Below are 72,089 nucleotides of genomic sequence, written 5' to 3'. Positions count from 1 at the left end.
CTCACTGTAGACAGGGAAATCCCTCACAGCACCAAGGGAAAAGCAGAGGATGGTCTGAGACAAGCAGGAGTCAGTAAGAGCAGGCAGTCCAATGATACACAGCAAATCGGGGAGTAAGCAGGAGAGTAGTAAGTGGTAAGCAGTTTTCAGGCAACAAATATTCAGTCCAAAAGTATCTCAGCAGTTCAGGGTTTAAACAATAGAATGGTCAGAGGCAAGCAGGTTTCGGGCAACAAATAGGCAGTTCAAAATGTATCTCAGCAGTTCAGGGGTTAAGCAATAGACTGGTCAGAGGCAAGCGGGTTTCAGGCAACAAATAGGCAGTCCAAATGTATCTCAGCAGTTCAGGGGTTAAACAATAGAATGGTCAGAGGCAAGCAGGTTTTAGGCAACAGATAGGCAATAACAGATATACAGCAGTTTAGGGAAAGACACCCAGGAAGCAAATACAACCTATACTTGGGCAAAGAGGAGATAAATCCTTGTACTTACATAGGTGCAGATCCGCAAAAAAACTAGGCCCAGAGGTGATCTGGCCTGGATCAAAATGGAAGTAGCGTGCGCCGATGATGTTATTGTTACAGGAGCCGCCGCATCCATGGCAACAGGAGTGCTGACACAGGAGCGGCGTGACACAGCCCCCTCTCAAGGGTTAACTCTGGGAACCAAAAGTCGACTTGGAGGGATGAGCAACATGAAACTTAAAGCCCCCCACAGACTAACCCTTCCAGTGTACCAGATATTGAAGCTGTTTAAGTTTGTACTTGGAGTCCAGGATTTTGGCAATTTTATATTTCGGTTCACCATGAATGAAGAGTGGTGAAGGAGAAGGTCTGGGTCAATTATATCTATTCATGATGTAGGGCTTGAGGAGTGATATATGAAAGACTGGGTGGACGTACAGGGTTCTTGGCAAATCCACTTTGTAAGCAACAGGAAATACTATTTTGAGGACTCTGTAAGGACCAATATAGCAAGGACCTAATTTGTGACAGGGTTGACGTAAACGTACGTGTCCAGTAGAGACCCAGACACGATCACCTACTGAAAAGGAACGAATGGAAGCACGATGATGATCAGCAAATCTCTTATATCTAGATTCAGCTGAGCTCAATTTAGAACATATACGTTGCCAATGTGAAGAGAATTCAGAGAAGAAACGTTCTGCAGCTGGAACCCATACAGACTGAGCAGAAAAAGGGAATACACAAGGTTGATAACCAGCTGCTGCTTGAAATAGAGAACATTGAAGAGAGGATTGCCAATGACTGTTTTTTTGCCAGTTCAGCTAGGGACAGCAATCTAGACCAATTGGACTGTTAAGAGTTGACATAGGTTCTTGTCAAACCAGAATGACCCGACAGCTTGCTGAATCTGGACCTGATCAAATTCACACTTCTCCATCTTTGCTACTAGAGAATTGTTTCTGAGACAAAGAAGTACCTGTTTAACAAGCTCATGATGCTCCTCCAGGGTGGTGGAAAATATAAGGATGTCATCCAAATAGATGACAGTACGATTAAGGAGGTCACGGAAGGCATCATTGACGAAAGCTCGAAGGACAGCAAGGGTATTGCACAGCCCAAAAGGCATTACTAGATATTCATAATGCCCTGATCTCGTGTTAAAGGCAGTCTTTCACTCATGTCCTGGGAAGATTCGAATTAGGTTTTAAGCCCCACGAAGATCGAGTTTCATAAAGTAGCAAGCATCTTGGATTGAGTCATACAACTCAGTGATCAAGGGAATAGGGTACTGGTTCTTGATTGTGATCTTGTTCAAGCTTCTGTAGTCAATACTTACTAAAAAATAGAAACAAAGTATCAGCACTACTGTAAAAGGGAATATAAATATATGAGATAAATGTATTTACAAAATAAATAAATATATTAACTGGTATAATAGTAACCTTATTGGTATAATCAAGAAATATAGTATAGGCACACCAAGTATATTGCTTTTTTAGATGTGCCTTATACTGACTTTAAAAGTAATTTGAACTGTTGGTTAAGAGCTCCATAAACAAAGATAAGAACCATACATAGAAAAATGTATGAGAGTATATAGAAAAAGCAATAAAAATAATATTAAGAAGGCAAAAACACCTAGATAGAACACACTGTCAAAGGAATAAAAATATCAGTCCTTGAGAGGTATTCCTTGTTAAGGTAATCTCTAGTGATGTCGCAAACATAAAAATTTCCGTTCACGAACGGCGAACGCGAATTTACGCAAATGTTCGCGAACGGGCGAAACAGGCAAACCGCCATAGACTTCAATAGGCAGGCGAATTTTAAAACCCACAGGGACTCTTTCTGGCCACAATAGTGATGGAAAAGTTGTTTCAAGGGGACTAACACCTGGACTGTGGCATGCCGGAGCGGGATCCATGGCAAAACTCCCATGGAAAATTACATAGTTGATGCAGAGTCTGGTTTTAATCCATAAAGGGCATAAATCACCTAACATTCCTAAATTGTTTGGAATAACATGCTTTAAAACATCAGGTATGATGTTGTATCGATCAGGCAGTGTAAGGGTTACGCCCGCTTCACAGTGACAGACCAAACTCCCCATTTAACGCACCGCAAACAACCGCAAACAGTCCATTTGCACAATCGCAAACTCCCCATTTGCACAAGGTTGGATACCAAGCTAGACATGTCCCGTTCCTTGTCCTCACTGATGTCATTGAAGGTCTCTTCCTCCACCCAGCCACGTACAACACCAAGGGTCCCCGAAAGGTGACAACAAGCCCCCTAAGACGCCTGCTGTGTTTGGTCTTCCACCTCCTCAAAGCCACCTTCCTCCTCTGACTCCTCTTCTTCAGACTCCTCTCTCTGCATTGCCTCTCTCTGCATTATTATAAGGTGTGTTAAGTAGTACTATTCCTATCAGTTTAATCCCTGTTACATCCCCTATCAGGGGACGTGTATATGGCATCGATTTTAGGAACCAGGAGATGGAAAAAGATGCTTGGTCGGTCCTCCTACTTCAAATTTGGGGTACTGCGCGTGCAATCCAATGTGCCACCAGATAGGAGTGGTGTGTTAAGTAGTACTATTCTTATCAGTTTAATCAGTGTTACGTCCTCTATCAGGGGACGTGTATATGGCATCGATTTTAGGAACCGGGAGATGGAAAAAGATGCTTGGTCGGTCCTCCTACTTCAAATTTGGGGCACTGCACGTGCAATCTAATGTGCCACCAGATAGGAGTGGTGTGTTAAGTAGTACTATTCTTATCAGTTTAATCAGTGTTACGTCCCCTATCAGGGGACGTGTATATGGCATCGATTTTAGGAACCGGGAGATGGAAAAAGATGCTTGGTCGGTCCTCCTACTTCAAATTTGGGGCACTGCGCGTGCAATCTAATGTGCCACCAGATAGGAGTGGTGTGTTAAGTAGTTCTATTCTTATCAGTTTAATCCCTGTTACGTCCCCTATCAGGGGACGTGTATATGGCATTGATTTTAGGAACCGGGAGATGGAAAAAGATGCTTGGTTGGACCTCCTACTTCAAATTTGGGGCACTGCGCATGTACATGCATCTAATGTGCCACCAGATAGGAGTGGTGTGTTAAGTAGTACTATTCCTATCAGTTTAATCCCTGTTATGTGCCTTTTTTTTTGTTTGGTTTTTGAAGCCACAGTGCAGCACCAGAGGCCATAAAAATTAGGCATGTACACATGCCTGAAAAATTAGGTATTGTTGCAGCAACTGCTGTAGCAGCGGCCATAAAAATTGATGGCAGCTCATCTCATCAGGCCTTTTTTAGTCAAATGTATCGCCCACTGTCAGTCCCTTTGGGATCCATCCCTCATTCATCTTAATAAAGGTGATGTAATCTAGACTTTTTTTGACCTAGGCGACTTCTCTTCTCAGTGACAATACCTCCTGCTGCACTGAAGGTCCTTTCTGACAGGACAATTGAAGCGGTGCAGGCCAGAAGTTCTATTGCAAATTGGGATAGCTCAGGCCATAGGTCAAGCCTGCACACCCAGTAGTCAAGGGGTTCATCCCTCCTCAGATTGTCAGATTGTCGATATCTGCAGTTAAGGCGAGGTAGTCTGCTACCTGTCGGTCGAGTCGATCTCTGAGGGTGGACCCCGAAGTGCTGTGGAGATGCGTAGGACTTAAAAAGCTCTGCATGTCCTCCATCAACAACACGTCTGTTAAGCGTCCTGTCCTTGCCGGCATGGTCGTGGGAGGAGGAGGAGGATTACTTTCACCTCTTCCCCTGTTAGATTCCCGTTGTGCTGTGACATCACCCTTATACGCTGTGTAAAGCATACTTTTTAATTTATTTTGGAACTGCTGAATCCTTTCTGACTTGCGGTAATTTGTTAACATTTCAGGCACTTTCTGCTTATACCGGGGGTCTAGTAGCGTTGACACCCAGTACAGGCCTTTTTATACGAGGGTCCCTCAACAGGCACGACAGCATGAAAGACCCCATTTGCACAAGGTTGGATGCCGAGCTACTCATGTCCCGTTCCTCATCCTCAGTGATCTCACTGAAGGTATGTTCTTCCCCCCAGCCACATATAACACCACAGGTACCAGATAGGTGACAACGAGCACCCTGGGATGCCTGTTGTGGTTGGTCTTCCTCCTCCTCCTCAAAGCCACATTCCTCCTCTGACTCCTCTTCCTCACAATACTCTTTCAGCATTGCCGCAGGTCCAGCAAGCGATGCTGATAAGGCTGTTTCTGGTGGTGATGGTGACCACAACTCTTCCTCTTCACGCTCATCTACGGCCTGATCCAGCACTCTTCGCAGGGCACGCTCCAGGAAGAAAACAAATGGTATGATTTCGCGGATGGTGCCTTCAGTGCGACTGACTAGGTTTGTTACCTCCTCAAAAGGACGCATGAGCCTAAAGGCATTGCGCATGAGCGTCCAGTAATGTGGCAAAAAAATTCCCAGCTCTGCAGAGGCTGTTCTAGCACCCCGGTCATACAAATAGTAATTAACAGCTTTTTCTAGTTGGAGCAGGTGGTCGAACATTAGGAGTGTTGAATTCCAATGTGTTGGGCTGTCGCAAATCAAGCGCCTCACTCGCATGTTGTTTCGCCGCTGGATATCTGAAAAGTGCGCCATGGCTGTGTAGGAACGCCTGAAATGGCCACACACCTTCCTGGCCGGCTTCAGGACATCCTGTAAGCCTGGGTACTTATGCACAAAGCGTTGTACGATCAGATTACACACATGTGCCATGCACGGCACATGTGTCAACTTGCCCAAATTCAATGCCGTCAACAAATTTCTTCAGTTGTCACAAACCACTTTGCCGATCTCCAGTTGGTGTGGAGTCAGCCACTGATCCACCTGTGCGTTCAGGGCAGACAGGAGTGCTGGTCCAGTGTGACTCTCTGCTTTCAGGCAAGTCAACCCCAAGACGGCGTGACACTGCCGTATCCGGGATGTGGAACGGTACCTGGGGAGCTGGGGGGGTGCCGTTGATGTGGAGCAAGACACAGCAGCAGAAGAGGACTCAGCCGAGGAGGTTATGGAAGAGGATGGAGTAGGAGGAGTAGAGGAGGTGGCAGCAGGCCTGCCTGCAAGTCGTGTTGGTGTTACTAACTCCTCTGCAGAGCCACGCATTCCATGCTTGGCAGCCGTCAGCAGGTTTACCCAATGTGCAGTGTAGGTGATATACCTGCCCTGACCATGCTTTGCAGATCAGGTATCAGTGGTCAGATGGACCCTTGCCCCAATACTGTGTGCCAGACATGCCATTACTTCCTTTTGCACAATCGAGTACAGGTTGGGGATTGCCTTTTGTGCAAAGAAATTTCGGCCGGGTACCTACAACTGCGGTGTCCCAATAGCTACAAATTTTTGGAACGCCTCAGACTCCACCAGCTTGTATGGTAAAAGCTGGTGGGCTAAGAGTTCAGACAAGCCAGCTGTCAGATGCTGGGCAAGGGGTTGACTTTGTGACATTGGCTTCTTACGCTCAAACATGTCCTTGACAGACACCTGACTGTGGGCAGATGAGCAGGAACTGCTCAAGGTGAGAGACAGAATTGCAGATGGTTGAGAGGGGGCAAGGAGGACAGCAGTGGTTGACGTGGCTGAAGATGCTGGACCAGGAGGAGGATGGCGGCTTTGAGTTTGTGTGCTGCTTGCACTCATGTGTTGATCCCATAGGCGTTTGTGATGTGTGATCATGTGTCTTCGCAAAGCAGTTGTACCTAGGTGGGTATTGGACTTCCCACGACTCAGTTTCTTTTGGCACAGGTTGCAAATGGCATCGCTGTTGTCAGAGGCAGACACACACAAAAAAATGCCACACTGCTGAGCTCTGCAATGACGGCATTCTGGTGGTGGCAACAGCATGCGTTGATTGGCGTGCTGTCTGGCTGACCCCAGGTGCAGATGCATGCTGTCTGACTGTGCCACTAGCTCCTTGCGAAGACGTCCCCCTCCTTCCAACTCGTCTCCTCCTCCTCTCTGTTTCCCCATCTGAACTTTCCCCCTCTTCTTCATCTCTTCTAGCGGGCACCCACATGATATCCACAGACGCATTGTCATCATCAACCGCTTCACTTGTATCTGACAACTCAGCAAAGGAAGCAGCAGCAGGTACAACATCATCATCATCACACTGTACGTCCATGTGTGTAATGCTGCCTGACTGAGACATATCCCTGTTATCTACATCCTCTGGCAATAATGGTTGCGCATCACTCATTTCTTCCAACTGATGTGTAAATAACTCCTCTGACAGATCAAGTGAAGCGGCTGTAGTGCTAGTGTTGTTGGTGGTGGCAGGCGGGCGAGTGGTAACTTGAGAGGTGCCCGAAGCTAAGCTGGAGGAGGATGGTGCGTCAAGGTTCCGAGCAAGTCAACTATGTCCTCAGAACTTTTCGAGTTTAGTGTACGTGGCCTCTGAACACTGGGCATTATTCTAGGGCCAAAGGGAATAACAGCACCACGACCACGACTGCCCCTGCGGTGTGGCCTGCCTCTGCCTGTCATTTATTTTTCGATTAGTGGTACTATGCGTGCAAGCTACTGTGACAACAGATATGAGTGGCACTGTGCACTGGCAGAACTTGGCAGAGTAGACGCTGTAGGCCTGACACACACGCTTGCAGACAACTAACTGCTATTCAATCTATTACAGTCAAAATTGTATTTTTTTATGTACACTACTGTTACACCAGATATGAGTTGCACTGGTGTGACACTGTGCCCTGGCAGGTCCTGAAATGCACACGTGTGAAGGAAACTGACTGCTATTATTTCACAGTCAAATTTTTAGTTTTTCTTTTAATGTACACTATTGTTACACCAGATATGAGTTGCACTGGTGTGACACTGTGCCCTGGCAGGCCCTGAAACGCACACGCGTGAAGGAACTGACTGCTATTATTTCACAGTCAAATTTCTAGTTTTTTTTTTTTTAATGTACACTACTGTTACACTAGATAGTGTTACACTGTGCCATGGCAGGCCCTGAAACGCACACGTGTGAAGGAAACTGACTGCTATTATTTCACAGTCAAATTTCTAGGTTTTTTTTAATGTACACTACTGTTACACCAGATATGAGTTGCACACTGGTGTGACACTGTGCCCTGGCAGGCCCTGAAATGCACACGTGTGAAGGAAACTGACTGCTATTACTTCACAGTCAAAAAAGTGTTTTGTTTTTTTAAATGTACACTACTGTTACACCAGATATGAGTTGCACTGGTGTGACACTGTGCCCTGGCAGGCCCTGAAACGCACACGTGTGAAGGAAACTGACTGCTATTATTTCACATTCAAATTTCAATTTTTTTTTTAATGTACACTACTTTTACACCAGATATGAGTTGCACTGGTGTGACACTGTGCCCTGGCAGGCCCTGAAACGCACACGTGTGAAGGAAACTGACTGCTAATATTTCACAGTCAAATTTCTATTTTTTTTTTTAATGTACACTACTGTTAGACCAGATATGAGTTGCACTGGTGTGACACTGTGCCCTGGCAGGCCCTGAAACGCACACGTGTGAAGGAAACTGACTGCTATTATTTCACAGTCAAAAAAGTGTTGTTTGTTTTAAATGTACACTACTGTTACACCAGATATGAGTTGCACTGGTGTGACACTGTGCCCTGGCAGGCCCTGAAACGCATACGTGTGAAGGAAACTGACTACTATTATTTCACAGTCAAATTTCTATTTTTTTTTTTAATGTACACTACTTTTACACCAGATATGAGTTGCACTGGTGTGACACTGTGCCCTGGCAGTCCCTGAAACGCACACGTGTGAAGGAAACTGACTGCTATTATTTCACAGTCAAATTTCAAGTTTTTTTTTTAATGTACACTACTGTTACACCAGATATGAGTTGCACTGGTGTGACACTGTGCCCTGGCAGGCCCTGAAACTGACACGTGTGAAGGAAACTGACTGCTATTATTTCACAGTTAGAAAAGTGTTGTTTTTTTTAAATGTACACTACTGTTACACCAGATATGAGTTGCACTGGTCTGACACTGTGCCCTGGCAGGCCCTGAAACGCACACGTGTGAAGGAAACTGACTGCTATTATTTCAAAGTCAAATTTCTAGTTTTTTTTCTAATGTACATTACTGTTACACCAGATATGAGTGGTGGCACTGGGCAAGTGGGCACAGTATACGCTGTGAGCCTGACACACACGCTGGCAGACAGGCAACTGCAATTAGATTACACAGGAAAAAAAATAAAAAAAAGCAGACTGATGTTCTAGCCCTAAAAAGGGCTTTTTGGGGTGCTGTCCTTGCAGCAGAGATCAGATGAGTCCTTCAGGACTGTAGTGGACACTGAATACACTAGCCTAGCTATCGATTTCCCTATTAAATCAGCAGCAGCTACACTGTCCGTCCTCTGACTAAGAATGCAGCTTCCGAATGAATCTAAAATGGATGCTGTCCAGGAGGTGGGAGGGTCTGGGAGGGAGGGTCTGCTGCTGATTGGCTGGAATGTGTCTGCTGACTGTGTGGTACAGGGTCAAAGTTTACTCAATGATGACGAATAGGGGGCGGACCAAACATCGCACATGTTCGCCCCCGCCGCGGGGAACGCGAACAAGCTATGTTCGCCGGGAACTATTTGCCAGCGAACTATTCGGGACATCACTAAATCTCACCAGTTGGTTATATGCAGATAAAACGATTACACAGTCAATTAGCTTTCCTCTTAAGTCCTCACCAAACAAAATGGTGTATGCAGCTTTTCAAAGGGTGTATCATCAAATGTCCCTTAGGAGAAGGCAAACGCTGTAAAACAAGAGAAGAAGAGCGCAACTGGACTCAAGTGAAAAGAGGTTTTATTTGTACACGTTAAAAAACATAAAATAGATATTCTACGTACCAGATGCACAAAGTATGTAAGCGTCTCAGGCAGTACTGTCTTTAAGACTCAAGCATATTACCGCACCAGGAACGCCTTTATCCACTGCGGGGTAGTGCTCTCAGTCCCAGCTGGTTCCCCTGTGTAGTATAAGACTTGTCTGCTGCTTGTCTAGATGAAATACCGGTTCTGGTATAAAAAGGAAGTCCTTGACTGCGTATCTGACCGCACGTACAGAATGTCACCTATTGCAGCTATTAGTGAAATCCTCATTATATTATCCTGATTATTTATATTACATTCATTTTCTAATTCTCTTAATGTTAAAAATAAGGATATATCGCTATGATCAAATTTGTCATCAGGGATTTTCTCATTTGTAGATTTTTTATTTTTAATTAGAAAATACCGTTGTAATGTTAATTTCCTAATTAATTTTTGGACATCCATAAAAGTTTCAAACTTATTGGCAAAAGTTTTTGGGGCAAAGTTAAGTCCTTTACTTTACTTTTCAGTAAAGGTTTTACTAGAGAGATTAAATATTTCTTTTTTTACATATCTCTATCTCCATCTTTTTCTGTTTTTGTCTTCTAATTTTCTTTCCTCCCCTAGTTCCTCGTTTGAATCTAAACGCCTTTTTGGTTTTCTTTGAATTTCATGTTCTACAGTGTTGCTGTGGAATCTGTTTCTTTGTGGTTTCCCCTGTTTCCAGGGGGATACTCCTAAAAAAATTTTTTGTTCAGTATATACCTGTTCATTGTGATTTTGACCCCAGGGTAGTTTAGGTTTAGCTCCCTGCCCTTCCCAATCCTCATTATAGACATCCTGCTGTAGTGGGGTATATCTATTATAATCTTCAATTTGATTTGGTTTATAGTTGTAATTAGGATTATTTCCCTTTTTGTGATAATTATTATGAGCTTTGTTTGGTTTTGTAATTTTAGGAAAAATAGGTGTCCTGGGATTTGTAGGAGTCTGGATATTCACTTGTCTATCTATGTTAACTTTTCCCTCTGGGTTAACCGCTATATTCTCAGTAGATGTCTCATTGGTTTTATTACTGTAACTATATACTGTATTGGTTTTACAATCCTCCAAATCACACTTCAATTTTTTCGCCTTGTTTGCTGCTAACTCTTTATCAAAATTATCCATTCTTTTTTGGATGTTATCAATAAATTCCTTCAATTTTTGTTCATTTTTATAGGGTTGTACTGTTTTCAAAGCTGTTTCAATTTCAGTTTTAACTTTCTCTAACTTCATTTCCCTATATTTGATAAGTCATTTTATTAATTTAATGGAACAATCGTGTAATATTTGATCCCACTCTGTACTAAACTCCACTTCCTCTAAGTCAAATGCTGGAAATTTAAAGATTCTAAGTCCCCTAGGGATTATATTATGTAGTATGTAATTTTCTAATAGGATAAGGTCTTTCCATTCTTTAGCATCTGTAGTTAAAAGTTTTTCTAGATGTCTAAAAAGGGTTAATGGATCTCCTATGGGTTGTTCTATGTTACCATTTAATAGGTTAATACCTCTATTTCTTTGTAATCAGGTTTCAGGAGCTTCACTTCCCTTGCAGTAGGGATGCTAAATATTTCAGTCAGGCATGGGTTAAATCTTTTCTGATGTTAGAATTGCAAATCAGCAAAAACACTTGCAAAGCATTAAAATTGGTAATCAGATACTTCACAGAGCTGTCACATTAGAGACACATTAAACTTAGAGTAGCCTTAAAGCGAGTGTGATATAATGTAGGTCACCACAGACCCATTGACATTATCTGGGGTGCATTTCAGTCCATTTTACACATTAGGTTCCTTGTCCAGAGAAGTTATCTAAAGCTTCACAGAAGTAGGCTGCATTTATTAATTTCAAGCACAGTAAATAAGGCTGTAGAGTGCACTCAGCACCTGGTGTTCTTCTCCAGTCATAAAGCTTATGGAGGAGCTAGAGTTATATGCTGCATCACAGTTCTCCACAGTGCAGGCCTTATCAGTTTAAACATGTGGGATGGGAGTTTATTATAAGAGGAGACACGTAGCTTGTCAGCTAGCTATGGTTGTTTATCATAATGTGCAAATGTCCAGAGTGTTCCCATAATATCTGATGGAATTGTCCTCAGCCAACTTGTGGGATTATTCCCCTCTAGCTCCTAACGCTCAAGATTGGGGATAAAAGTTAGTCACATCCAGTGCCTAGCTACTGCTGTTATGGGGTATAGTATGTCACTAACGTGCCCTTTGGTGTATAAATAGCCCGGTAGCGCTAGTGCTCCCGACAATAACATGGAGCTTACCGGATCTGCAGGGTCACAGCGTCTCAGCGTGTCACAGCTTGTCACCGAAACCTCAGAGCGGAGCCCCGACCCTCCGAGGTATTATCAGATCAGCCAGTCTGTGCGGAAAGTATTTTCAAGTGCCGGTACACTTCCACATCCACTCCGGTCACCAGCAGTTCCAAACTCCTCTGCGAGTGTTAGCCCCGGTTAGGTATGCAGATGGCCTGACAGCTGCTGGCATCTTCTCACTGCGCCGTCTTCAACTAGGCCTCTAAAGCGCCACTAGAAATCGGTCCCCAATATCACACAATGCAGAAATCTTGTGTTGGTATCGACCTCTCCAAGCACCGGCAGTTACCCGCCGGCCTGTAGATAATAATTCAGTTGGATGAAGCTGTAAATAAGCTCAAAACACCCGGTCTGTGCAAGAGCCTCAGAATGCTGCAGCCATCTTAGCCGACCGCTCGCCGGAAGTCTAATACCTCTATTTCTATTGCATCTGTTGCTGTTATCTCCAAAAGTGTTAAATATGGAGTCTTCCAAATCTTCAGTGTGCTGCTGACTCATAATGATACAACAAACAAGTATAACTAAAAAATAGAAACAAAGTATCAGCGCTACTGTAAAAGGGAATATAAATATATGAGATAAATTTATTTACAAAATAAATAAATATATTAACTGTCTTAAACCACTGTCCTTTTTACTGACAAAAAAGAAACCAGACCCAGCAGGAGAGGAGGAAGGGCGGATAAAGCCTTTGGATATGTTCTTCCATGACTTTGGTTTCGACTTTGGACAATGGATATGCCCTTCCTTTAGGAAGTGGGGCTCCAGGAAGCAGGTCTATCTTATAGTCATAAGGCCTGTGAGGTGGTAGCACATCCGCTGCCTTCTTTTCAAAAACGTCTGCATATTCAGCATAGACCGAAAGAAGAGTAGAGGAGGTTTGAAGATCGGCTACAGGGGTGTGATGCAAAGGAGTAACTTTAGCCAGTCAGGAATGGAAACAGGACTTACTCCAGGATACCAGTTGTCCCTTAGCCCAATCAAAGTGAGGATTGTGTTTGAGTTGCCAGTGAAGACCAAGGAAAACTGGTTGTACAGGAGACTGAATGACATCAAATTGTAACTGTTCAGAGTGTAGGACTCCCATGGTCATGGTTAGGGGTGCTGATTCAAAATGAATTAAACCTGAACCAAGGGGTGTGCCATCTAGAGTGGTGATTTTGAGACATTGCATATTTCTGGAGAAGAGGCAAGCCTGCATTTATAATTAAACGATGATCAAGGAAATTTCCGGCAGCCCCTGAATCAATAAAGGCCTCTGCGTGAACAGAGTACCGGAGGAAAGTAAGGGTATTGAGTACCAGTATCTGAAAAGAGTGAGGGGAATTGGTAGTGGCCATGCTTAGAGGTATCCCACTTCTATCCTCTAAGCATTGGCTTTTCCCGGCCAGAGATCACAATTCTTGAGTTGGTGTGAGCTAGAACCACAATAAAAGCATAAGAGTAACCGTCTTCTTCTTTGTCTTTCAGCCTCAGTGGATTTAAGGGAAGAAAGGTCCATAGTTTCCTCCTCAGGAGTAGCAGAGGATGCTGAAGGAGCATGGTCTAACAGGTAGTTGAGTAGGGGGGCGAGTAGGATAGGGTCTGTGAGTCCTTTCTCTCTCAGCTTGTCGCTCTTGGAAGCAAGATTTCAGACTGATACATAGCGAGATGAATTCATGCAGAGAAGGTGGAATGTCATGATAAGTGGGTTCATCCTTGATGCGATCATGTAGTCCTCTTCGGAATGCTGCCTTGAGGGTACTGTCATCCCAACTGGTCTCAAGTGCCAAGGTGCAGAATTCGATGGCATATTGTGCCACTGACCAATTATTCTGGGGGAGATCCAAGAGGGAGTACTCTGCAGCAGCGGTGCGACCTGAAGTCTTGAATAAAGAAGACAGTGCAGAAATTAAGGAATCAGCATTGTTCCATAACTGAGCACTCTGTTCCAAAAGGGGAGATACCCAGGCTAGAACATTTTCCTTTAATAAAGAAACAATAGAGGTGATCCTTGCCTGATGAGACTGGAAGGTTTGAGGATTGTTGCAAAAATGCAGTCTGCACTGATTGAGAAAGCAATCCGTTGTGTCATCATACTTACTTAGGAAGGACCTGTGGCACTGGTAACAGGGGTAGGTTGTGGGGCAACAGGAGTAGTGGTTTTGTTTGCAACAAGTGAGGAAAGCATGGCAGTAATGATCTCCAACTTGGTTTCCAGACTTTGCAGGTGCATGGCATGGGTTCCCAGCATTTGTCCCTGGAGAGAGACTGCTCTTGCTACCTCATCTGGGTCCATGGCCCAAGTATAATGTAATGTTCATGGGATATTTCCCTATCAGACCACTCCTGGCCAGTAGTCTTCTTATCCCAGCGTCAAGTAGAAAGATAAGGAAATATCACAGAACAAGTGAAACAGGTAGAAAATGAGGTAAGCAATACTCACAGTAGACAGGGAAATCCCTCACGGCACCAAGGGAAAAGCAGAGGATGGTCTGAGACAAGCAGGAGTCAGTAAGATCAGGCAGTCCAATGATACACAGCAAATCAGGGAATAAGCAGGAGAGTAGTCAGTGGTAAGATGGATTAAGGCAACAAATAGGCAGTCCAAAAGTATATCAGCAGTTCAGGGGTTAAACAATAGAATGGTCAGAGGCAAGCGGGTTTCAGGCAACAAATAGGCAGTCCAAAATGTATCTCAGCAGTTCAGGGGTTAAGCAATAGAACAAATAGGCAATCACAGATATACAGCAGTTCAGGGAAATGCACCCAGCAGAAAGCAAATACAACCTATACTTGGGCAAAGAGGAGAGAAATCCTTGTACTTAGATAGGCGCAGATACACAAAAAAGGAAGGCCTACAGGTGATCTGGCTGGCATCAGAATGGTAGATGGGGCGTGTGGTGATTACATCATTGCCGCACTCCCACAGGAACTGCCACATCCATGGCAGCGGCCATGGCAACAGAAGCGGTGACACAGGAGCCGACACAGGAGCGGCCTGACAGATTAAACATTGTTAATGTTATCTTTGCTTTCTTTAGGCAATATTACACATTGTTTTTCTAAGCAAGTATGGGGATATAAATATTTTGTTATAATATTTTTTGGCTTTGTATACTGGAAAAAGCCTTTTTTTCCCCAAGCATTTAGACATATACATTTAATTCTACATTTAGATATTTGAATACTAGAGGTGATGTCCTAGAAAATGTGTTTTTATATATATAGATTCTATGAGGAAGTAAGTAAAAATATAGATAAAGGGGAAGCAGTTGATGTGATATACTGAGATTTTGCAAAGGCGTTGGATACAGTGCCACATGAGAGACTAATGCACAAAATAAAGGGACTGGGAATAGCTGAAAATGTTAGATCATGGATACATAACTGGATAAAAGATAGGGAGCAATGAGTAGTAGTAAATGGATCATACTCAGATTGAACAAAGGTAATCAGTGGAGTCCCCCATGGATCAGTACTGGGCCCTGTTCTTTTTAATATTTTTATAAATGACTTGGAGCAAGGATTAAATAGTGACATCTCTATTTTTGCAGATGTTACTAAGTTAAGTAAAGTCATTAGGTCAGAGCAGGATGAAATTTTGTTGCAAAGGGACCTGCAAAAATTAGAAGTATGGGCAGGTAAATGGAAAATGAGATTTAATACAGGAAAATGCAAGGTTCTACATTTAGGAAGTAAAAATAAGCAGGCAACGTAGTATTTAAATGGGACAAGACTTAGCCAAACAGAGGAAGAAAGGGATTTGGGAGTAGTAATAGATAACAATCTAAAGATGGGTGCACAATGTAGGGCAGCGGCTTCAAAGGCTAATAAGATACTAGCATGTATTAAAAGAGGCATTGATTCGAGGCTGTGGCCTCCTTGGCACACAGAGTCACATTTGGTGGTATTGCCCTCTTCTCACACCCCTTTGGACCCGACTTTTCAACATACTCAGACAACTAGGCATCACTCTCCCACTCAGCCCCCAAACATGTATCCTGCATTTAGATTTCCCTCCACTTACCACAGCACAAAAATATCTAACCATATATTTGCTAATGTCCACTAAACTTGAGATAGCGAAAGCTTGGAAGCAGAGATCCCCCCCATCTATCAAACAGGTCATGTCTACTGTCACATACCTCTACAATATGGAATCTTACACATATACGGCCATGGACGCATTTGATACTTACCTTGATATATGGCGTCCATGGGTAGAGAAGTTTCTCCCCTGAGGGGTCTGAGTTGCCTTTCCTGATCCCCTCTTTCCTTTCTCCCCCCTCCCTAGCATACCCCTCTCTTCTTCTCTCCCACCCTTCCCCCCTCCCCCCTTTTTTTTTTCTCTTTTTCCCTTTCCCTCCCTATTTATCTACGAGAACTCTTTGAATATGTGAATTTCTGCATATAATGTCCAATATCAGAAAATGAGAAATCATTTTGGTAACTTTGAAGACTGTCCTTTATTAATTTCTTGTCAGTATTTTTTCCTATGTCCCTTGCCTCTCTATTTATAGATTGTCTTAAGATATCAGGACTCCACTGCTGGTCGTCATAATTTGTTCTTGACTAACTGTTTTTTTTCTTTGTCTTAAGTTACTTGGAAATTGTGTTTATACAAACAAAATTCTATCCCTGCGTGGATATTAATGTTATTCATGTTTGTACCTAATTTTCTCAATAAAAATCTTTATTTAAAAAAAAAAAAGAGGCATTGATTCAAGGAAGGAAAGCATAATTCTGTCACTATATAAAGCCCTGGTAAGACCTCACCTTGAGTATGTAGTGCAGTTCTGGGGACCATTTGCGAAAAAGATATTGCAGAACTAGAAAAAGTTCAGAGAAGGGCCACAAAGCTAATAAGGGGATTGGGGAATTTAAGATATGAGGAGAGGCTAGCCAAACTGGGTCTGTTTTCTTTAGAAAAGAGGTGCTTGAGAGGTGACATGATTACTTTATATAAATATATTCAAGGCCCATATACAGAGATGGCAGAAGCTCTGCTTATTCCAAGAAAATTGTTTGTGACAAGAGGTTACAATTTAAGGTTGGAGGAAAGAAGATTTAATCTCCTGCAACGGAAACGTTTTCTCACTGTAAGAGCAATAAAATTGTTGAACTCATTACCAAAGGAGGTAGTGAATGCCAATATCCTAGATACATTTAAAAAATGTTTGGATACATTTCTGTCTATAAACGAAATTCATAGATATGATTGCTAGTATTAAATGGGTCACCTTTTAGTGGGATTATTTAAGCTTAACTGGAGCTTGTAAGTATTTTAGATTTGTATAGGTTGAACTTGATGGACTTCTGTCTTTTTTCAACCTCATCTACTATGTTACTATGTTACTATGTATATCTGTATGAAATGTAAAAGCGCAAAATAAAAAACTATTATAAAAAGTGTGTATATACAATTAGATAACACTCGTATAATGGTAATACACAAACCCAGACAGAGTTATAATATTCTGCACTGATCCAATGCTACAAATAGCAGCAGTCTTTACAGTTAGTAAATATGATAAATCTGGCCAGTCCACAGATATGTGTCTCTCTGTATCTCTGGGACTTGTTCCAAGTCCCCAAAGGAGTGCGACTCATTCCACAAATAGATTTCCCTCCAAAAGAGGATCCTCCAATACAGATCTAGAAAACAGAAAGTGGGACAAGCGCACAGGGGGTTCTCCTAGTGTAGTGTGTTTAAGGCGATTTTTATAAGTGTTGAGGAATGATTAAAAATGCACACTCACCGGATTCAACCTCAAGTATGATGAGGTATATAAAAGGCCTTAGCATTATGATGTTTTCAAGGCGTATCCTCCCCTTTCGTCACTCTGAGACTCCCCTGGTTTATACACTGACCGTATTCTTGTATTCAGTGAGGGATCCCCCAGTGGGTTATAGAGAGGGGAATTTGAATTAAATCATGGATAAATCTTTCAAAAGAGGTTTAACAGATAATCAAGGCAGCAGTGCTGGCGTCAACTGTGGATTTCCAATCGTCATCCGGGCATGTGTTCTGTTGTGACGTTAACGATATGCTATGGTTAGACACACCTCCACTTCTTATTGGTCACATAGGTCAGCCCTCCACTTTTGATTGGTCACCAGGGTTAAACCTCTTACTGGAGATGCGACAATAACTTTTTAAAAAATATATTTATAGGAATAATTTGTATCAGATAGTGTATTAATGAGTGTAACAATTTATTTTAATTTATTTATGTTGTGTGTGGTTCAACTTTCTATTTAGCCCTAACCCTTTAGGCAAGTACTTTAGTCCCGCTAACCCGAAAAGCGCAAATTTAGTTTGCGCTCCTGCGGTTGCTTTTACTTTCAACTTGTAATATGTGCACAATTTAGTGCGGGGGCAATATTTATATGTTAGCACGCCACTTGTAATCTTAGCCCTCAGATGGTTATGCAGTGGAGCGTATGGAAATGGATTGCAATAGGTTTCTATTAAAGTCATGTTTCCCGCAATCCTGATTTAAAGCCCGGTTATGAAAAAGCTTGTTCTCTTAGTGATAAACGTGACAGTGTGAATATGTAAATGTGCAAATATTAAAATACAAATTAAAAACAGACCATTTATAGATGTTGAGGTCCAGATGTGACTATTGAAGTATGTCCACCATGCCAAGGTTAATCAATGTTGAGGATTTATTCAGATTACAAAAAATTAATACCACACATGTAAATGAGTTTTTGATTGCACAGTGAAAAAAAGGGGTTACCATCACAAACTTCACAAATATTAAATCTGTTTCTTATAGCTTATGTACTTGTATGCATAAAGAAACCTCAATGTAATATTATTTCTATGTAAATAACGTTTAACACCCTCTTATTGGAACAGCAATAGGCATCAGTAGTCTGTCAGGGCGCTTACTGAAATTTTAAAAAGTTTTATTAATATAAAAACGTTTAAAGCACAAGCTATAAGGGTGTTATATATATGCAACAATATTGCAGGCACAATTGCAATGTCTGGAAAAAGGTCAGTGTCTGGAAAATGTAATATTAAATCTGAAAATGTAATACATTCATATATTGAAAAGGGAATATTAGCTAACACTCAGCTAGATTACAAGTACACTCTATTCATTCTATTGGCTGTTCTATTTCATTCTATTGGCTGTTCCAATCAGCCAATAGGAGGAAAGCTCAATCTTATTGGCTGATTGCAACAGCCAATAGGATTTTTTCCCCATTAATTCCTATTGGCTGATAGAATTATATCAGTCAATCGTAATGTAAGGGACGCCATCTTGGAAGACCTCACTTAAAGGGAAACTTCATTTTCCATCGACGATCGTAAGAAGTGGATGCTCCGCGACGAATGTCTTGAAGATGGACCCGCTCAGCACTGGATGGATGAAGATAGAAGATGCCGTCTGGATGAAGACTTCTGCCCGCTTGGATGAAGACTTCTGCCGGCTTTGATGAGGACTTCTGCCCGCTTGGATGAAGACTTCTGCCGCCTGGATGAGGATGGATGTCCGGTCTTCGAAAACTGTAAGTGGATCATTGGGGGTTAGTGTTAGTTTTTTTTAAGGGTTTATTGGGTGAGTTTTCTTTAGATTATTTTTAGATTAGGGTTTGGGCAATGTAAAAGAGCTAAATGCCCTTTTAAGGGCAATGCCCATCCAAATGCCATTTTTAGGGCAATGGTTAGCTTAGGTTTATTTAGATAGGTTTTTATTTGGGGGTTTGGTTAGGGGGGTGGTGGGTTTTACTGTTTGGGGGTGTTAGTATTTTTTTACAGGTAAAAGAGATGATTTCTTTAGGGCAATGTCCCGCAAAAAATATTTGGGTGGGCTTTTTTATTTTGATAGGGCTATTAGATTAGGAGTAATTCATTTTTATTTTTGATAATTTTGTTTTTTATTTTGTGTAATTTAGTGTTTATTTTTTTTTGTAATTTAGATAATTGTATTTTATTAATTTAATTTATTTTATTTTATTGTAATGTTAGGTTTTAGTGTAAGGCAGGTTAGGTTTTATTTTACAGGTAAATTTGTATTTATTTTAACTAGGTAGTTAGTAAATAGTTAATAATTATTTACTAACTAGTCTACCTGGTTAAAATAAATACAAACTTACCTGTGAAATAAAAATAAAACCTAAGCTAGCTACAATATAACGATTAGTTATATTGTAGCTATCTTAGGTTTTTTTTACAGGTAAGTATTTAGTTTTAAATAGGAATTATTTAGGTAATAATTGTAAGTTTAATTTAGATTTATTTTAATTATATTTAAGTTAGGGGGGTTAGGGTTAGACTTATTCTTAGGTTTACGTTAGGGTTATGCTTATGCTTAGGGTTACGTTAGGGATAAGGTTATGCTTAGGGTTAGGGTTACATAAGGGTTAGGGTTAGGTTTAGGGGTTAATATATTTATTTAGTGTTAGAGATGTGGGAGGCCAGAGGTTTAGGGGTTAATAACTTTAGTATAGTGGCAGAGACATTGGAGGCGGCAGATTATGTGTTTCTAACTGTAATGTAGGTGGCGGCGATATCAGGAGCATCAGATTAGGGGTTAATAGTTTTATTTAGGTGGCGGCGATGTTAGGGGCAGAAGATTAGGGGTTAATAAAATTATGTAGGTTGCAGAGATGTTAGGGGCAGCAGATTAGGGGTTTTTAGACATGGTTTTTATGCTAGGGTGTTAGGTTTAAACGTAAGTTTTTCTTTACCCATAGTCATCAATGGGACTGCGTTACAGAGCTTTTGTTTTCGGGATCGCAGGTGTTAGGCTTTTTTTAGCCGACTCTCCCCATTGATGTTTATGGGGAAATCGTGCACGAGAACATCAAAACACTGCTTGTATTTGGGTGAGGTATGGAGCTCAAAGCAACCATATCGCCTGCGCAAGCCGCGTTTTACAAAACCTGTAATAGCAGCGCTATAGGGAGGTAAAATAATGACGCTTTTGTGGCGGTCGTTAATTTCCCTATAGCGCTCTAGCAGACTAAAATTACTCCAAAGAAATAGCGAAATCTGTGCAAAATTGCTCCAAAATTGTATCGAAAAAAAGATTTGGAATCAGTAGTTGCCATACAGAATAGTAAAATGTGGTTAAAATTTGCTTCATAATACATTGATTTTTAAAAATGAATAATGTATAAATTGTGATTACTGTATTTTAGTTATTAACCATAACCATATGGAAATGTGTTACTTTATTTTATTTTTTAATCTCTTAAAACTTAGAATAAGAGCATATCACATGTTAAACCAAATTAATAAAAGGATGCATACAATTTTAAATGGCTTACCCATATTCTACCTTTGTATTTATATTTGCTTTAGATAATTTTTCAGTATGTTTTTTTATTCAAACAAAAATTGCTTGGAAGTATTTATTTATTAAGCCTTTGCTGTTGTAAGATGAAACTGTGGCATGCAATCAATTACCGCCAAATTCTTTTGAACTAGAAAGACTATAATTTACCGCCAAATTCTTTTGAACTAGAAAGACTATAATTTTTTTTTTTTGTTGTGATGCACTCTCAATATTTTACTTGATTTAATACTTATAACAAATTATACCTTATATAACTAAGGAAAGGATATTTAGTTATATCATATTTTATATATATATATATATACATAAACGGTATATATTGAGTCCCCAAGGAAGGATGAGCACAATCTTACGGTATGAGTCAGCTGCCAGGGTACACTTTAGAACCACATCCAGAATCCCATCAAAGAATAGGCACTCACTGGTATTAATAAAATATAACATTTAATTCATTGTATCATTAAAAAGACATAACGTTTCGGTGTCAAATGTCAGGTTTAGCTCCAAATAACGGACCCAAAAAGTATATAACCCTACATACCTCCACCTGTCTTAAATACCCATTAACATCATTAGCTCCACCGTATTGACCCGTGGTGACATCATCACGATACGGCACCAACGTGACGCGTCACCCCCACTCGGATTACACCTCCTTATCATAGTAACGTATACACAGAAGTAAGATTGTTTACATCATCTTGTAAGGGAAAATGCTGTACGATCAGCAATCATAGGTACACTGTACTAAGTGCTATATAGTTATAGTGATATGAGGCTCCATGCAAATCGCAACCACAGGTGGCATAACATTATCATCAATAGACATCAAACACAATATTCACTTGCACAGCGTACATCCATCATCCCATTACCAAGAGGATAACTATTGCCAATGTATACAGTTAAAAACATATCATATCCAAATCATATATATCCCAAAGGAATATAAACACACAATTGTAAACATATGCATTTACACAGAGCAACCACATAGCATAGCATTATTTATAGAGTTGTTACCCAACCATATGCATCCTCAATTCACCCTTATACCCCCTTCATAACTCTAGGAATATAGGTAGAGACCCGTGGGTACCCAATAGAACGAACATCCATGTGGATCCACATTGGGTAATCTCTTTCTGCCATTGTATTGATGTGTGAGTCCAGTCACCAATCATTTGGTGTAAAATGGTGCAAAGTCAAGGAAGGTATTCAGTCCTTTTGGTATCAGGGTGCCCAATTTATGGATCCATTTGGTTTCCATTTGCAGAAGCTTTTTAGCCCTGTTGCCACCCCTAACTAAAGGAGGGACATGGTCGATCAGCATTGATCTAAGACTTGAAATGCCATGGTTATACTTGGCAAAGAGGCGTGCCACTGGTTTTTCCAAATCCCCCTTACTGAGGGCCTCGCAGATGGCACAACAATGGTTGGCCATCCTGTCTCTGAAGCTTGTCACCGTCTATCCAATATACACCAAAGAGCATGGACAGATTAACATGTATATAACATGTGTACTTGTACACACTTACCTGTGGAGGATGGTGTAATGTTTATTGGTGTGGGGATGTTGGAAAGTTTTACCACTCATCATGCTGTTGCATGTTATACAGCTTCCGCACATGAAGCAACCCTTCTTTGAGGTCTTTAACCAAGTATCCTTGTTATAACATTCAATTGGATCGGTTTTCACCAACAGATCCCTTAGGTTATCTGCCCTTCGATATACCATCTGTGGTGGCTTCATCTTTTGAAATGGGAGTGATGGATCCGATTCGAGTAGAGACCAATGCTGTTGTACCGACCTTTTCAGACTCTCACACATAGGGGTGTAAGTGGTCACAAAATGTAATTGCTGGACATCCACACTGGATTCCTTGCACTTGTTTTCCATTGGCACACCCAGTAACCTCTCCTTGGTAGCTCGAACCATTTCACTGTCATAACCTCTTGTTACTAGTTTAGTCTCCATCTCTGTCAGCTGCTTCATCATTGTGGGTACCTCACGGTTATTATAAATAACTTACGTAAGTTGAGAGGTGACTATCCCCGTCTTTGGTGTCTGGGATGGAAGCTCCTAGGTTCTAATAAGGAATTGCAGTCAGTTGGTTTTGTATATATAACAACGTACCAAAGGAGCAACCATCACAGGCATCAACCTTGTATATATTAAGGTTTAAAAAATGTATCACAGTCTCACTGTATTCCAATTTAAATTGTATGGGACAGTCCATTGAGTTCAAACATGACACCCACTGTTCCAACTCGATTGCATTACCTCCCCCCACACCAAAAACACATAATCCATGTAGCGTACATAATATCTGATGTGGGGGTGAACAAACGGTTTCATGGCCACCTGCTCGTACCATGCCATGTAAAGATTAGCATATGTGGGTGCCATATTTGAACCCATGGCTGTCCCAGAGATTTGTAAGTAATAGTCCCTTTCAAATCTAAAGAAATTATTTTAAAGACATAGAGTTAACAACTCACAGAGAAATTCGATAGAGGGTCCCTCATACAGATGGTCACCAGTCACCATGGACCTGACAGCCATAAAACACCTCCACTATGTGGAATCGAGGTATATAGGCTGTCCACATCCATGGTGACAAGGATATCACTGGCCTACAGCCCTTTATAGTTCCTCAAAATTGTTATTAAACTGGGTGAATCTTGTAGATACGGGTACCTTTTACCACTGGCTGTAGATGGAAATCTATATAGATGGCCAAGATAGACAGTAATGACAATAAGGGATCCTTAAAGGTTTTATGTACCTTAGGTAGTAAATACAATATGGGGTTTTTTGGATGGTCAGTAGTTAAAAAATCAGCCTCCTGTTCAGATAGCAAACTGGACTCATACCCCCTTTTCAGATATTCATCAATTGCCATTTTAAAGCTCATTGTGGGATTTACTTTCAGTTTCATGTAGACTGTGGTATCTGAGAGCTGTCTTAAGGCTGTGGTTCTATAATCAACATAGTCCTGTATGACAATGGACCCGCCCTTGTCAGCCGGGCGAATAATTATACTGCTGTTGTTACTTAGATCTTTAATGGCCAGTCGTTACTCTTTATTTAAATTTGGGTAAGTGGTGAAAGATTGTGTATGCCTTACATCATTGCATAACATACGTGTAAAGCCCTTTATTGATGGATGCGTGTTAGTTGGTTCAAAGGCTGATGGTTTTTTAAACACAGGTAATGTCATTGTTACACTATCCTTAAAGTGCTCTTTTAACTTGAGCTGCCTTTGCAGCTTATGGATATCAACAAATGTTTTGAAGGTATCGCACCTAGGGGTAGGTACAAAAGGACAATCCTATGTTTAATACTGAAATCTCTGTGTCACTAAGGGATCTGCTGCTCAGATTGAATACAATACACATTTCTTTTTCTGTTGTTTTTTGCGGCTTGTGTCCCCATCTCCTGATGTGAGAACGTCTAGTTCTTTTTGGTCTGTGGGTATCAGGGGTTTGGCTGTAGACCTCGTAGCCACCCCAGAAAAAGACTGTGACTGAGCTGATGATGACCTTATCACTCATGTTGTTATTTGCATTCTCATTACCAGATGACTTGCCCCAATGGTATCCACTATGCTAAGAGTGTTTCTGGGACGTGCACTTCTACGGTTAAAACTATTAGGGGCTTCCTCCTTGCCATATAACCACCTGTTACTTTCCACTGTGTGTTTATATTTCTTTGGGATATATATGATTTGGATATGATATGTTTTTAACTGTATACATTGGCAATAGTTTTCCTCTTGGTAATGGGATGATGGATGTACGCTGTACAAGTGAATATTGTGTTTGATGGCTATTGATGATAATGTTATGCCATCTGTGGTTGCGATTTGCATGAAGCCTCATATCACTATAACGATATAGCACTTAGTACAGTGTACCTATGATTGCTGATCGTACAGCATTTTCCCTTACAAGACGATGTAAACAATCTTACTTCTGTGTATATGTTACTATGACAATGAGTTGTAAACTGATAGGTGGTGACGCTTCACGTTGGTGCCGTTGCGTAATGAAAAATGAAGTTTCACTTTAAGTGATGTCATTCAAGATGGCGTCCCTTACATTCCTATTGGCTGAAAGATTTCTATCAGCCAATAGGAATTAAAGGGGAACAGCCAATAAAATGAGAGCTCAATCCTATAGGCTGATTGGATAAGCCAATAGGATGAAAGCTTAATCCTATTGGTTCATTGCAACAGCCAATAGGATTTTTTCCCCTTTAATTCCTATTGGCTGATAGAAATCTTTCAGCCAATAGGAATGTAAGGGACGCCATTTTGGATGACGTCACTTAAAGGGAAACTTCATTTTTCAGTGACGATCGTAAGAAGAGGATGCTCCGCACCGGATGTCTTGAAGATGGACCCGCTCCGCGCCGGATGGATGAAGATAGCAGATGCCGTCTGGATGAAGACTTCTTGCCGTCTGGATGAGGACTTCGCTGGCTGGATGAAGATGGAAGAGACCACCCAGATGAAGACTTCTTGCCGCCTGGATGATGACTTCACCGGCTGGATGAGGATGGATGTCCAGACTTCGTTAACTGTAAGTGGATCGTCAAGGGTTAGGGTTTTTTAAAGGTTTTTTTGGGTGAGTCTTTAGCTTTTGGTTTGGGCAATGTAAAAGAGCTAAATGCCCATACAAATGCCCCTTTCAGGGCAATGGTAAACTTAGGTTTATTTAGATTTTTATTTTGGGGGGTTGTTGGTTGGGTGGTGGGTTTTACTGTTGGGGGGTGTTTGTATTTTGTTTTTTACAGGTAAAAGAGCTGATTTCTTTGGGTCAATGCCTCACAAAAGGCCCTTTTAGGGAACATTGGCAGTTTAGTGTAGGCTAGGGTTTTTTATTTTGGGGGGGCTTCTTTATTTTGATAATTTTGTTTTAATTTTTGATAATTTCGTTTTTTATTTTTTTGTAATTTAGTGTTTATTTTTTTGCAATTTAGAAAATTATATTTTAATAATTTAATTATTTTTATTTTATTGTAATGTTAGTTTTTAGTGTAAGGCAGGTTAGGTTTTATTTTACAGATAACTGTATTTATATTAGCTAGGTAGTTATTAAATAGTTAATAACTATTTACTAACAAGTCTACCTAGTTAAAATAAATACAAACTTACCTGTGAAATAAAAATAAAAGCTAAGCTAGCTACAATATAACTGTTAGTTATATTGTAGCTAGCTTAGGTTTTATTTTACAGATAAGTATGTATTTAGTTTTAAATTAGAATTATTTAGTTAATAATTGTAAGGTTTATTTAGATTTATTTTAATTATATTTAAGTTAGGGGGTGTTTGGCTTAGGGTTACGTTAGGGTTAAGGATTAATATATTTATTTAGAGTTAGTGATGTGGGAGGTCAGAGGTTTAGTGGTTAATAATTTATTTTAGTATATTTGGTTGTGGGGGGCTTGCGGTTTAGTGGTTAATAGGTTTAATATAGTGGCAGTGTGGGAGGACGGCAGATTAGGGGTTAATAATCTTTAAATAGTGTTTGCGATGCGGGAGGATGGCGGTTTAGGGGTTAATAGGTTTATTATAGTGACGACGATGTCGGGGAGCAGCGGCATAGGGGTTAATAATTTTATTTAGTGGCGGCGATGTCCAGAGTGGCAGATTAGGGGTTAATAATTTTATTTTAGTGTTTGTGATATGGGAGGGCCTCGGTTTAGGGGTTAATAGGTAGACTATGGGTGTTAGTGTACTCTGTAACACTTTAGTTATGAGTTTTATGCTACAGATTTGTAACGTAAAACTCATAGGTCCTGACTTTAGATAGCGGTATGAATCTTGTGGTTATAGAGTGTAGTGCTCACTTTTTGGCCTCCCAGGCAAACTCGAAATACTGGCGCTATGGAAGTCCCATTGAAAAATAACTTTTTAAAAAGTGCGGTACTGATGTTACGTGATGGCCAAAAAGGTGTGCGGTACACCTATACCTATAAGACTTGTAATAGCGGCGTTAGGGAAAAAGCAGCATTATGAAGCATAACAATGCTTTTTCATTCATAACGCAAAACTCGTAATCTAGCTGATAATTAACTAATATTTTTAATATTTTTTTTAATATAATTTTTATATTATATTTGAGATTCACCTAAATATTTCAAGAATACACATCCCTTCTTCAGGATCGATAAATATTTTATGTTATTTGGTGAATAGATACATAGGTAAATAGATTGATTTAACATATTTTTCTATGTTTTCCAATACATTTGTTTTATCTTCATATTATATTGTAACAACAATTATAAATATTTATGACTAGAAATGTTTTATATTGAGTATTATATTCAATAATACATTTTTTTTGTATTTTTGGGAACTCTTCTTTGATTGTATATTTATGTCCATATCATCTGTAGGGGATAGAAAATTAGTAATTCCTTCCACAACTTATATATATATATATATATATATATATATATATATATATATATATATATATATATAGTATGCATACATATATAGTACATAAATATATAAGATATGTGTATTCACTGCTGAATGCAGAAAAATTAGGCTATTTTCAGTATCCAGCTCTTTTTGGAGACAAATATTCCTCTTGTGCAAGTGAAACACACTAATATCTGGTTTTGCACAGATCTTAGTGTGTTTCACTTGCACAAAAGGATATTTGGCTCTTAAAAGAGCCAAATACCAATAATAGCCTCCTACATCCTCATTCAGCAGTTTCACTATGCCTGTCTGCTTTCATAGCCTGTCTGTTTTCATAGCAGAAAAACAAACAAGGTGGTCTCCTTGCAAAACAATCCTTATTTTATTGTGTACAAAAGTAACAGGAACAAACAAAGTCATGACGTTTCGGGGCCGTGCCCCTTAATCATGTTTTCATAGCAGAAACTCTTATCTAGAAAAAATGGGATGTAACATTCTACTACACAGATAGTGCTAGCCTCTACTGTGAGATTATTCATTTGTTTTGAGAACACTCTTCTTTTGCTAACACGCTTGCTACAGAATAATATGATTGACATAACATTAGACACACCTGCTAATACTAATTATTAGATTTTTTTAGAGAAAGAGAGGAGAAATTTGGGAAACATCATAGAGAGAGGTCTCAGATATTAGCACCTGTGAAATCTACAGTGTGGTTTCCACTGAGTGATAATGCTGCATATAGCTGTGACGTTCCTGTCCATCCTTGTTGTACACTGATATTAATGCCTTATTTGAAACTCGAAGATAAGTAATCCGTTTATAATTTAATCACTGCCTTGCTTTATATGCTGATTATTGCAATAAGTTCATAACAAACACTGTTCTTATTATACTGCATTTTCGTTTTCCTTCCCTTTTTCAGTACCATTCTGACTTTAGTTTGCATTTTCCCCAGCATCAGGGCATAACATAATCCTAACAATATTAGACCCAAACCATCTAACCATACTTAACCTTCCATTGGGTGCAATTACATGAATCCACTAGGGGAGGAATATTAGGTAAAATTCTTCCTTTTATTAGTACATGAGTAAAAGTTCAAACTTGCAGTTCAGAATTGGTGTCTCACTGACCCAGTGCATCAACTGACACGTTTTGCATCTGTTTTCTCAAAGATGATATTTTGTTCAGCTGTCCAGTGTGTTTAGTAAACAGCGTGTATTTGGTCAGTTTATGGGCTAAACTGACGGATGATCTATCCCTACAGTGGTTTATTTAATAAGGAACAAAAATGCATGTCTGTCTTTTTTCTTTTCAAAGTCATAATAGAATCCCACTGAATTGTAATACTCCACATTCAGACTATTCCAAAAAGCTAGCAATCTTATTTGCTTTCTATTAATTTTCATGTTTATCTGTCCTTTATTTTCACTCCTTTAATAGTGCCTACCAGCTGCTATGTTTTTTTACGCCTTTAAAATGTCCTTGTTTTGCTAACTTAATATATGAAACATTTTTAATATAATGGATTTTGTAAGTAATGAATAAACTCGTTGATCCTAGCATCTTTATTTTAACTGTCCTACTTTCAGCTGTCTCTAATTTTTTCCTGAATTAATAGCACTGTTTTATTTGTTTGGTAATTACAGTATACTGCATATGATGGTCTTGTACAATTTTACAAAACTGCTTTTTGAATATTTTTCTCTGCACAATCCTAATGAGCTAGAAAGACAAATAGGTTTTAAAATACATATTGAAAAAGAAAATATATGTGCCAGTATTTTATATTCCATTTTACATCCTAACTGATATTGATTATTTTTTCATCAGTTCAACATTTCTAATATTAAATTCCAAATGAGTTACAATTAATTTACAAACCAAATTCACATTATATAGTTGTTGAAATAGAGTTACATTTTAAATACAATATATTTGAACCAAGAGAAACTGATAAAATACAATTTTATTCTTTTATAATCAATTTTGATCACAACCTAAAAAGAACAAAAGGATTGATTAAGGGAGAATTTTATTTCCAACTCTCCATTTAAGCATTTTCTGGATAAATAATGTTTGAAGTATTATCATATATCTAATAAAATGTAAGAAGTGTCTATATCTTTTTTACATTGTAATTTATTGTTGTGATTAATCAAATATTTGAACTCAATATCTGCTGATTTTAGGCTAGATTACGAGTGGAACACTATTTAGCATTGATTATAAACTCTGCTAGACAGAAACTTTTGTTTGCGTCGGGTAGTGCACGTATTAGTCCAAAGTAAAAAAATTGTTAGTGAATGAAACCCTAAGGCCTAGATTTGGGTGGTAGCCGTGAAAACCAGCGTTAGAGGCTCCTAACGCTGGTTTTTACCGCCCTCTGGTATTTGGAGTCAGTCAGGAAAGGGTCTAACGCTCACTTTCCAGCCGTGACTTTTCCATACCGCAGATCCCCTTACGTCAATTGCGTATCCTATCTTTTCAATGGGATCTTTCTAACGCCGGTATTTAGAGTCGTGGCTGAAGTGAGCGTTAGAAATCTAACGACCAAACTCCAGCCGCAGAAAAAAGTCAGTAGTTAAGAGCTTTTTGGGCTAACGCCGGTTCATAAAGCTCTTAACTACTGTGCTCTACAGTACACTAACACCCATAAACTACCTATGTACCCCTAAACCGAGGCCCCCCCACATCGCCGCCACTCGATTAAATTTTTTTAACCCCTAATCTGCCGACCGCCACATACGTTATACTTATGTACCCCTAATCTGCTGCCCCTAACACCGCCGACCCCTATATTATATTTATTAACCTCTAATCTGCCCCCACAATGTCGCCGCCAGCTACCTACAATAATTAACCCCTAATCTGCCGACCGCAAAGCGCCGCCACCTACATTATCCTTATGTACCCCTAATCTGCTGCCCCTAACACCGCCGACCCCTATATTATATTTATTAACCCCTAATCTCCCCCCACAACGTCGCCGCCACCTACCTACACTTATTAACCCCTAATCTGCCGAGCGGACCGCACCGCTACTATAATAAAGTTATTAACCCCTAATCCGCCTCACTCCCGCCTCAATAACCCTATAATAAATAGTATTAACTCCTAATCTGCCCTCCCTAACATCGCCGACACCTAACTTCAAACATTAACCCCTAATCTGCCGACCGGAGCTCACCGCTATTCTAATAAAAACCCCTAAACCGCTACACTCCCGCTTCGCAAACATTAGTTAAATATTATTAACCCCTAATCTGCCGGCTCTAACATCGCCGCCACCTACCTACATTTATTAAGCCCTAATCTGCCGCCCCCAACGTCGCCGCCACTATATTAAAGTTATTAACCCCTAAAGCTAAGTCTAACCCTAACACTAACACCTCCCTAAATTAAATATAATTTAAATCTAACGAAATAAATTAACTCTTATTATATAAATTATTCCTATTTAAAGCTAAATATTTACCTGTAAAATAAACCCTAATATAGCTACAATATAAATAATAATTATATTGTAGCTATTTTAGGATTAATATTTATTTTACAGGCAACTTTGTTTTATTTTAATCAGGTACAATAGCTATTAAATAGTTAATAATAGTTAAAATAATTACAAAATTACCTGTAAAATAAATCCTAACCTGAGTTACAATTAAACCTAACACTACAATATCAATAAATAAATTAAATAAACTACCTACAATTACCTACAATTAAACCTAACACTACACTATCAATAAATTAATTAAATAAAATACCTACAAATAACTACAATTAATTAAATAAACTAACTAAAGTACAAAAAATAAAAAAGAACTAAGTTACAAAAAATAAAAAAATATTTACAAACAGAAAAATATTACAACAATTTTAAACTAATTACACCTACTCTAAGCCCCCTAATAAAATAACAAAGACCCCCAAAATAAAAAAATGCCCTACCCTATTCTAAATAAAAAAAGTTCAAAGCTCTTTTACCTTACCAGCCCTGAACAGGACCCTTTGCGGGGCATGCCCCAAAGAATTCAGCTCTTTTGCCTGTAAAAAAACACATACAATACCCCCCCCAACATTACAACCCACCACCCACATACCCCTAATCTAACCCAAACCCCCCTTAAATAAACCTAACACTAAGCCCCTGAAGATCTTCCTACCTTATCTTCACCATGCCAGGTTCACCGATCCATCCTCGGAAGTCTTGATCCAAGCCTCGGAAGTGTTGATCCAAGCCAAGCGGGGGGCTGAAGAGTGACGTCCATCCTCGGGCTGAAGTCTGGATCCAAGTGGCGGCTGAAGAAATCCATCATCGGGCTGAAGTCGGAAGTCCATCATCGGGATGAAGTCTTCTATCAAGCAGCATCTTCAATCTTCTTTCTTCCGGAGCGGAGCCATCTTCTTCCCAGCCGACGCGGATCCATCCTCTTCTAACGACGCCTACTAGCCGAATGACGGTTCCTTTAAATGATGTCATCCAAGATGGCGTCCGTCGAATTCCGATTGGCTGATAGGATTCTATCAGCCAATTGGAATTAAGGTAGGAAAATTCTGATTGGCTGATGGAATCAGCCAATCAGATTCAGCTCGCATTCTATTGGCTGATCGGAAAAGCCAATAGAATGCAAGCTCAATCTGATTGGCTGATCGGATCAGCCAATTGGATTGAACTTGAATCTGATTGGCTGATTCCATCAGCCAATCAGAATTTTCCTACCTTAATTCCGATTGGCTGATAGAATCCTATCAGCCAATCGGAATTCGACGGACGCCATCTTGGATGACGTCATTTAAAGGAACCGTCATTCGGCTAGTAGGCGTCGTTAGAAGAGAATGGATCCGCGTCGGCTGGGAAGAAGATGGCTCCGCTCCGCTCCGGAAGAAAGAAGATTGAAGATGCTGCTTGATAGAAGACTTCATCCCGATGATGGACTTCCGACTTCAGCCCGATGATGGATTTCTTCAGCCGCCGCTTGGATCCAGACTTCAGCCCGAGGATGGACGTCACTCTTCAGCCCCCCGCTTGGGCTTGGATCAACACTTCCGAGGCTTGGATCAAGACTTCCGAGGACGGATCGGTGAACCTGGCATGGTGAAGATAAGGTAGGAAGATCTTCAGGGGCTTAGTGTTAGGTTTATTTAAGGGGGGTTTGGGTTAGATTAGGGGTATGTGGGTGGTGGGTTGTAATGTTGGGGGGGTATTGTATGGTTTTTTTACAGGCAAAAGAGCTGAATTATTTGGGGCATGCCCCGCAAATGGCCCTTTTCAGGGCTGGTAAGGTAAAAGAGCTTTGAACTTTTTTAATTTAGAATAGGGTAGGGCATTTTTTTATTTTGGGGGTCTTTGTTATTTTATTAGGGGGCTTAGAGTAGGTGTAATTAGTTTAAAATTGTTGTAATATTTTTCTGATGTTTGTAAATATTTTTTTATTTTTTGTAACTTAGTTCTTTTAATTTTTTGTACTTTAGTTAGTTTATTTCATTGTATTTATTTGTAGATATTGTATTTAATTTATTTATTGATAGTGTAGTGTTAGGTTTAATTGTAGATAATTGTAGGTATTTTATTTAATTAATTTATTGATAGTGTAGTGTTAGGTTTAATTGTAACTTAGGTTAGGATGTATTTTACAGGTAATTTTGTAATTATTTTAACTATTTTAGCTATTAAATAGTTCTTAACTATTTAATAGCTATTGTACCTGGTTAAAATAAATACAAAGTTACCTGTAAAATAAATATAAATCCTAAAATAGCTATAATATAATTATAATTTATATTGTAGCTATATTAGGGTTCATTTTACAGGTAAGTATTTAGCTTTAAATAGGAATAATTTATTTAATAAGAGTTAATTTATTTCGTTAGATTTAAATTATATTTAATTTAGGGGGGTGTTAGTGTTAGGGTTAGACTTAGATTTAGGGGTTAATCCATTTATTACAGTAGCAGCGATATTCGGTCGGCAGATTAGGGGTTAATAATTGAAGTTAGGTGTCGGCGATGTTAGGGAGGGCAGATTAGGGGTTAATACTATTTATTATAGGGTTATTGAGGCGGGAGTGAGGCGGATTAGGGGTTAATAACTTTATTATAGTAGCGGTGCAGTCCGCTCGGCAGATTAGGGGTTAATAAGTGTAGGCAGGTGGCGGCGACGTTGAGGGGGGCAGATTAGGGGTTAATAAATATAATATAGGGGTCGGCGGTGTTAGGCGCAGCAGATTAGGGGTACATAGCTATAATGTAGGTGGCAGCGGTTTACGGAGCGGCAGATTAGGGGTTAATAATAATATGCAGGGGTCAGCGATAGCGGGGGTGGCAGATTAGGGGTTAATAAGTGTAAGGTTAGGGGTGTTTAGACTCAGGGTTCATGTTAGGGTGTTAGGTGCAGACTTAGGAGGTGTTTCTGCATAGCAAACAATGGGGCTGCGTTAGGAGCTGAACGCTGCTTTTTTGCAGGTGTTAGGTTTTTTTTCAGCTCAAACAGCCCCATTGTTTTCTATGGGGGAATCGTGCATGAGCACGTTTTTGAAGCTGGCCGCGTCCGTAAGCACCGCTGGTATCGAGAGTTGAAGTTGCGGTAAATATGCTATACGCTCCTTTTTTGGAGCCTAACGCAGCCATTCTGTGAACTCTAAATACCAGCGGTATTTAAAAGGTGCGGCCAGAAAAAAGCATGCGTTGCTAACGCACCCCTTTGGCCGCAAAACTCTAAATCTAGGCGTATGTGCACTAACCAAATATTGTAACCTTGTTTACTTATACTCTCCATAGAAGTCAATAGAGAGCGCAGAAGAAAAGATGCATATTGCTCACGAACTAACCTGACCGGAGTTATAGCCTATGAATACAGCGGAACGCCGAAAGGCATAAGCATGTTGTGTTGCGCATCTATTCTTTCTGTTCTACAGGTTGGCTGATGTCACCTATTTTTAACCAAGAAATAAAAGTGAAGTTTTACTTATATATGAGCAGAATACTCCTTGTTTTTTGATTGACGAACTTTGAACTGGCACTCAACGCTCATGTAAGTTACACTTACCTCTCATGGATTGAAGATCTAGATACACACCCTCTTTGTTATGTCACAACTCCAGAGCCATTGAGATATCTGGACGCCAGGAATTGGAGGTCGAGAAGCCAGGCAGCTCGCTTAAAACGGAGGAGCAGCGGAGGGCTTGGCCACAGCGGCTGAGAAATAGAACCAGCACTTTTGTCCCGTATGGTCACAGGAGATAAAGGTACCAATTGACACCCACGGAGGTATGTGTGAAACCACTGACAAATAGAGTGAAACATATGGCATTACATGTGTGAACATCGCGTTTAAGGGAAGTTTAACTCTCGGTCATCCAGTCACTTGAAGTGCAGGGTTGTTGAACCTAGGATGTACACAAGTGCTTAAAACGCCAAGGGATCCTTTGGAACTATGTAGGGGGTGCAAGAAATACTTGTATTTTATTTTATTTTTTTATCTTGACCCAATCCGAATTTTTCATTTGACTTACAGAATGTAACGTATTTAGTTTGTCTCACACACACCCCTTTTTCTTTATTGTATTTAATATGTGTATATGCACATTTAAAGGGACAGTCAAGTCCAAAAAAAACTTTTATTTTTCAAATATGGCATGTAATTTTAAACAACTTTCTAATTTACTTTTATCAACAATTTTGCTTTGTTATCTTGGTATTCTAGTTGAAAGCAAACCTAGGAAGACTCATATGATAATTTCTAAGCCCTTGAAGGCCTCCTCTTTTTTATTTGCTTTTCACAACAGGGGAGAGCTAGCTCATGTAGGCCATATAGATAACATTGTGATCACGCCTGTGGCAAGTGGCAGACACTGCACTAATTGGCTAAAATGCAAGTCAATAGATAATAACTAAAAGTCATGGGATTGGGGCGGTCAGAAGATGCTTAGATACAAGTTAGTCACAGAAGTAAAAAGTATATTAATATAACAGTGATGGTTTTGCAAAACTGGGGAATGGGTAATAAAGGGATTATCTATATTTTTGAACAACAACAATTCTGATGTTGACTGTCCCTTTAAACACAAAAATATGTATGAATATATTCATTAGACATGTGCGTTTCGGACAAATTCGGAATTTGGCCGAATTTTAGGCGATTCAGATGCATCCGAATTTCCAGAAAATTCCGAAAAATTTTGAAAATTAATAAATATGTTTCCGAATTTTCAGATCCATTATTCATATTCAGAATTTTTCATCATTCCTTCCTAAACCGCAGTTCCCCGACACTAACTCTAAGTCTATAATAAAGGTATTAACCCCAAAACCACCGTTCCCCGACATCGCCGAAACTAACTAAACCAATTAACCCCTAAACCACTGTCTCGAAACATAGCCGACATGAACTAGACCTATTAACCCCTAAACCGCACCCCCCACACATCGTGAACACTAACTAAACCTATTAGCCCCTAAACCGCTGTACCGAAACATTGCAGACACAAACTAAACCTTTACCCCTAAACCGCAACCCCCCACATCGCCGCCACTAAATAAAGCTATTGACTCCTAAACCACACCCCGCCACACACATCGCCAACACTTACTAAACCTATTAACCCCTAAACCGCCGTTCCAAAACATTGCCAACACTAACTAAACCTATTAACCCCTAAACAGCCGGCCCCCACATTTCAACATCCTAAATTAAACTATATTAACCCCTAAAACCTAAAACCCCCTAAGTTTAAACCTAACCCTAAACCTAACACACCCTAAGTTTAACATAATTAAAATATAACTAAATTAAAGTTACAATTATTAACTAATAATACCTATTTAAAGTAACTTACCTATATTAACCCCTAAACCTAACACCCTCTAACTTTAAACCTAACCCTAAACCTAATACCCCCTAACTTTAACATAAATAAAATAAAGTTACAATTATTAACTAAATAATACCTATTTAAATATTAATACAAAGTAACTTACCTGTGAAATAAAACCTAAGCTAGCTACAATATAACTCATAGTAAACTATTTACTAATTAACTAGTTAAATTAAAAACTTACCTGTGAAATAAAAATAAAACATAAGCTGCCTTACACTAAAATCTACTATTACAAAATAAAAAAATACCACTACAAAAAAATAAAAAACACTAAAATTACAAAAAATAAAAAAACCTACCATTACAAAAAATAACAAACAAAATTATCCAAAACAATAAAAATTATTCCTATTCTAATACCTCTTTTAAAAAAAAAACACCCCAAAATAAAAAAATCCCCTATCTATAATAAACTATAAAGGGCCCTTAAAATGGCCTTTTGTAGGGCATTGCCCTAATGTTAACAGCTCTTTTGCTAAAAAAAGAAAAACACAAAGACCCACTAACATTACAAACCCCCACCCCGCCAAACCCACAAAATTAAAATAAAGTTAAACCTAATCTACCCATTGCCCTGAAAAGGGCATTTGTATTGGCATTGCCCTTTTAAAGGGCATTCCGCTCTTTTACTGCCCTTAAAAGGGCATTCAGCTATTTTAAGAGTGCCCACCCTAATCTAAAAAAACCCACCCCAAAACAAAACAAAAAACATTACACAAAATAACAAACGAATTATCAAAAATAATTTAAAAAGTCCTATTCTAATACCCATTTAAAAAAAAAACACCCCATAATAAAAAACCTAATCTATAATAAACTACCAATAGCCCTTAAAAGAGCCTTTTGTAGGGCATTGCCCTAAATTAAACAGCTCTTTTGCTCACAAATAAATACAAAGACCCACTAACATTACAAACCCCAAACCTAATCTACCCATTGCCCTGAAAAGGGCATTTGTATAAGCATTGGCCTGAAAAGGGCATTCAGCTCTTTTACTGCCCTTAAATGGGCATTCAGCTCTTTTAAGCCCACCCTAATCTAAGAAAAAAACACCCCAAAAAAACCTTAAAAAAACCTAACACTAACCCCTCGTTAGGTATTTACAATTGTTGAAGTCCCGCTTGAGCAATCTTAATCCCGGCGGCTCCATCTTCATCCATCGCAGGTATCTTCTTCATCCCTGCAGAGGCGGAGTGGCAATGCGTGGAGGCGGTGGTCCAGGCCGAAGTCCGGGAGGAGGTAAAGGCGGAGGTCCATTGATCCGACGTGGAGGTCCTCTTCATGCGATGAGGATTGAAATGAAAGGTAACTCTTTTATACTGGGGGTACCATTGCTTTCCTATTGGCTGAAAAATTTGAATCAGCCAATAGGAATTAGGGCTGCCATTAGGATTTAAGCAGCTCTCTTTATATTGGCTGATTCAAATAAATGAAGATGGAGCCACCTGGATGAAGATGGAGCCGCCGGGATTATGATCATTCAAGCGGGACTTCAACAATTGTGAGTACCTAAAGAGGGGTTAGTGTTAGGTTTTTTTAAGGTATTTTGGGTTGTTTTTTTTTTTAGATTAGGGTGGACACTCTTAAAAGAACTGAATGTACTTTTAAGGGCGGTCAAAGAGCTGAATGCCCTTTTCAGGGCAATGGGTAGATTAGGTTTTTTAGATATTTTTTATTTTTATTTTGTGGGTTTGAGGGGGGTGGGAGTTTTGTAATGTTAGTGGGTCTTTGTATTTATTTGTGAGCAAAAGAGCTGTTTAACTTAGGGCAATGCCCTACAAAAGGCACTTTTAAGGGCTATTGGTAGTTTATTATAGATTAGTTTTTTATTTTGGGGTGTTTTTTTTTTTTAAATGGGTATTAGAATAGGAATAATTTTTATTATTTTTGATAATTTCTTTTTTATTTTATATAATGTTTTTTTTTTTCGTTTTGGGGTGGGGTTTTTTTAGATTAGGATGTGCACTCTTAAAAGAGCTGAATGCCCTTTTAAGGGCAGTAAAAGAGCGGAATGCCTATATAGGGCAATACCTATACAAATGCCCTTTTCAGGGCAATGGGTGGATTAGGTTTAACTTTATTTTTATTTTGTGGGTTGGGGGGGGGGGTTGTAATGTTAGTGAATGTTTGTGTTTTTCTTTTTTAGCAAAAGAGCTGTTAACTTTAGGGCAATGATTTACAAAAGGCCCATTTAAGGGCCCCTGGTAGTTTATTATAGATTAGTTTTTTTATTTTGAGGTGTTTTTTTAAATGGGTATTAAAATAGGAATAATTTTTATTATTTTTGATAATTCGTTTGTTATTTTGTATTATGTTTTTTTTTCATTTTGGGGTGTTTTTTTTAAATTAGGGTATGCACTCTTAAAAGAGCTGAATGCCCTTTTAAGGGCAGTAAAAGAGCTGAATGTGGGTTTGGGGGGTTGTAATGTTAGTGGATGTTTTTGTTTTTCTTTTTTAGCAAAAAAGCTGTTAACTTTAGGGCAATGACCTACAAAATTATAGATTAGGGATTTTTTTATTTTAAGGTTGAATTTCAATCCTATTGGCTGATCCAATAGGATTGAGCTTGCATTCTATTGGCTGATTGGAACAGCCAATAGAATGCAAGCTCAATCCTATTGGCTGATTGGATCAGCCAATAAGATTTGTTCTACATTAGGGGTTAATAAGTGTAAGATTAGGGGTGTTTAGACTCGGGGTTCATGTTAGGTGTTAGGTGTAGACATAAATTGTATTTCCCCATAGGAATCATAGAATTCTATCAGCCAATCAGAATCTAAGGGACGCCATCTTGGATGACGTCACTTAAAGGTACCTTCATTCTGTTTTAGCCATCGGATGAAGAGGATGCTTCGCGTCGGATGTCTTGAAGATGGACCCGCTCCGCGCCGGATGGATGAAGATAGAAGATGCCGTCTGGATGAAGACTTTTGCCCATCTGGAGGACCATTTCTGCCCAGCTTGGATGAAGACTTCTGCCCATTTGGAGCACCACTTCGCTCGGCTTGGATGAAGGCGTATCCCGGTAAGTCGATCTTCAGGGTGTTAGTGTTAGGTTTTTTTAAGGGTGTATTGGGTGGGTTTTATTTTTTAGATTAGGGTTTGGGTGGCAAAAGAGCTAACTGCCCTTTTAAGGGCAATGCCCATCCAAATGCCCTTTTTAGGGCAATGGGGAGCTTAGGTTTTTTTAGCTAGTATTTTATTTGAGGGGGTTGGTTGTGTGGGTGGTGGGTTTTACTGTTGGGGGGGTTGTTTGTATTTTTTTTTTTACAGGTAAAAGAGCTGATTACTTTCTGACAATGCCCACAAAGGGCTATTGGTAATTTAGTTTAGGCTAGGGTTTTTTTTTTTATTTTGGTGGTGCTTTTTTATTTTAATAGGGCTATTAGATTAGGTGTAATTAGTTTAAATTTCTGTAATTTGTTTATTATTTTCTGTAATTTAGTGTTTGTTTTTTTGTACTTTAGCTAATTTAATTTAATTTAGGTAATTGTATTTAATTTAGTTAATTTATTTAATTATAGTGTAGTGTTAGGTGTTAGTGTATATTTTACAGGTAAATTTGTCTTTATTTTAACTTGGTAGTTATTAAATAATAACTATTAATAACTATTTAATAACTATTCTACCTAGTTAAAATAAATACAAACTTGCTTGTAAAATAAAAATAAATCCTAAGATAGCTACAATGTAACTATTAGTTATATTGTAGCTATCTTAGGCTTTATTTTACAGGTAAGTATTTAGTTTTAAATAGGAATAATTTAGTTAATGATAGTAATATTTATTTAGATTTATTTAAATTATATTTAAGTTAGGGGGTGTTAGGTTTAGGGTTAGACTTAGGTTTAGGGGTTAATAACTTTAATATAGTGGCGGCGACGTTGGGGGCGGCAGATTAGGGCTTAATAAATGTAGGTAGGTGGCGGCGATGTTATAGCCGGCAGATTAGGGGTTAATAATATTTAACTAATGTTTGCGAAGCGGGAGTGTAGCGGTTTAGGGGTTAATATGTTTATTATAGTGGCGGCGACGTTGGGGACGGCAGATTAGGGGTTAATAAGTGTACGTAGGTGGCGGAGACATTGGGGGCAGCAGATTAGGGGTTAATAAATATAATGTAGGTGTCGGCGATGTTGGGGGCAGCAGATTAGGGGTTCATAAGTATAATGTAGGTGGCGGCGGTGTCCGGAGCGGCAGATTAGGGGTTAATAATATAATGCAGGTGTCTGCGATGTTGGGGGCGGCAGATTAGGGGTTAATAAGTGTAAGATTAGGGGTGTTTAGACTCGGGGTTCATGTTAGGTGTTAGGTGTAGACATAAATTGTATTTCCCCATAGGAATCAATAGGGCTGCGTTAGTGAGTTTTACGCTGCTTTTTTGCAGGTGTTAGACTTTTTTTCCAGTCGGCTCTCCCCGTTGATACCTATGGGGAAATCGTGCACGAGCACGTTACACCAGCTCACCACTGACTTAAGCAGCGCTGGTATTGGAGTGCGGTAATGAGCAAAATTTTGCTCAACGCTCACTTATTGTCTTTTAACGACGTGTTTCTGAAAACTCGTAATACCAGCGCTGTAGGTAAGTGAGCGGTGAGTGAAAACTGCTCATTAGCACCGCACAGCCTCTAACGCAAAACTCGTAATCTTGGTGTATGTTTGTATGATTGTTAGAATCTGTGTGTTTATTATTAATTTATTATTTCTCCTAAATAGGGTTTCTATTTTGTTTTCTTTATTCTGAGGTGTATCTGCATTCCTCTCATTTGTATTGGTATTTACCTAAATATTTTGTTCTTCAGGTTTATTTGAAAAATCTTGTTAATCTCTATTGCTTTTTTTCCATTTATTTTCTAGTATTTAATTTTTAATTTTTGTGATATTTACAATCACTTCTTTTTGTTTGTTCTTGAGTCTTAAATCATATGAATAGAAAATATATATTGTTGGGATTATTTTAGGTGGATTATGGATATCCACAAAGCTCCTCAAAGAAAACAGTTAATACTCCCAATAACTGTTATGTGTTTGTAACATGGGTGCAATGATTGAGAAGCGCTAAAAAGCTACTGTGGTTACTATTCTTAGGTATATCAAATACTAAGTTATAATATAGTATGTTGTATATGGTAGAGTTTCTATTTGGTTGTTATGGCTATTGATATATATTTCCTTTGTAATTGACCAACTATTGTTATATGTCATAGATTGCTAAAGGTTAGTGTGTCTGTATATTTGTCCTCTAAGGTGATTAGTTTAATATCTATGACTATCATGAAATTGGATATATGTATATCATTGGTATATATCTCCTTGTATATTCCTTCTATATATTTGGGTCTCTGCCGTTATCAGTTTCTACATATAAAGAATGAAATTGTACAGTTGCATAAAATCTAAAACTTTACTAAGTATAAATTTGTGTTAATTACATATAATAACATACAAATTATATAAAATGTCTACAATCGACTCATACAATGAAATTAAAACTCATACAATGAATTTTAGTTGTGGCCACAACTCTGCCTTCAATTCGGAGGCTTTGAAAAAAAGTTTGTTATGTTGATTAAAAATTTCGTTATGCTGATTAAAAAGTTTGTGTTGATTAAAAGTTTGTTGCTTTTGTAAACGCTAATATCCCATTGATATAATTTTCCATAGAATTATATTGCAGTGGTATCAATCAATTGTCTTTAGATGTTTATTAAATTGCTCCGTAGGTGTGTTTGTTATTATTCCGTGATACACAATTATTTACCTTTCTTTTATATGAATTTATGATACCCTCTAACCGGACCTCCGATGGCTTTATCTCCTTTTTTGGGGTTATGGAAGGGTTGTTTTCGGCTTGCTGTGTGTCCCAGTTCTGGGCTTGGTAAGGTTAGCTGTCTGTCAGCGTCTTCTGTGTCTTTCGGTGATTTCCTTCTACCCGGTCACATGTTAAGTTACTCACATGTGACTCTGGAGAGCCAATCGGGAAACCGGTATCTCTCTCGGGTCGTATTACAATCAGTCTTTTTTAGTCTCATTTAATCCAATATCTCTTGGGAGCCAGTGATATTACGTCTACGCATTTCAGCGCTGTCAGGCGCTTTTATCAAGACTTTATAAATCACTGGGTTTGTGGCTCTCTTTTGTAGGTTTTGCTCATTTTGCTCATTTTGCTCTTTTTATTAAACTTTGTATCCAAATTTTTCAATACATATCATAGTATCCATTATTCGTGTATTTTTTAACTTCTATGTATTTTATAACTAAGTATGTTAAAATCAATATCGGTTATATACACTTGGTTTTATACATTGTTTCTATACAAATGTACCTCTTCATTCGTGTCTTATGTATCTTATACATTACTGCCACCAGTGCATCTATTTGGATACCATTATAATGTTATTAATAATACAGTATATACTTCCCTCTCTAAAGTGATATATCTTAACTTATTGTGATCTAAATTATTGTGTAATGCCATGTAAACTCAATATTCCTCTTGAAGATTAATTCTGCTTCTCTTAATAATAATTATTTCTCAGTATCACATCTTCTATTTTTATTTAACTTTTTTTATACCCCAAAATTTAAATCCTGTTGGTTTTTTAGTGTGTATTTCTGTAAAATGTTTTGAGAGCAAGTGTTTACACTTCCCCCATTTGATATTATTCAGGTGTTCTCTGATCCTGTCGTGTAATGGACAAATAGTTTGACCTAAATATTGTAGGTGACATTGGCATTGTATGAGGGGCATTGTATGAGGTATATGACATTTTGATCCGTACACCTGATTGTTTCTCTTATGTGGTGTTCAAAACCATTATTTGTGGATTTTACTTTATTGCCTTTTACCCCAAATTTGCATGCCTTGCATCTATTACAAGGAAAGAAACCTTGTAGTTTCTTGTCTTGTATGTCTTATTCTACTAATCACCCTTTATTTCTAAACTGGCTTGGTGCCAATATACTTTTAAGGTTCTTTGTCTTTCAAAATATCACAGTTGGATGTTCTTCCACTATATCACTCAATAGAGGATCCTTCCTAATCAGATGCCAATATTTATTTATTATCTTCTTTATAGTTTTATGATCGTCATTGTACTCTGTTATAAATGATATCCCTTTATGTCTGTGATTGATTTTATCTCCTTTAGTTTTGTTTTTTATATTGAATTAATTCTCTTCTGTCTTTATTGTTCACTAAAGTTTTTGCTTCCTGAATTATTGATTCCTCATATCCCTTTTCTTGGAATTTTTTCTCTAGTTCTTCTATTTGTCTGTGGTATGCTTCTTCCTCAGAACAATTTTTCCTAATTCTATAGAATTGGCCCTTTGGTATATTTTTTATCCATTTTCCAGATGACAACTCTTTGAATGAATGTAGTTGTTGTTATCTGTAGGTTTAAAATATGTTTCTGTAGTAATTTTGTTGTCAATAATATTTATCCTTACATCTAAAAAATGAATAGTATTTTTGCTATATTCATGGGTAAATGTTATCCCCCAACTATTGGAATATAAGTCCTCAAGGAATAATTCTATAAGTTCATGATCCCCTTTCCAAATTAGGAAGATGTCATCAATGAATCTTCTGAAGAGCACGAAGTTTGTGCCCCATGGAGATTCTATTACATGTTCTAATTCGAACAGTCCCATGAACAAGTTTGCGTAACTGGGTGCAAACCTTGTGCCCATTGCTGTTCCTCTTTTTTGTAAATAGAAAACATTATTAAAATTAAAATAGTTGTTTTTTAAGATGAATTGTATACATTCCACAATGAATTTAATTTGGGGGTCTTTCATTTCATAATCTATATTTAGATAATGTTCTGCTGCTCTTATTCCTAATTTATGTAATATGTTTGTATATAATGAATTTACATCAATTGTAACTAATGTATAATCTTTTTGCCATAATATATTGCTTATTGTATTTAAAAAAACCTGTTGTGTCTTTGAGATATGATGGTAAAGTTTGTACGTATTTTTGTAAGAATTTATCAACATATTGTGACATATTGGAAGATAATGAACCGATTCCTGAAATTATCGGACGTCCTGGTGGGTTATGGAGGTTTTTGTGTATTTTGGGGAGGTAGTAAAAAATCGGTGATCTCGGATGTTGTATTTTTATGAATTGATATTCCTGATTATTTATTATTATTATTATCATTTATTTGTATAGCGCCACCAAATTCTGTAGCACTGGATTTATTTATAATTCCTTCTAATTTTGCTTTGTCTATAATTTTATTGAATATTTTTTTTGATTGTTAAGAGGATCTGTTGGGAGTGCTCTATATGTATCAGTATCTCCCAATAACCTATGGGCTTCTGCTAAGTAGTCTTCTGTTTTCAATATTACCACATCCCCCTTTATCTGCCTGATTTATTATTATTCTTTGGTCATTTTTGAGTTCTTGTAACATCAGTTTTTCTTGTTAAATTGAGAGTTTTTCTTTTGTTAATGTTACATTTTTGTAAGTCTTCTTTAACTAGTTTCTTGAATATTTCAATATGTTTTCCTTTATCTTGTGTGGGGAAATATTGTGATTTTGGTTTCAATGTAGTATGAATAAAATTTAGTTTTATTTGTGTCTTATTGTATTCGTCTTTCTAGTGATGTTTTTATAAAATGTCTTTTTAAAGTTAATCTCCATATAAATTGGTTGACATTCACTAGAGTGTTAAATGTATTGATTCTTGTAGTGGGTGCAAAGGATAGTCCTCTTCCTAAAATCTCTTCTTGTTCTTTATTCAACGGTATATTACTCAAATTGAATATCCCTTTTGGTTTTACTTCTTGTTTTTTTTTTGGATCTCTTATGACTTATTGGGGTTTTTTCCTCTTCCTCCTCTACAACCTCTAGTCTTCTTTTTTTTTTTTTTATTGAAGTCATAAACAAGTAAAACACAGTAGATGTTTTAAAATAATACCAGGTAAAAAGTATACAATGTTATTACATAGATATTGCCAAGTCTATCCGCACAGATTATCCCAATGTACAAATAATTTGTGAGTTTAAAGAGTAGTACACATTGGTGGTTATTATCAGAGTGACGAGGCTATTTTTGGCTGGACAAATAGAAAAACAATAAGTTCAGCTAGGTAAAGGAGAAATGTAAGAGGGGCTTTTTGAGCCCATTTATCTAAAGTGTTAGCTATATATTAGGAAGAACAGAGATGAGACTTCATTTTTATAATATAATGGAAAAAGTGAAAGAATGGCCCAAACTTTGCAGAGGAAAATATAAATTAGGTTATCTGTTCAGGAAGTATTGGTGCAAGGGGGGGTGGCTTTATGTTTTTTTTTGGGGGGGGTGGGGAAATTCAGTGGGCTAAAGCCGCTCTAAATGAGATAAGGGGAAGGTGGGAGGGCGGAGCTAGCTAGAATGTCAAGCTAATAAACACTTTCAGACCTCTGAGATGTCAAGTACAGAATAAGTAGGGATATCTCTTATTTATGTGATGTGTTTTGGTTTCTTTCACAATATAAAATATATATTAAATGTAGATATCATGAATCTGTCGTAGCTTAACGTGATAGATCAGGGTAGGCCCCATCAGTATAGCTAGCAGCTTCTTGAAAATAAGAGTAACATCTATAAGAGCAGTGCTATCCCATATGACATGATGAGTAAAGTGATTGAAGTTAATATATTATAACATAGAAACATATATATTGGCATAATAGATATAAGTATCGGCCCTGAAGACTGAGAAAATTAAAACAAAAAGACACTAGCTTTTTGCTTGGCTTTGAGTGCTAGCTTGTGTTTCACATAAGGCTTCACTATGAATAAAAAGAGAAGTCAGTTGATGGTTTAGCTTATCGAAGAGAAATACAAGTGAGTTAAATTACATCAGGTATTGGTAAACCACTGCTTGCCTATGTTGGAATACAGAATCACAATCTTAATTATACTTGTGTGCCTCCAAGACTATGAGGCTTCTTAGAGGCTAACGTGATTCTAGGGCCATACAAATATAAATAGGTATAGGCTGAATAAAGTAATATAGTATTAGGAAACTGCAGCCTTGGGAACACATAAACAATCAAATGAAAACTAAGGCTAGAAGTAGCTAGAATAGTAGAGGAACTTGCTAACAGAAGCATGCATAACTGTAAAGTGACTGTGAGGGCGTGGGGGTATACCATGAATCTTGAATCCAGGATAGTGATCCTCTGCTATAAGAGCCTCAACTAGGTAGCATTATTGTGACAAAGACAATTTTTTGATAGTGGATAAACATACCCCAACGGCATAAAAAAGGTGTTGTATCTGCACAAACATTCTACAGCCAGCAATAAACCGTATTTATGGTTCGTAGTCATATAATGCTAATAAACTAACATAAAAAGAAAAGTCACAGGCACTGACCTATTGATGTCAAAAAACTAAAATTTCTAGCTCTTGTGAGATATCGGCCCGGAGCAAAGAGGAAGCGTTCTATTTCTTGTTTTGGCTATAAGCAAAAACTAACTCTCACTACAAATGGAATACAGGAGAAAGAGCTAGTACTGACCCCAAGGGGAAAGAGGTAAACAAGGCACAAATAAATTTGCACAGCATGGAATATAGACTATGATTATCTAGGGGTCTACATTTAATATTAGTAATGAAACAAGTAAGGAGATATTTGATGTCAACCAATGGTGTGTTATTGGTCTCATACAGCTGTAACACTGTGTCTTATGTGTTTACTTGGTTCCCATTTTCAGAATAATGCTCAATATCCTCATACTCCTTTTTGCTACCTCTTGTCTCTATAACAAACTACATTACTCAATTACTCCTTCTCCCTCTCCACCTGCACTGTTCATTAGCCCATCTCTCTTATACTCACCTTATTTTTGTACTCATGAACTCTACTTATTCCAAAATACTCTCTCTCCCCCCTGCACTTCAGCCAAACAACAGTCTCATTACTGCAAATCTGCTTCTCATCTCATGTCACTCTCCCTCTTGCTCATACTAGCTGCTGGCGACATCTCCCCTAATCCTGGTCCCTCGCAACCTCCTAACCTTTCACATCCTTGTGTGCCTTTCAATAGACTTCATAAACTAAACTCTGGTAACCTTAATCGCATTCCTCTTACATCTAAAAACCCCTCCCCCTTCACTTGTGCACTCTGGAACTCTCACTCTGTTTGCAACCAGCTCACTTCTATCCATGATCTCTTTATCTCCCACTCTCTTAACCTTCTGGCTCTTACTAAAACCTGGCTCTCTGCTTCAGACACAGCATCCACTGCTGCACTGTCACATGGGGGTCTCCATTTCAGCCACACTCCTAGGTCTGGCAATAGACAAGGAGGTGGTGTCGGTATTTTACTTTCCTCTCATTGCACCTTCCAACAAATACAGCCCTTCTCTTCACTCACATTTTCTTCATTTGAAGCACACATGATTCGGTTATTCTCTCCCCTCTCTATACGTGTTGCAGTCATATACCGCCCCCCTGGCTCCCCAACTCAATTTTTAGATCACTTTGCTGCCTGGCTTCCTTATTTCCTTTCCTCAGACACCCCTGCCCTCATTCTTGGCGACTTTAACATCCCTCTTGACAATCCCAATGCCTCCTCTGCAATACAACTTCTTCAACTGACTTCCTCTTTTGGCCTGTCACAATGGACTGACTCTCCCACTCACAAAGATGGTCATTCCCTTGATCTGATTTTCACCTATCGATGCACTCTTTCAAATTTAACAAACTCCCCTTTTCCTCTCTCTGACCATCATCTCCTAACTTGCAACATCACTTCCCTTACCAATGACCTACTTGCAGCAAAATCCAAAGGCCACTTCTCTCTGCTTATCCTCCTTGACCTGTCTGCAGCCTTTGACACTGTTGACCACCCTCTTCTGCTCCAAACCCTCCAATCCTTTGGCATCTGTGACACAGCTCTCTCATGGTTCTCTTCCTATCTGACTAACCGTACATTTAGTGTAGCCTTCTCCGGAGCATTGTCTGCCCCGTTACCACTTTCTGTTGGGGTATCTCAATGCTCTGTCCTTGGTCCCCTTCTCTTCTCAATCTACACGTTGTCACTAGGTTCCTTAATAAAGTCCCATGGGTTTCAATACCATTTGTATGCCGATGACACCCAAATCTACCTCTCTGCACCAGACCTACCTCCTTCCTTACTAACCCGTGTCACTAACTGTCTTTCTCACATCTCATCTTGGATGTCCTCTCACTACTTTAAGCTAAATCTCTCCAAAACTGAACTCCTTATTTTTCCCCCTTCTTCCAATGTCTCCACCCCCAAAATTACTATAACTGTTGATAATTCCACCATTACCCCTACCCCGCTTGCCCGATGTCTTGGGGTCACACTTGACTCAGATCTTTCCTTCACGCCTCACATCCAGTCCTTGGCTAAAGCCTGCCGCTTCCACCTAAAAAACATTGCTAAAATTAGACATTTCCTTACACAAGATACAACCAATATTTTAATCCACTCTCTCATCCTTTCCCGTCTCGACTACTGCAATTCCGTCCTCTCTGGTCTACCTAGCTGCCGCACAGCTCCTTTACAATCCATTATGAATGCCTCTGCCAGACTCATCTTCCTTACTCGTCGCTCTTCATCTGCTGCACCTCTCTGCCATTCCCTTCACTGGCTTCCTCTTGCCTCTAGGATTAAACATAAAATCCTCACCCTGACATATAAAGCTCTCAACTGCACTGCTCCCCCCTACATCTCAGAACTTGTCTCTAGATACTCTCCCTCCCGTCCCCTTCGATCAGCTCAGGATCTCCTCCTCTCCTCCTCTCTTGTTACTTCCTCACATTCACGTTTACAGGACTTCTCCAGACTGGCCCCCATCTTGTGGAACTCCCTGCCTCGCTCCATAAGACTCTCCCCTAGTTTTAACAGCTTCAAGCACTCCCTAAAAACTTTACTATTCAGGGATGCATACAACCAACACTAACCTTTCCTAACGCCATTGCTTTCCCCTTGAACTCCTTAGATTGTAAGCCTATGGGCCCAGCTGTTTACAGATCGCTTCATAAGAGCAGACTACAAAAGTGATACTCTCGGCAGGGCCCTATACCCACTTGACCCCTACAAAAGCTATCCTGTACACCAACTTTGTTTACAGAGCTGCGGAATCTGTTGGCGCTCTACAAATACCTGATAATAATAATAATACAGGACCAGGACAACATAACTCCCCTAAGTTCTAAACACATGGTATGCAATGAAAGAGTAGTACAGACAGTAAACAAGCTTGGCATGTGAGTATGTACAGTCTAGTTATTTATCAAAGTTGAATTCCAAGGAGAATCAACCTCCAAAATACAGCTTATGTAGTTCAGGCAAACATGCCAGTTAATTATGATCTTGGGATGGTGGTGATGTCCAGTGTTAGAAAAGGTGATAGAGCCCAGGCGCCTACCCTAAGAAGGCTAGGTTTAAGTTATACGATACCAGACCTTGGCTAAAAATTACTTTAATAAATTTCACAAATTAATAAAATCAAGGTGCAATTGAGTAAAAACAATGGACAACAATAGCATTAAGAACAATATATTAAAAACACATTAAATCATACTTCATGGATCCATGAGCAGGAATTAGGGAATGACAAGTGAATGGCAGCAGAATATATAACAAATAAAAACAATGGTAAATTCAATAATAGGACATAAATAAGTCTAGTGAATTGAAACAGTAATAAATAATCAAATACTGCTAAAAAGAGTTCATAAAAATACAAAAATACAAAAAATACAAAAAAAATCCAAAAGAAATCCAAAAATGCTAATGAAAAAGTGTTTATGAAATCCTGTGGTAAACAATTGATGTGGAGTTCCAATAAAAATATTATAGATGATCCAAAAATAAAAGTCAAATCCAAATGAGTGGCTAAAGTCTTAAAGATGACAAAAAGCGTGGAAAATATGTGATCAGAAGTGTCAATCGAGAAAAATTGATGAAATTAGTGGCATATACAGCAAAGTTTATGGTGTTAAAAATAAAAGAAAAAGTAAATCTGCAATCTCCAAACAAGTGCCTATAGTAGCTGGGCAGGTGATATTGAAGCAAAAACAACAATAACAAGAAGAAGGAACAGACGATCCACCTGTGGAAAAACAAAACGAAATATAGTGTAGGATGTCCTAAAAAATAGCAAATAATAGAATAAGGCTTACCAGTGCTGGTCTACGCGTTTCGGCCCGTGCTAGGCCTTTCTCAAGACTGGTTTGTGAATGCTAAAGGTGGCCTTATATAGGGTGCTTTACCGGAAGCTGCAGATTCGATTACTTCCGGTTTTTAATGTTGCGTTTTTTATCGATAAAAACGATAAAAAACGCAACATTAAAAAACGGAAGTAAACGAATCTGCAGCATCAGTTATATCAGTTCCATGATCATGTCCGCACCTACACATAGTTATGCGAAAAGTTTGTTTGCAAGCATGGCCGCATGTACTCACTGTACCTTTGAGACCACGGTGCTCCTGACAGTCACTCCTGTGCTTGATTCATGTCACTTGTGTGGCCCTCTACAGCAGGGATCTGTGTCTTCAAATGTATAGTGGCTTATCTTCTTTAGTTTTTTTTAATCTCTCTTGATTTTCTTGTTGTAACATTTTTGATGTGCTAGAAGGTTGGGGGCTTTTTCCTAAAAAAAATTCATCTTCGTTAGTTTCTAATGTATCGTATCTATTTTTTAATTCTATGGTCCAATTTGGATTGCTAAAATTATGTCTATCTTTATTTGTTCTTCCTTTCCAATTTTGATTATTATATGTATTGTAATTATACCCATTGTCTTCTCTTCTATCATTTGATCTGTATCCATTATTTCTCCAATAATTTGTTCTATGATATTGTTCCTCCTCCCAGTTCCTTTTATTGTTATTTCTATTTGTCCCATATGTTCGGTAGTTTTGATAATTTCAATAGTTTTCTCTATTTCTCCATTCTTTTTCTTGATCTCTATCATAATTTTTATTCTGAAGTCTATCACAATACCTATCATATGTTCTATCATGTGTTCTGTCATATGACAAAACATATACCATTGAATAAAGAACAAGAAGAGATTTTAGGAAGAGGACTATCCTTTGCACCCACTACAAGAATCAATAAATTTAACACTCTAGTGAATGTCAACCAATTTATATGGAAATTAACTTTAAAAAGACATTTTATAAAAACACCACTAGAAAGACAAATACAAAAAGACACAAATAAAACTAATTATATTCATACTACATTGAAACCAAAATCACAATATTTCCCCACACAAGATAAAGGAAAACATATTGAAATATTCGAGAAACTAGTTAAAGAAGACTTACAAAAATGTAACATTAACAAAAGAAAGACTCCCAATTTAACAAGAAAAGAAAAACTGATGTTACAAGAACTAAAAAATGACCAAAGAATAATAAAAAAGGCAGATAAAGGGGGAGGTGGTAATATTGAAAACAAAAGATTACTTAGCAGAAGCCCATAGGTTATTGGAAAATACTGATACATATAGAGCACTCCCAACAGATCCTCTTAACAAACAAATAAAAATATTCAATAAAATTATATACAAAGCAAAATTAGAAGGAATTATAAATAATCAGGAATATCAATTCATAAAAATACAACATCTGAGAAAATCGATTTTTTACTACCTCCCCAAAATACACAAAAACCTCCATAACCCACCAGGATGTCCGATAATTTCAGGAATTGGTTCATTATCTTCCAATATGTCACAATATGTTGATAAATTCTTACAAAACAATGTACAAACTTTACCATCATATCTCAAAGACACGACAGATTTTTTAAATACAATAAGCAATATATTATGGCAAAAGGAATATACATTAGTTACAATTGATGTAAATTCATTATATACGAACATAGAACATAAATTAGGAATAAGAGCAGCACAACATTATCTAAATATAGATTATGAAATGAAAGACCCCCAAATTAAATTCATTGTGGAATGTATACAATTCATCTTAGAAAGCAACTATTTTAATTTTAATAATGTTTTCTATTTACAAAAAAGAGGAACAGCAATGGGCACGTGGTTTGCGCCCAGTTACGCAAACTTGTTCATGGGACTGTTCGAATTAGAACATATAACAGAATCTCCCTGGGGCGCAAACCTCGTGCTCTTCAGAAGATTCATTGATGACATCTTCCTAATTTTGAAAGGGGATCATGAACTTATAGAATTATTCCTTGAGGACTTAAATTCCAATAGTTGGGGGATAACATTTACCCATGAATATAGCAAAAATACTATTCATTTTTTAGATGTAAGGATAAATATTATTGACAACAAAATTACTACAGAAACATATTTTAAACCTACAGATAACAACAACTACATTCATCCAAAGAGTTGTCACCTGAAAAAATGGATAAAAAATATACCAAAGGGCCAATTCTATAGAATTAGGAAAAATTGTTCTGAGGAAGAAGCATACCACAGACAAATAAAAGAACTAGAGAAAAAAGTCCAAGAAAAGGGATATGAGGAATCAATAATTCAGGAAGCAAAAACTTTAGCGAGCAATAAAGACAGAAGAGAATTAATTCAATATAAAAATAAAACAAAAGGAGATAAAATCAATCACAGACATAAAGGGATATCATTTATAAAAGAGTACAATGTAGATCATAAAACTATAAAGAAGATACTAAATAAACATTGGCATCTGATTAGGAAGGATCCTCTATTGAGTGATATAGTGGAAGAAAATCCAACTGTGATATTTAGAAAGACAAAGAAACTTAAAAGTATATTGGCACCAAGCCAGTTTACAAATAAATGGAGATTAGTAGAATCAGACATACAAGGCAAAAAAGTACAAGATTTTTTTTTCTTGTAATAGATGCAAGGCATGCAAATTTGGGGTAAAAGGCAATAAAGTAAAATCCACAAATAATGGTTTTGAACACCACATAAGAGAAACAATCAGGTGCACGGATAAAAATGTCATATACCTCATACAATGCCAATGTAACCTACAATATTTAGGTCAAACTAGTCGTCCATTACATGACAGGATCAGAGAACACCTGAATAATATCAAATGGGGGAAGTGTAAACACTTGCTCTCAAAACATTTTACAGAAATACACAATAAAAAACCAACAGGATTTAAATTTTGGGGTATCAAAAAGTTAAATAAAAATAGAAGATGTGATTTTGAGAAAGAATTATTATTAAGAGAAGCAGAATTAATCTTCAATTTTAATACATTAACCCCGAACGGACTTAATGCAGAATTAAATTTAAACCCATTTATATAATACATTAAGAAACAACACTAGTAGATAATAGAGACAATGGAATAGATTAAGCACAAATAATATATAGAGCACATATGGCTTGACATTTAGAAGTAAATAATTCACTATTGTATCAATAAGGAATTCACACATAATATAAATACACAGGACAATCACTGATCTATAGAGAAGAAAACACATACATATATATGGAAAGGTAACAAATATACTTATAAATCATAATCCACATTCACAAAACTATATAATTGTTTTATCTAGAGATTTTTAGAGTCTTTAGAGATTTTTTAGAGAGATTTTTAGAGCAATGTTGAGTTTACATGGCATTACACAATAATTTAGATCACAATAAGTTTAGATATATCACTTTAGAGAGGGAAGTATATACTGTATTATTAATAACATTATAATGGTATCCAAATAGGTGCACCGGTGGTAGTAATGTATAAGATACATAAGACACGAATGAAGAGGTACATTTGTATAGAAACAATGTATAAAACCAAGTGTATATAACCGATATTGATTTTAACATACTTAGTTATAAAATACATAGAAGTTAAAAAGTACACGAATAATGGATACTATGATATGTATTGAAAAATTTGGATACAAAGTTTAATAAAAGAGCATAAAGGAAATAGCTATTTCAATAGAAATAACTCAATAGGGGGCGCTTAAGAGCAGTAAATGGATAGAGATAATATTGTTACTAAGAAAGAAATATAAATAATAATAATAATAATAATAATAATAATAACAACAATAATAATAGTAATGGAAAAACAATAAAAAACAATGTATAGGTGTATTGGCAATGGTAGCCAAAAAAAGGAAAAACAAGTCACTTATTAGGAAAAGTCCAACAGGGTATCAGCTGAAAGGAAGTCACAAGGAGTATTCCAGGAATAAAAGACGGCAGCAGCACTCTCCTCACATCACAAATGGCAGACGTCTGTGCAAAAAGAAGGAAGAAAAAAGAGAGGCGCTATGTGTGTACCAATATAGACAGATTAGTGAGATAACAAAGCCCACAACAGGGTACTCACATTCTGTAGGAGCATTCAGACAGTGCTATTAGGCGCATACTGGGTACTCAACAGCAACCCAGCTTGCTGAAACTTCCGGTGTGTCTCCAGGGACAATCCCAAGGCCCCCTTCTGGAACTGGAAAGATGAGTGGTCCGGATGATGAGCCCCAGCAAGTAAGGTGGTTCGTGCAGGTGATATCAAGGGTCCCCACAGCAGGCAAAAGTAGTCCCAATGATGGAAATAGGGGTGGTGTGTTAAGTAGAAATGATCAGTAGCAGTCCCAGGTTAAAATATAACAAAAGATAAATTTATTAAAACCAATTTAAAAAGCTGGATAAATAAAAAGAGCAAAATGAGCAAAAGTAAGAGGAGTTCATTTCCGTAATGAATGTACAAATATGAGCCACAGACCCAGTGATTTATAAAGGGTTGATAAAGGCGCCTGACAGCGCTGAGACACGTATACGTAATATCACTAAATGTGATATGTGTGATAAATTTGTCTCACCAAACTTTAGAGAAAAATAAAATAAAGGAAATGTAGCTCTATTCTTGTAAACAGCAAGTATATATAACTTAATATACTCGCATGCACAAGGTGAGCATTTACTTTAGTAATTGAAATGAAAAGTATGGATTATACCTCTATGAATGATAATAGTAATTCTTATGTGAGAAGCTTATTAAGCTTCTAATATATAAACAATGATTCGTTTATGATCAAAGAAAAAATGAGAAAAATTCCTTTATATTCAGGATATGAAATGAGTTGATAAAGTTCAAATCTTAGTAAAGTAATGTTCAAGTAACTTTCCTTTAGTTTCACGCACTCACACAAACACTCTAAAATATATATACAATGTTCCAACACACACGCAATATTGAGCAGCAAGGAGGAGGTTAATTCAGTGAAAATACAGCTCAGGTAAGTAATGACACTTAGCGTTATATTTGTAAACCTTAAACTTTGTATACAATACGATACCAATACCAGCATGGTGATAAGACCAGATTTCCCCAGAAAAGATGGTGAAGCGTGGAGAGCGGTATTAGCAGCAGAGTAAATACTAAACCGGAGAATATTAGAGAGCGGCGTCCGGTAGCAGCATGTGTGAGTGCGGCTTCAGCTGTGAGTGATTGAGTTCCGGAAGCGTAGGAATATGATTAGAAGTAACGGTCCAAAAGGAATCAGGAAAGAAGTGCAGCAAACTTTGAGTTACAATCAGCCTTCAAAAATATAAAATACTTTAGACCTGAAAGGGAAAAATAAACTGCTTGAAATGAGCAGTAGCACAGGATGAGAGAATCCACTTTACTTTTCAGGCACTGAGTAATGGAGAAGCACTTCCTTAAATAGGAGGAAGTGCTGATAGTCAGAAAGACTTAAAGGGATATCACATCCCCCCCTTCTCAGGGAATCACCCCCGGGGATTCCAGAACAGGTTTAAGGGGGTAACGATGATGGAATGACTTCACCAGACGAGGGGCATGAACTTCCGAATGAAGATGCCAGGAATCATCCTCTGGACCATAACCCTTCCATCTGATGAGATATTCCAATCTTTGTCGTCGAATCCTAGAATCCAATATAGATTCAACTTCAAATTCCTCTGGAAGATCCACTGAGATAGGAGGTGGAAGATCAACTGTCGTACGTGTCATTGAATCAAAAGGTTTTAGTAATGAAATATGGAAGGTGGGATGAAACTTGTAGTCCTTGGGTAACGTGAGCTTGACCACATTGGGATTTATTACCTGCTCCACAGGGTAAGGTCCCAGAAATTGGTTAGCCAATTTCTTGCTAGGGACCTGAAGTTTGAGGTTTTTAGTAGAGAGTAATACTAGGTCACCTATTTTATATTCAGGTCCAATTGAATGTTTCCGATCATAGTATTTCTTTTGGTATTCCTTAGCTTCGGCTAGATGTTTTTTCAATACTCTTAATCGATCTTGAAGCTTGGAAGAAAAATCTAAAGCTGAAGGGGAATTCACTGTTTTGTGGGACAAGGTTATAGTATTAGGATGGTACCCATAAGTTGCGAAGAAGGGGGATGTTTTGGTTGAGGAACAGAATTAATTATTATGAGTAAATTCAGCCATAGGAAGGTAAATTAGCCAGTCATCTTGTAAATGTGAAATATAACAACGTAAAAAGTGTTCAATAGTCTGGTTGAGTCTTTCTGTCAACCCATTTGTCTGAGGATGAAAAGCAGTAGTGTAGCGATGATCAATTTTCAGTAATTTACACAAAGATCTCCAGAACGAAGAGGTGAATTGGGTACCCCTGTCAGTAATAATATTAGAGGGTAAACCATGTAGTCTTACAACCTGATCAAGAAATACTCTAGCTGTAGTCATGGCAGTTGGTAATCCCTTAAGTGGAATAAAATGAGCCAGTCTTGTTAAATGGTCGACTACTACCATGATAGTGTTATATTGTTGTGATGCAGGTAACTCCACTATAAAATCCATGGCAATAGTACTCCATGGTTTATCTGGAATGGGCAGAGGTCTAAGTAACCCTATGGGTTTTTTATGTTCAATTTTATTTCTAGCACAATTCTCACACCTAGAGACATAATCATAAATGTATTTATTCATCCCTGGCCACCAAAACTTACGACGGGTAAGTTCAATGGTTTTCTGTATCCCTGGGTAACCAGATATGGTGTCATCATGGGTATGTGTGAGAATGGAAGCTCTTATTTTCTCAGGTATGTATAACTTTTCTTCATGATAAAAAAGACCTGTAGTAGGATCTTTGGAACAATTTTGTAATGGTATTGAATCATGTTTTAGAGCGCTGTAGATCTCTTCTTCTAAGGGTGTTAAAGTACCTATTATCTTTTCTGGAGGAATAGTGAAGTTAGGTTGTTCATGTGGAAGTAACTCATAAATACGTGAAAGTGCATCTGCCTTTGTGTTTTGACTCCCAGGTTTATAAGTTATTAGAAAGTTAAAGCGATCTAGAAAGAGTGACCACCTTGCTTGCCTTGCTGTTAAAGTCTTATTCTTTTTTAAGTATTCTAAATTTTTATGATCAGTATAAATAAGGAATGGAATTACTGATCCTTCTAGTAGGTGTCTCCATTGTTCTAGAGAACACTTAATAGCAAGGAGTTCTTTGTCTCCAACACTATAGTTAGCTTCAGCACAAGTCAACGTTCTTGAATAGAACGCAATGGGATGAACTTCACCTGTCTCCTTATTTTGTTGGGAAAGAACAGCCCCTATGCCTGTATTAGATGCATCAACTTCCAACAGGAACTGTTGATCAAATTTAGGCAGTGTTAGTATTGGAGCTGTTGTGAACATTTCCTTAAGACTATCAAAAGTCTTCTGGGCTTGTTCAGACCACTTAAAGCGCTGTTTTATGCTAGTTAATTGTGTTAATGGTTTTATCACTGAGGAGAAGTTTTTTATAAATTTACGGTAATAATTTGCAAAACCAATAAATCGCTGTAATGCTTTTACTGTAGTGGGTTTAGGCCAGTCTTTAATTGCGGATACTTTTTCAGGATCCATTTCTATTTTGTTTGGGGTAATTATATAACCCAAAAATTTTATTTTTGAGACATGAAAAACACATTTTTCTAGTTTTGCATATAACTTATGCTCCTTGAGTCGAGTAAGAACCCACCTAACATGTTTTTCATGTTCTATGGGAGATTTCGAATAAATCAGAATATCATCTAGATATATGATGACACAGATATCCATTAGATCATGAAAAATCTCGTTGATAAAATGTTGGAAGGTTGCGGGAGCATTGCTCAAACCAAAGGGCATTACGTTATACTGGAAAAGACCATAGCGGGTTCTGAACGCGGTTTTCCATTCGTGCCCTTCCTTTATGCGAATAAGATTATAAGCGCCCTTTAGATCTAATTTCGAGTAGATCGTGGCCTCATTTAATCTTTCGAGTAACTCTGGTATGAGAGGTAAAGGATACCTATTTTTAATTGTTATTTCATTCAATGCCCTGTAGTCTATAATAGGTCTTATTGTCCCATCTTTGTTGCGTACTAAAAACAATCCTGCAGCAGCAGGGGATGTTGAGTGTGAGATGAACCCTTTTCGCAAGTTTTCATCTAAATATGATCTTAGATATACCAATTCTTCTTGCGAAAGAGGGTAAATCTTACCATGTGGTATCTGAGATCCCGGTATTAAATCAATGGGACAGTCAAATTCCCTATGTGGTGGGAGGTTTTCTGCCTCCTTGAGGTCAAATACCTCTGCCAGGTCCTGATAAATTTGTGGTAGCTCATGTTCTATAGTAGAGATTACCTGATAGGGAAAACAAGTCTTTGTACAATAATCAGAGTCAAATTTTACTTGTTGTGATGACCAGTCAATATGAGGATTATGTATTTGTAACCAGTTAAAACCTAAAATAATAATATGCATGTAGATAGGTATGAGGTCAAAAGTAATATATTCAGAATGTCCTTGGTCAGTTGTTATGAGTAAAGGGATTGTCTGATGAGTAATGGGGCCCTGTTGTATAATAGAACCATCAATAAGTTTAACTGAAACAGGATGTGTCTTGACAACAGTTGGAATTTTATTGAGCTTAACATATGCTATGTCTATATAGTTTCCTGACGCCCCAGAATCAATCAAAGCGTTAGAGCGCACGTTTTTCTGATCCCACTGTAAAGAAAAAGTGAGAGTGAGATGGGGATTTTGAGAAATGTGAAAAATATTGTTTTTGAAACTACCCTTCCCCTTTTTCTGTCTCAATAGAGATGGACAATTTGTGACGGAGTGGTCTTTTTGTCCACAATAAAGACAGAGATTTTCTAATCTACGTCTAATTTTTTCCTCTGGGGTTAGAGGACCCCTTATAGTTCCAATTTCCATAGGAACCTGGTTTGAAACAGCTTTTTCCATGGTTGTAAAACAGGGATATGAACGTCTGGGCACAACTTCATAGGAAGCTTTTTCAGCCTTTCTTTCACGTAACCTTCGGTCCAAAGTGGTGCTTAATTTCATCAACCCATTCAGTGTGTCAGGCATCTCTAATCGTGACAATTCATCTTTAAGGGATTCAGAGAGACCCAATCTGAATTGATTCTTTAAACTGATCTCGTTCCATTGAGAGTCATCTATCCACATTTGAAATTCAGTAATATATTCTTCAATGTTTCTTTTCCCTTGTTTCATAGATCTTAATTTATTTTCAGCTGTTATTTGAGTGTGGGAATCCTCATACAAGGCAGTCATAGCTAAAAAAAATTCTTCAAGCGAATCCAATATTGAATGTTCACTTTCAAAGAATCTATTGGCCCAGGAGCGTGGCTCCCCCTGTAGGAAGGAAATAGTGGTACAGACCTTTATCCTTTCACTATGATATGTTTTAGGTCTAAGTGAGAAAAGAAGTTTACATGCACTTTTAAAATCCCTGAATTCGCTGCGTTTGCCAGAAAATGGCAATATAAAATATATATACAATGTTCCAACACACACGCAATATTGAGCAGCAAGGAGGAGGTTAATTCAGTGAAAATACAGCTCAGGTAAGTAATGACACTTAGCGTTATATTTGTAAACCTTAAACTTTGTATACAATACGATACCAATACCAGCGTGGTGATAAGACCAGATTTCCCCAGAAAAGATGGTGAAGCGTGGAGAGCGGTATTAGCAGCAGAGTAAATACTAAACCGGAGAATATTAGAGAGCGGCGTCCGGTAGCAGCATGTGTGAGTGCGGCTTCAGCTGTGAGTGATTGAGTTCCGGAAGCGTAGGAATATGATTAGAAGTAACGGTCCAAAAGGAATCAGGAAAGAAGTGCAGCAAACTTTGAGTTACAATCAGCCTTCAAAAATATAAAATACTTTAGACCTGAAAGGGAAAAATAAACTGCTTGAAATGAGCAGTAGCACAGGATGAGAGAATCCACTTTACTTTTCAGGCACTGAGTAATGGAGAAGCACTTCCTTAAATAGGAGGAAGTGCTGATAGTCAGAAAGTCTTAAAGGGATATCACACTAAAAGAGACTGAAAAAGACTGATCGTAATATGAGAAGAACCTCCGATACCGGTTTCCCTATTGGCTCTCCGGAGTCACATGTGAGTAACTTAACACGTGACAGGGTAGAAGGAAATCACCGGAAGACATAGAGGACGCCAACAGATGGCTAACCTTACCAAGCCCAGGACTGGGACACACAGCAAGCCAAAAACAACCCTTCCATAACCCCAAAAAAGGAGATAAAGCCATCGGAGGTCCAGTAAGAGGGTATGATAAATTCATATAAAAGAAAGGTAAATAATCGTGTATCACGGAATAACAACAAACACACCTACGGAGCAATTTAATAAATATATATATATATTTATATACACCCAAATATATAGAAGGAATATACAAGGAGATATATACCAATGATATACATATATCCAATTTTATAATAGTCATAGATATTAAACTAATCACCTTAGAGGACAAATATACAGACACACTAACCTTTAGCAATCTATGACATATAACAATAGTTAGTCAATTACATAGGAGATATATATCAAGAGCCATATCAAGCAAATAGAAACTATTCCATATACAACATACTATATTAGAACTTAGTATTTGATATACCTAAGAATAGTAACCACATTAGCTTTTTAGCGCTTCTCAAACATTGCACCCACGTTAAATCATCTGAGTGTTTGGTTAGTTTCTCTTTAAATTCATTAATAGTTTTTCCTATATTATCTAATGCTCTATTCCTTGATTTAATCAAAACCAAGTCTAAAGAGACTTTCTCCAAGAATTCATACCGCTCCTTATTTAGGTAATCTTCTAGTGTAAATGTACAATTATTTTTAAGTCTGAGGCCTGTTGGTATCATAGTTTTATCTATATATTTCTGTGTAAATGTTAACTCTGATTTCAATTTAATCTCTTTAATGTGACTTTTTTTCTAGTTTTCTAGTATATCTATGCTGATGGTTGAAATTTTATCTGTTGTAAGATTCACTTACCAGGAGAAGTCTTCATTTAAGCAGCAAGATGTTCTCAACGAAGCTGGCAGAAGTGGTCCTCCAGATGGGCAGAAGTGGTCCTCCAGACGGGCAGAAGTCTTCATCTTGACGGCATCTTCTATCTTCATCCTTCTGACACGGAGCGGCTCCATCTTCAAGACATCTGGCGCGGAGCATCCTCTTTAAATGATGGCTTCTTCGGAATGAATGTACCTTTAAGTGATGTCATCCAAGATGGCGTCCCTTAAATTCCGATTGGCTGATAGAATTCTATCAGCCAATCGGAATTAAGGTAGAAAAAATGCTATTGGATTATGCAATCAGCCAATAGGATTGAACTTCAATCCTATTGGCTGATCCAATTAGCCAATAGGATTGAGCTTGCATTCTATTGACTGATTGGAACAGCCAATAGAATGCCAGCTCAATCCTATTGGCTGATTGCATCAGCCAATAGGATTTTTCTACTTTAATTCTAATTGGCTGATGGAATTCTATCAGCCAATAGGAATCTAAGGGACGCCATATTGGATGATGTCACTTAAAGAGATATTCATTCCTAAGAAGACGTCGATTGAAGAGGATGCTCCACGCCAGATGTCTTGAAGATGGAGCCGCTCCGCGTCGGAAGGATGAAGATAGAAGATGCCGTCTGGATGAAGACTTCTGCCTATCTGGAGGACCACTTCTGCCCGTCTGGAGGACCACTTCTGCCGGCTTCATTGAGGACATCTTGCCGCTTGGATGAAGACTTCTCCCGATAAGTGAATCTTTGGGGGTTCGTGTTAGTATTTTTTAAGGATTTATTGGGTGGGTTTTATTTTTAGGTTAGGGCTTTCAGCAGCAATATAGCTAAATGCCCTTTTAAGGGCAATGCCCATCCAAATGCCCTTTTCAGGGCTATGGGGAGCTTAGGCTTTTTTAGTTAGGATTTTATTTGGGGTGTTGGTTGTGTGGGTGGTGGGTTTTACTGTTGGGGGGTTGTGTGTATTTTCTTTTACAGGTATAAGAGCTGATTTCTTTTTGGCAATGCCCTGCAAAATGCCCTTTTAAGGGCTATTGGTAGTTTAGTTTAGGCTAGGGTTTTATTTTATTTTGGGGGGCTTTTTTATTTTGATAGGGCTATTAGATTAGGTGTAATTAGTTTAAAGATCTTGTAATTTGTTTTTTATTTTCTGTAATTTAGTGTTCGTTTGTTTTTGTGATTTAGCTAATTTAATAGCGCCTTGAGACCCTCACGGGTGATTAGTTTGCGCTTTAAAAGTACCCAATAGAATAGAATATAATTTATTTAATTGTATTTAATGTAGGGAATTTATTTAATCGTAGTGTAGTGTTAGGTGTTAGTGTAATTTAGGTTAGGTTTTATTTTACAGGTAAATTTGTATTTATTTTAACTAGGTAGTTATTAAATAGTTAATAACTATTTAGTAACTATTCTACCTAGTTAAAATAAATACAAACTTGCCTGTAAAATAAAAATAAACCCTAAGCTAGCTACAATGTAACTATTAGTTATATTGTAGCTAGTTTAGGGTTTATTTTATAGGTAAGTATTTAGTTTTAAATAGGAATAATTTAGTTAATGATAGTAATTTTATTTAGATTTATTTAAATTATATTTAAGTTAGGGAGTGTTAGGGTCAGACTTAGGTTTAGTGGTTAATAAATGTAGGTAGGTTGCAGCGACATTGGGGAGGGAGATTAGGGGTTAATAAATATAATGTAAGTGTCAGCAATTTTGGGGGCAGCTGATTAAGGGTTAATAAGTATAATGTAGGTGGCGGCGATGTCCGGAGCGTCAGATTTGGGGTTAATAATTATAATGTATGTGTCGGCGATGTCGGGGGCGGCAGATTAGGGGTTAATAATTATAATGTAGGTGCTGGCGATGTCGGATGGGGAAGATTAGGGGTTAATAAGTGTAAGATTAGGGGTGTTTAGACTCAGGGTTCATGTTAGGGTGTTAGGTGTAAACATAAAATGTGTTTCCCTATAGGAATCAATGGGGCTGCGTTACTGAGTTTTACGCTGCTTTTTGGCAGGTGTTAGACTTTTTCTCAGCTGGCTCTCCCCATTGATGTCTATGGGGAAATCATGCACGAGCATGTACAACCAGCTCACCACTGACTTAAGCAGTGCTGGTATTGGAGTGCGGTATGGAGCACAATTTTGCTCTACGCTCACTTCTTAATTTTAACTCCGGGTTTGTAAAAACCTGTAATATTAGCGCTGCAGGTAAGTGAGCTTTGAGAAAAAACTGCACGTTATCACCGCACAGCTCATAACGCAAGACTCGTAATCTAGCCAATTGCTTTTATTAGATACTTATTTCAAATATAGTTTTCTTTAGCTAGGATTACGTTACGCATTGCTCATTATAACTGTTAGTCAGACATCTTATCTGAATGACACTTAGTTTTACTTCATTATTCCTCAGCTCTAGTAGCGCCACTCATTCCCTCCCCTTTTTAACTTGTTTAATTTCTAACTGTGTTAGAGAGGTCACGGTCTAATATTTTGAGTAGGCATAGAGGATTTCATAATAGACTAGGGTCCAGATACTTTGTTCTTTATTTACAATATAACTATTAGTTATATTGTAGCTAGCTTAGATTTTATTTCACAGGTAAGTATGTATTTAGTTTTAAATAGGTATTATTTAGTTAATAATTGTAACTATAATTTAGGTCTATTTAAATTATGTTAAAGTTTGGGGGTGTTAGGGTTAGGTTTTATTTCACAGGTAAGTATGTATTTAGTTTTAAATAGGTATTATTTAGTTAATAATTGTAACTATAATTTAGGTCTATTTAAATTATGTTAAAGTTTGGGGGTGTTAGGGTTAGGGTTACTTTTATGTTAAGGTTTAGGGTTTGGTTTAGTAGTTAATACAGTTTAATTTAGGTGGTTGTGCTGTGGGGGCCGGCGGTTTAAGGGTTAATTAATAGGTTTAGCTAGTGTTGGGGATGTGGGGGGTGTTAATAGTTTTAGTTAGTGTAGGCGATGTCGGGGAACGGCGGTTTAGGGGTTAATACTTTATTTAGTGATTTATTTAGTGTTGGCGATGTTTGGGAATGGCAGTTTAGGGCTTAATATGTTTAGGTAGTGTTGGCGATCTGGGGGGGTGCGGTTTAGGGGTTAATAGGTTTAGTTCATGTCGGTGATGTCGGGGAACTGCGTTTTTTTAGGTTAATAACTTTATTTCATTATTTAGTTAGTGTTGGCGATGTGGGGGGGCGGTTAACGGGTTAATAGGTTTAGGTACTGTTAGTGATGTGGGGGGATGGCAATTTAGGGGTTAACAGAACATTAGTTAGAAATAACGATTCGATCCGTAATAAAGATTCGGTCCGACATTAATAATAATTGGGTAACGGTTTCGAATGCATCCGAATTTCAAAATTTGGACGACACAAATTAATCCCGAAAACCAAATTACCGAAACATACCGAATTATTATGAATGTCTTGAACCAAATTTTTTTACTGCCTGAATCAAAACGAAACGAAGCAAACCAAATTTTTCGATCATGCACAAGACTAATATTCATATACATATAAATTTACATTTTGCTGCGTGAATTACATCCTTCACTCACGGCATGAGAATGGAGCCTATGAAATTGCACTCTCGTGAACACTAAGCTTCCAGGCGATGCGAATGCAAGGTCTCATTTCGCTTGACTTGTAATACCAGGGCACATTTGTGCTCACGTAAGCCTAGTTTTGAAATCCACTCGTAATTTGGCCCTTAATATTTAATATTTCAATAACATGCATTGAATTTAGCAATTCTTCATGTGCGCTTATGTAATTATTATTATATGCTGAATATGTTGAATGCTCCAAGTTGGCCTAAGTGATTCACTTTTCATCTCCATTGCTGATTGCTTTGTTATTATCACTGCTGTGCCGCTCCATACAGTCATCACCTTCATTTACCTTCAGTATCATTCATCATAACTGATACACTTCATGTGGTCATTTCACTCATTTACATCTATATGTGGATATACAACTGCTGTGGCTTTGAATGGTGCTTTATATTACTCTGAAACTGGACTGTATTGCCGGCTTAGGTCACTGTTTAGGAGCTGAATGAGGGGCCCATGTGATTTGTTTGTCTGTTCTATGTATGTCTTAATGTTATGTGTTTGATTTCTATTTATTTAGGATGTTTGTTTTTTGCTTTATGAATTTTTGATTAAATTGCAACTTTATGATATCCATTGGTATTTCATTTTTTTAAGGTGATTGCTTGTTGTCCTGGTCTTTGTGGCTGCACCTTATATAGGTACAGCCTCCTCTCTTTTTCATAGTTTTATTGTAAAAAAAAGCAAGACCCGGCAGTACATCTTGGTAAGATCGCTCACTTTAAAACGGAGGTTTGCTTGATATGTACCGCATTTTCCCTGTTACACTGAATCATTATCTCTGCGCCTCTTGTCGCCCTGAGTGTGTGTGTGGTTTTGCGGAGACTTTTATGCTTGTAAAGCAGGATTTCCCCAATGCCTAGAGCCCTCTGTAGGGAGACTTTTGCCTGAAAAATTGTACTGACACATATTTTTCTCCTGTGGGAATGGCGTTTAACACGCTTGTTTTCTAATTAACTCCAGTTAACTCTTTTTTTGAGTATCAAAGGCACATATCTTATACTCATTATTTAGCTATGGAAGCAACAGATTTGTTTTCACTAAAGACATTACATGGCATGGACATTGAAAGGCTCTCTTTGGAGGACACATTTACTAAACAGATAGAGACAAATGGAAAAAATCTTCTTAAAGAATATAAGGCCTGGTGGGACAAACGAGCACTTGAAAAATACCTATTGATGGACCTTATACCTAGAGGACTAAGATTAAATAAATACCCAACATTTCAGGTTGACAATCAGGACTTTGTTAAGGAATGGAACATAATTTTGAGTGAATGAGAAAGAGGCTTTAAGGAAGGTCAGCTCATTAAAGTGAGGGAAGAAATGGTGAAAATACAAGTGAATTTAAACACCTATATAGACCATCCTAAGTACACTGAATTTGATAAAATTTTACAAGCTACAATTAAGAAATTCAGGAATGAATTAGATAACTCAAAATTAAGAAAGTATAATAGAGATCTTACAGATTACACAAACAACAGGGTCTACACCTGGCACAATCGTCCCAGTTTCTCAGATAACAGACAAAGGACATCTAGATCTAGGTCTAAGGTGCCAAACACAGTCACTAATTCTAGTGAGAAACAGGATAAAAGGGTAACATTCTCAGATCCTGAGCTATCAGATGAAGAGAGCAAATACTGACAATAGGGTAGAATCTAGTGGCCAATCAGAGGAGGAGATACAGGTAGTCAAACCTAAAACCCCAAGGGTTATCAGATCTGAGCCAATTGCCACCAGAAACTCATCTAAGATTAAGGAGATTATACAGATGGTGACATCTAATGAACAAAGAAATGCAGAGTTTCTGAGTGACAATGACGCAGACCTGAGACCGATTGCTCCCTTTGCCAACCCCCCAGTTAGACAAGATGGACATCAGGGTTTTCAGAGTGCCCTCAGAACAACAGAAGGAGGATGCAGCACAGAAAGAGGGATAAGAGGCAGAGGGGAAACAAGAAGGGGCAGAGGCAGATGGCACAAATACACGCTCTAAATATCCACAATACTCACAGAGTCAGAAACACAAGTTCTGGGTTTGGGTTTGGGCTATGTTCCAAAGAATAATTTTAATTTGTTTGACACTGTAGTCGACGTAAATAAAATGATAAGAGATCTCACTTTGAAAAAATTCTTCTGGTATAGAGCCACACACAATGAGAACATAGATAATAGTGACACTACTACCAATTTTGATACAGAACCAACTAACTCTTATGCTAGTCAAGAAATTATTGATCTAGCTAATTTCCAAGATACATGTGACTTTATCAACTTACAGGATCTCTATATGGATTCCTCAATAGATACACATAGCCTAAAAACTTTGCATGGAGGTTTCAAGACTAGGTCTGTGTTCTATCCCATTAAAGAGAGGGGTCCTTTTTTGGAAGCTTTTCATAAAAGGATTGAGGAAGATCTCATCAGCCTATCCCTGAATCATAAAATAACCTATCCAAATCTTACCATTTCACAGAAAGAAGCCTTGGAAAATCTGAGAGCCAGAAATGATATTGTCATTAAAGATTCAGATAAGGGTGGGAGTATAGTCATTATAGACAGAATAGATTACATATCAGAGGCGCACAGACAACTCCATGACGAGAATGTTTACCAAACACTTAGTAGGGATCCCACAGAATTTTTTAAAAAACAGCTTTGGGATCTGCTGGACGATGGACTGTAATAAAAAGAAATGTAACTAGCTCTACAGTCTAAAGAAATTCCCCTTGCCTCTCTCTGACAAATTCTCCAAATGGCCAAAAAGGTGATTATAAACAGTTGGGGGGATGAGAGGGCGCTAACAAAAGCTAGGAGAAATACACCACACTTAATAGGTAAATAATATGTGCAAATAAATTTGATTAAGCCATATATACAATATAAGATGACTTGCGTATTGATGAAGATATATCTAATACATAATAAATTAAAATAAATAATAAGACAAATTGATAAAATTAAAAAACTTTACTACATATACACATAAAAAATAAGGGATGTCTCCCTTCGCAATAATCTATATATCAATGATAAAATAGCTAATACATAACTGCTAGAATACCACCCTAAAAAAGAAAAAACATTGATTTAAAACAATTAATATCGTGTTTCATAAAAGTTCATCTTGGTATTATAAATTGATGATCCAAACGATAAATAAAGTTAATATCCGGAAAAGGGGGTTGTATAATTTGATTGATGTGTTACAAATCTTATCCCATTCACTTAAACGTTATATGTTGCAACTTAGTTGCTAACGAAGATAGATATTATTTGTGGTTTTGCGTCCTTGCTGGAAGGAGCTTTAAGACTATTCTTAGATATTCCACCTTATAGCGACACTATGTTGATTTTTAGGCAGTCTTTAATATGTGAGCTACTTTCAGATAATATCACTTTGTGGTGTTGTATTAAATTTTCTTAAGCAGAAATGATCTGTGCAGTCACCTTTTAAACAGATGGAAACGGTGGATCCAAATGGTGTATGACAGCCTTACTGATTAGATAAGTTAGCACACTCACCGCTCCAAAGACAATCTCTTCTAGTGGCGTCTCTTGTGGATTCTTTCCTCTTTCAATGCAGACAAGAGGCTGGCAGCAGCAGCTGAGCTGACACACTCACCGCTCTGAAGGTAATCTCTTATGGTCACTTCCTTTGTAGATTCTCTCCGCTCTTTGTACAGACAGGAGGCCGACAGCAGCAGAAATAGATTAAACAGTGAAGATCCGCACTTAGCATGTAACACGCGCGGGTAATGAACTAGGTACCTAGTGAAGATTGCTCTTGCAGGGAAAACAACTTCCTTCTACGCGTTTCACCCAGTATAGGGCTTTATCAAGATGACAGTTGCTCCTGGAACAAGATTTAAAAATCTGCTGCTGCGTCTCCATAGGTCAATTTTCTTTTTCTTAATTGCCTCTAAAGGTGGAAGTTTCTTAAGGTGGACAGAAGTATTTCTGCGTGTTCACATGATTTTCACTTCAAACTTACTCAAAGTGTGAAATGGGGCTAATTCATTTTTCTTAGAAAATAAAACCAAAGTGGATCCGGAATTTTATTTACATATCTGTATCACGATATGTATATGATTAAATAAGGGTGGTAGGCTGCAGTATGGTGGTATTCAAAAATTATGCAGTATAATTATAATAAATAAAATGCATATTTAAAAATTGAATAAAATAAAAATTACACTTAAAGGGACACTGTACCCAAAAAAAATATTTTGTAATTCATAAAGAGCATGCAATTTTAAGCAACTGTCTAATTTACTCCTATTATCAATTTTTCTTCGTTCTCTTGCTATCATTATTTGAAAAAGAAGGCATCTAAGCTTTTTTTTGGTTTCAGTACTCTGGACAGCACTTTTTTATTGGTGGATTAATTTATCCACCAATCAGCAAGGACAACCCAGGTTGTTCACAAAAATGAGCCGGCATCTAAACTTACATTCTTGCATTTCAAATAAAGATACCAAGAGAATGAAGAAAATTTGATAATAGGAGTAAATTAGAAAGTTGCTTAAAATTTCATGCTCAATCTGAATCACGAAAGAAATTTTTTGGGTACAGTGTCCCTTTAAATAATTAAGGCAGAATAAGAACTAGTTACTGGGAAGGGTTAGCATATTATGCCCAATAATGGCAAAAACATCAGACTTCTAAAAAGGGAGATAAATCCAGCTCAGAGTTGAGACCGTTAGGATGGAGGGTGTCAAATTTATATATATACTCTGATTCTTTCTTTAATAGTTGTTTTTCAAAATCACCTCCTCTCCAGTCCCCTCTCACTATGCAGATGCCCCAGAATTTAAAATGTTGTAGACTATTATTGTGAATATCCCGAAAATGTTTATATAGATTAGTGTCTAGATTTCCCTTTTCACTGTTACAAAGGTGTTCTCGTATTCTGTCTCGTAACATCCTAGTAGTTTCTCCAAAATAAAACAAATTACATGAACATTTTATAAGATAAATAACACCTTTCTGTGAACATCTAATAATGTCTTTAATATACAATTTTTTTCCTGTTAAGGCTACTGAGCTGCTTTTTGTGCTATATTTGCAGGCCCTACATAGATGGCATGGGTAAAAACCTTTTATGTTTTTTCCAAAAAGATCTCTATCTGTCATATTAGTTCCCTCTTTTTTTAGTTCACTGGGAGCCAAAATTTGTCTCAGGTTTTTTGCCTTTCTAAATATAATCTTAGGTTTAAAGGCCAATACATCTCCTATCAGGGGGTCCTTTTTAATTATGTGCCAATGTTTGTTAACAATCTTCCCTATTACTGAATGATTCTCACTATAGTCTGTGATAAGTGCTACATCATATACATTACTATTATTAGTGCTATTGGTTAGACTTTTATCTTTATATTTTACAAGTGAGTCTCTATCTGTCGTAGTAGCTCTATTAATGGCCCCTTCTAATTCTTTTTCAGAACACCCTCTATCATAAAATCTTTGTTGTAAAATGTTAATTTGTGTTTTAAAGTCTATATAGCGTGAACAATTCTTCCTGATTCTCAGGAACTGTCCTGTAGGTATATTTTCTTTCCACCCTTCCTGATGGCAACTTTTCTTGTGTACATAATTGTTGCAGTCTACTGGTTTAAAAAAGGTTCTGGTGGCAAGGTCACCTTTATGTATAAACAATTCAAGATCTAAAAATGAGATAGATGTTTTACTGTATTCATAGGTGAATTGAAGACCTCTATCATTTGAATTCATGGCTTGGAAAAATAATTTTAGATTTTCTTCTGAACCTCTCCATATAATTAAAATATCATCTATGTACCTTTTGAAGAGCACGAGGTCCGCGCCAAATTCATGTGTACTGAGAAAATGATCTTCCCAGTCACCAATGAAAATATTAGCATAACTTGGCGCGAACCTCGTGCCCATCATGGTACCTTCTACCTGTAAATAATATTTGCCATTAAATTCAAAATAATCATTTTCTAAAATAAATTAAATACCAAAGTATTTTCAATCGCCTGAAGGCCTTTTGTATGGTCTATGACAGTGTATAATGATTTAACATCACTAGTAGCTAAAATGAAGTTATCTTCCCATTTGATATTATCAACAAGTTGAAGAACCTGCGTGGAGTCCCTAAGATATGTACCCAAGTTTTTAACGTATTTCTGAAGAAAAATGTCAACATATCTAGATAGATTGCATGTGATTGAACTAATCCCAGAAATAATGGGTCGCCCTGGGGGGTTAATTAAACTTTTATGCACCTTGGGTAGAAAATAAAAAATGGGGGTTCTCGGAAAGTTGGGGTATAGAAAATTATATTCATTGTCATTAAGAATACCTTCATCCTTTCCTTCTTTTAGGATACATAGAAGTTTTTTCTTGATTTTGGTTATAGGATTTAACTCTAAAACTTTATAAGTTTTTGTATCACTCAAAATCCTATTAGCTTCCTTAATGTAGTTGACTTTCTCCATAATAACACCCCCCCTCCTTTATCGACCGGTTTTATAACAACTTGTTTGTCCTTTTGTAATCTTTCAATGATGTCCTTATCCTTTCTTGTAAGATTATACTCCTTTAAATCTTTTGATGGACTGGAGGAGGGTATTCTAGACACAGACTCAGTTGAGTATTTATTTGTGTCTCGACCAGTGATTTCTGTTTTCCATCAGCTACCAAAAGTACACAAGTCTTTGGAGGCGGTAAAAGGGAGACCGATAGCCTGGGGCATTGGTTCCCTTTTTGAGCGACTATCTAGCTGGGTTGAGTCCCTCCTTCAGCCCCTTGTCTTCCAGATCCTGTCCTA

Source organism: Bombina bombina, chromosome 3 (assembly GCF_027579735.1).
Source record: "Bombina bombina isolate aBomBom1 chromosome 3, aBomBom1.pri, whole genome shotgun sequence".
Classification (NCBI taxonomy): Eukaryota; Metazoa; Chordata; class Amphibia; order Anura; family Bombinatoridae; genus Bombina; species Bombina bombina.
This window is presented reverse-complemented; position numbering follows the sequence as displayed.